The sequence below is a fragment of the Strongylocentrotus purpuratus genome, unplaced genomic scaffold (genome assembly GCF_000002235.5).
Source record: "Strongylocentrotus purpuratus isolate Spur 01 unplaced genomic scaffold, Spur_5.0 spur5_scaffold_17, whole genome shotgun sequence".
Classification (NCBI taxonomy): Eukaryota; Metazoa; Echinodermata; class Echinoidea; order Camarodonta; family Strongylocentrotidae; genus Strongylocentrotus; species Strongylocentrotus purpuratus.
The window spans coordinates 1,795,688-1,867,776 of NW_022145602.1; the positions used below are offsets into that span (position 1 = coordinate 1,795,688).

At 35.8% G+C, this 72,089-nt stretch overlaps 1 protein-coding gene and 1 long non-coding RNA gene across 3 annotated transcripts in view; both read left to right on the forward strand.

Annotated features, from left to right (window-relative positions):
* Positions 1–13,297: 13,297 nt before the first annotated feature.
* Positions 13,298–39,587, forward strand: LOC115925141. 2 transcript variants are annotated; one of them, XR_004064558.1, is made up of 9 exons: positions 13,298–13,576; positions 24,608–24,690; positions 25,835–25,885; positions 27,080–27,130; positions 28,328–28,378; positions 29,574–29,624; positions 36,525–36,572; positions 38,265–38,384; positions 39,413–39,587. It is a non-coding gene; the product is annotated as an uncharacterized LOC115925141 (long non-coding RNA). The 2 variants fall into 2 exon arrangements; XR_004064559.1 differs by having other exon boundaries at positions 24,611–24,690.
* Positions 39,588–64,143: 24,556 nt separating this feature from the next.
* LOC100890816 (proline-rich protein 5) overlaps positions 64,144–72,089 on the forward strand; it is a 14,161-nt gene continuing 6,215 nt past the window's right edge. Inside the window, exons 1-7 of the mRNA XM_030988092.1 lie at positions 64,144–64,295; positions 67,869–67,949; positions 68,460–68,508; positions 69,121–69,178; positions 69,709–69,800; positions 70,244–70,319; positions 71,013–71,303. Of these exons, the coding sequence (XP_030843952.1) occupies positions 64,144–64,295; positions 67,869–67,949; positions 68,460–68,508; positions 69,121–69,178; positions 69,709–69,800; positions 70,244–70,319; positions 71,013–71,303 (799 nt within the window). The remainder of the gene's footprint in view (positions 64,296–67,868; positions 67,950–68,459; positions 68,509–69,120; positions 69,179–69,708; positions 69,801–70,243; positions 70,320–71,012; positions 71,304–72,089) is intronic.

Below are 72,089 nucleotides of genomic sequence, written 5' to 3' on the forward strand. Positions count from 1 at the left end.
TAAATGGCCTATGTATCATTTGATTTATGAATATGACATGCAGATGACATTGTTTAATGTATGTGAAGAATTAGATTCAGGCACAGTGTGTGAATAATTCATACAAATTAAATACGGATTCAATTGCTTTACATTCGAGAATACTGTAAGTCATAGCAAATTGTATGGATTCGATCTATTTTAGAATCAAGCATATTGTGAATACATTAGATGAAATTGAATACGAATTCGCTCGTATGAGATTCAAGCACAACTTGTGAATAAGTCATATCAAATCAACTCGGATTCGGTCGCTTTACATTCAAGCATACTGTGAATAATTCAGACCAGACAATGCGGATTTGATTGTGTTAGATTTGAGGGAATTATTCGAATAAATCATGTCAAACCAACGGGTTACAACGCTTTATATTTCAGCATTTTGTTGATGGTATCAAATACGGATTCACACTCTTCAGATACTGTAGCAGAATACTGTCTGTGCATAAATCAGATCAAATTAGAGTCGAGCAGACGACTTGGTGATCTTTTGATCGATTGCGGGCAATCTCGGCGATTTATCATCGTAACATAATAGTGATGAATCCAGTTGAGTAAATCGGTTTATTTCGACACGTTTCTTCATTATATTCAGATAATATTCTCGGCATATAATAGACCATCCTTCGACATACGCTCGTGCTACTTCCCTCCGCCAAACCAATCAAATTTCAGGCTGATTATGCTGAAATTAATCTGACATTTTGCTCGGGGAACGCAATACCGTCAGATCTATACCGTACATGACTAAATTAGATTTTCTAGAAAACTGGCAGGTAGCGAAACAGAGTGTTAGTCTCCCATGTCAGACGTCTGTCACTTTCATTAACTGGGCTATAGGCTCGTGATTTAGCTGCCAATACTACCTAATGAATGTTAAGAAAATTCTGTGTGTGGAGAAAATAGGGAGACATTCAATTTATTGACACTGCCTGCAAACATGGAACGTGCATACAGCACTCCGATGCCTTTTGTAAATTAGTTTTTATGCTTTTATTGTAATAATGGTCTTGTCAAAATGTATTCTCATTCTTTCTACTCAGTATACGTCTACGGTTTACCAGCAGATTATAATTATGACTAAAACATAATTCTTTGATAAATCGTTAATTTCACTTGCTATGACAACGAAAATTGCCATATCTGTTTTAAGGTAGGCCTAATTATAATTATAAAAGGGAATCAAAATTGTATTACGAGATTCCCATGATAATTTTAGTTTCCAAACGTTTGTACGACGAGACTACAGTGTTCGTGACAACCTCTATTCGATGTGCATGCATGGTGAGGATAATTGAATCCAATATTCAAAGGTAAAAGGGAACACAGTGAGGTTGATTGAAGATACAGAGAGGAGCTTCATCTCATCAAGAAGGCCGCGTTTGGACTTCAGACAGCCATCAGAGAACATTGTCCCACCGGTTGGTCTACAGCCCGTTAAACATTGTCTAATAATCATTTGATGAAGATTATTATTTACGATTATTAGACTATTATTATTATTAGACTATATTGATAGTAGACGAAATGAGCATTGGACAAACTGGGAATTAGAACGACTGTAAATTTGACTAAATTATGAGCAATATATCAAATGGGTAGTAGACTTATTGAAGACTAGACCAAATGATGATGATTATCATTTATGATTAAATGATTATTAGACGCTATGGATATTAGACGAAATGGGCATTAAGCAAACTGGGAATTAGAACGACTGGAAATTAGACTAAATGAGCAATGTATCAAATGGATAGTAGACTTTAATATCAGAGATATGACCAAATGGGAATCCCCCCCCCCCCACGGTATTTGTGGGTATCGTTAGTGTTTGCCATCAGTGTGTGTGCATGAAAATAACGGAAACTTAAAGGCCCACTGCACTACTTGTAGCTACTTGCGCCCTCTATATAACAAACAATGCCTAATCGGTGACCATTGGTTCCCCATGATCCTCTTTTTCTTATGTTAACTGAGAGCTGAGTTGATGAGATAACCACCTGTCCAGTGACCTTGCAGGGCAGTCTAATCCCTCCTGTAAACTATGGCAGATAAGCTTTAAAGGTCTCTTCAAATTAGGATTTTCCTTCAAGCATTCAAGGACAGATGTTCACATTATTCACCTTTAAAATATATATTTATTATGAGAAATGTGCAATAGAAGGTCCTTACTTTAAAGGTAAATCTAACCTTGGTAGCAAACTACTCTACAGAAAAGCAGGAAACAAAAATGAAATATCAAAACCCCCACAAAACTCAGAAAAATAGACTGGTGCAATTTTGAATGAAATCGTCTAAAAAGGAGAAAGTTAATATTTTTAAAGTTGCGATTGATATATAGCTAAGGGCTCTTTCACGAAGGGTAAGGGAATGCGATCAGGGCATTAAACTCACACACAAGCCTAGTACTAGCATGACTAGTACATTGATGCAGGTGGTGGTGTTGAAGCAGCTGGTAAGGGGTGTTAGAGAGGGGCGTGGTCAATTGGTGTTAGGCTGTCGGTACAAGCATGCTTTTTGGATATTCGACACCTATCATCATTTCTCATATTCCTCAAACGTTAGTATCTATTTCCCATTACTGTCACAGTATTGATTTAAAAAATATTTTAATCATAGTATGTTGTAGGCAAAAGAATTATATTTCACACAAATGTAATTAGCAAGTATTCAGGGCGGATATTCAGAAATAGTCAACCTGTACATTTCGATAACGAATTTGACATTTACGAAAAATACGTTTAGACATCTAGATCAGTTTCTCAAAGTTGCTAATCACTCAGCATTTAGGAGCACGAGTTGGGGGGGGGGGGGCAGTCTTACATGATGGGTGAAATGCATGTTACAAATGCCATCGATTAGGAGACAGAGTACGGGAAGTAATTTTATCGTTTTCTTTTCACATTCAATTCCCCCTATCCCTGTCTTTGTTTTCCATTTTACCGCTATCCTTTACAGCCCATCCTAGACATCGATATTATTGATAGTTTTACGTAATAATATCACTTTGTAATTTTACTTGAACTACACAGACTCGGTTACCATTTTCCATACGTTCCTCTGTTCCACTATAAGTGCCCATCGTTATTTATTCTTCTTTCCATCGTTAACTCTTTTTCTATTTTATAATATAATTTTCTGTCCATTATAGCTACATGTAAGCCATGATAATACCGATATTCATAATTATATTCAAATGGTTTCCTTTCCCTGTTCCTCAGTTTCCATTTTCCGTAAGTGCTTTGCCGTTCCCCTGTGCCGTGTAAAGTGCCCATATGGTGTTATCTCCTCTCAACATTATGTCTCCCATCTCCGCGTTGGGGATGCCTGCCGAATATCTTGGCAGCTCGTTGACATTTGAAGATAATGGCTTGAACATTGTATATCCTATTTGTTGGATGCGATGAGCAAAGATTCATGTGACGACAGTGACGTTGAATCTCATCCTAAGCCTTTCCTTCTCTCTTTCCCACTACCTATATTCAATATTCCATTATTCTGTCTCTGTCTCCTTTCTCTCTATTTGTCTCTGTCTCCTCTTTCTTTCTCTCTCTGCCTCCCCTCCCCCTCTCCTTCTGTATGTTCTCCATCGTCGACTTCATCGTCATCATCATCATCATCATCATCATCATCAATACCATCATCATCATCATCATCATCATCATCACCATCATCATCATCATCATCATCACCATCATCATCATCATCATCATCATCATCATCATCATCATAATCGTAATCATCTTGATTAATCTTACAACTATTTTGCATATTTAGAATGGCTTGCGTTCATATTAAATTATCCCAGCAGTACATGTTCAAAGAGCTTTCCAGATAGTGTAACGTCTGTACGTAGGCCTCTGAAATTGATTAAGAATGATTGGAACCCCTTTTGGGGTTATCAGTTGGGAGGGGGGGGGGGGGGGAGGCTCTACCAGTTCGTCAAATGCTTGATAACGCCACTAGATACATTACACACAGTCAAGTATAAACATAGACGTAATTCTATTACGTCTATGGTATAAATATCTGAGATGACCAGATTTCCATGGCCGGGATATACTGCACCTGTCTAGAGTTAGCCTTATCTTTTTCAAGGCAATAATAATCTTTTAGGAAATCATAAATCGTGAAATATATGAGGGTACTTAATAGATAATTATATCCCATTCCCCCCGTAACTGTTGTAAAATGATATATATATATGTGTTTTTTTTTAAACTTACTACTTTTACCTGGCCCATGTAATCTTTTTGTTCTGGGGTAGGGGTGAGAGGGTGAGATCGAGATAGAGAGATAGATTGAAAGAGACAGATAGAAAAGAGGGTAAAGATAACAGAGAGCGAGAAGGAGGTGGATGAGAAGAGAGATAATATGAAGTAAAGAGATAGAGAGAAGGAGGGACAGAGAGGGGCAAAGGATAGAGAGGGATGGGAGGATGAGCGAGTGGGAGGGGTATAGATACAGAGGGAGAGAGAGAGAGAGAGAAGGAGGGGGCGGGGAGGGGCAATGGATATAGATGGACGGGAGGATGAGCGAGTGGGAGGGGTATAGAGAGAGATAGAGAGGGAGAGGGGGGGGGGGGGATAGGAAAAGAGACAGAGAGACAGAGTGACAGAGAGAAGGATTCTGGTACATGGCGTAGTATAGTCATGCATGGTGGAACATCTTGTAACTTGTGTCCCAGATAAATTTAATTTTGACTCTGATGAAACGTGATGATCAAAACAAAACACCAGCTCTACGACGTTGACCTGGTAGTTTCACATGCTTGCGTTTTACCACGGTATGGGCAGGTTGTGTATGCATGCCAGTGGCGTCACTTTAAATTTATGCCGCTGGACAGTAGAGTACACGGACAGTTGGTAGAGGCGGTGGAGGTGGAGATAGAACTGGGGGAGAGAGAGAGATAGAGAGAGAGAGAGAGAGAGAGAGAGAGAGAGAGAGAGAGAGATAGAGAGAGAGAGAGAGAGAAACTTGGCGCGGGAGGGGGACTGTATACATTCATAATAATTTTGTAACCGCTAATATTGAGATTGCATGTTTATTAACCAACTATCCCTGCTGATGGTCGCGAATAACTGCATTACTTCTGCAGCTGTAGCGTCAGCCAACCTGGAATGGAGTGTAAGCATTATGTTAAAATAAATATATTTACGAATTAATATTATTTTATGAGGCGCGATGGCAGTATTATTGAAACACTGAAGTCCCAGGTTCGAAATAAAGCCGATACACTTGTGTGTGTAAGACATCACTTCCTGATTGCATTATTACGTATGCCTTCTACATCCTACATCGGATAGGACCTAAAACCCTATCACAAAGCTTCAGGTAACTACCATTTCTATTCGAGAAAAAGACAAATCAAGGACACCTGCAGTTATACACATCAACTATCAACACAGTTGATTAATGTGTCAGCGTAAGCACTATCTATAATTATTTACATTTGAGTTATTCATTAACAATCAACGTTTGTCTTAGCGAAGGTTAACGGGTTCTTAAGCCTATCAACATTGTTGTAGTATTATGATGGCTATACAGTTTACGCACCAACAGTGGACACATCGGATATGGTAGAGGATTATAAATTCTATCACGTGTATATATTATGACCGAGTCATTTGGGGGTCATTGGCGATGACATGATTGGGGTAGGGGAGGGCGCATGTTTACGAATTAAATTGACTTGATGGGGCATGGTAGCTCAAGATATAAAGCAGCATTTTTCTAAACATGGAAGGACATAAATTACCGAGAGAATGGATAGATATATTATATAATCATAATTTCACAAATCATTCTGGGGCCTACTGATTAATTTGTTGTGTGTAGGGGGGGGGGGGGGGTGGGGGTGGGTCTTGTTATAATATCGAGACTATTTAGCTGCTTTGTCTGCTATGTCGGGATACATTTGAGGAAGGTTATTTGTCAGTGTGACTTGGATAAAACACCAGTTTTGCTCTGCCCCTAGTTATGACACGACCATTATTGCTTTTCCCGAATCCCGGGCACGCATTTGCTATCCATGGACGATAGAGAAAGAGAAGATGGCGGTTTGTAATTAAATTTCTCGTCTCCCTGGCTACTCGACGTCGAAACCAATCTCTAGCCACCTCATAATCGTCGGCTCGAATCACCCGTGAAAAAACGGCCAACCCGACAACGTGTTCACCGCGACACCCATGAGCCTATTAACCCATTACGCCTCAGTGATGATCTATACGTGGGAGATAGAAAGAGAGAAGATGAGAGAAGGACAGAGGGGGTGGGGGAGGTGGGAAGGGATGAGAGAGGGGAGAAGAGAGAGAGAGGGGCGGGATAGAGGGAGATAGATAGAGGGGTAGAAGGAAACTGAGCGGGAGGGATGGGGGAAGAGAAGAGAAGAGAAGAGAAGAAAAGAGAGAAGGGGTAGAGGCCCAGAGAGGGAGGCAGGGAGGGAGGGAAGAAAATGGAAAATTACAGGAGGCGAATATCATTACTAAACCTTTGGCATCTGGATTTCGTAATCGTGATTTGCAACAAACCTTTGTAATCGTGTAATAATGTGAACATTCTAAAAAGTTCAAGTTCTAATTATACTCATCATCCTCTTTTTGCCTCTTCGTCAGAATGATTCTATGACAGAATGACAGTTTTGTTCGAACTAACATTACATTACCAGTTGGCCTCTCTGACGAAATATTCGAGACGGAGATAATCTCCACAATAACGGAGAATGTGCAATATCTTTGTGGTCGCGTATCAGCGGGTCATATAACGGAAATATCTCTGAGATTTGAAACCATTTCCGCTCCACGGTATCCTTTAGAAATGCATTAATCCCACAAACGTAAGTAGGCCTAGCCTTGAGAGGATTTCTAGACGTACATAAGGTGCTTATCCGCATACATGTTCTTAATTCCTTAGTGATATGTATGAGATGAAATGAATACCAAACAAACGGAAAATAAACCACGTTTGCACCGCTGATGCCATCCGGCTTATTCCATACTGCTACCACAGTACTTTTTTTTAATGGAAACAATGTTTCAAATCCTTCCGATTCATTCTGTCTGCTGATGAAGATATTCAGCGTGCATGTTATTGTACGTCTCATAACATGCCTTTAGAATGAGAACTGTATGCTTTGAAAAAGGAGAGTTTTTAAATATTGCCATACAGCGACATTTACCTTCCATAAAACATGAACATGGAGTTTCCCCCTCAGGTGTTAAGCACTAACTGAGTAGTCAGCTTAACTACGCACCTGGTTAACAAGGCAACGTCCTTTATACATGCTTCAATATTTTCCACATTCCATGTAGAATTGTACCAAACATTTGCCAAATTCATTCTTGATTTATCTATTCCATTGCGAATCTTAGTATGACCATATTTTGTCAGAGCTGTATGTATAGAACACGGTAGAACAGACTAGGGATCCAAAGTAAACTAATAATACTATATCTTACTTAGATAACGTTTTGAGTACTGCATGATCACAGTCATTACTTTTCTTTTTTTCAGAATCTATCGGGGGAAGAGAAGAATATGAAGTGATTTTCTAAAGTTATGCCCATTTCTGACTCAAAAGAGGAAAATCCATATAATAGCTGTATGTTTCGATTGATGTTGGAAAGTAAATGTTGAATGTTGCATGAGTGGAGATGACGTACACAAGCGACTGTCTATCGCACACTGCACGATCGCCCTATGATCCGAATTTCGAAGAAAAGGCAATTCTATTAGATATGAAATCTAAACTACGTCTTCCTGGTTTTAGCTTCTAAATAATGATAATAATACCAATAACCTTAATTTTGGTAAATTTAACTATTCTAGTCAGAATAAAAGCCGAAAGTCAAATCGTGATTCCAATTGAAGATGTTTCATTTTAACGTTTAGTATTGTATTTATGCATATAAATTGTACTTGTTTTTTTAATCAGATGTGGAAATAAAACTTGAACTTGAACTTCAACTTCAACTAGATTACACGACTGGTCTGACGTCACTTTAATTCTGAGCCTTAAGCCTTAAGTCTGCGTCCGAAGAAGGAATAAATCCCTTGAAATTTAGATTTTCTTGATCATATGAACATTCAGATCCTCGGTCATTAAAGGTAGGCTTTACTACTGCAGCTAGAAGGGATTAGACAACACAGCGAGCCAACGAGGTCACTGTGACAGGTGGCTATCTCATTAACTCAGCTCTCATTTAACATGAGAAAAAGAGGATCATGGGGGACCAACAGGCACCGATTTGGGAAGTTTTCTATATAGAGGGAGCAAGTAGCTACAAGTAGGACAGTGTGCCTTTAAGATTTTACATGTTTGATTTTTCGCATCAAATGCTATTGGAAATCTTTCCAATATACGCGAATGGGCAATTTTTTACAGGGGCGGCTTATACGCGAGCAATCTTGTGCTTTGCTCGTACACTCACTGCCGAGCCTAGCAAGACATGCACAGATCAATAATCGTACCGAAGACCGTGAAAGGGCATAAACCTTCCTGAGGCCATGCCAGCACCAAGCTTTCACAAGTGGATTATAGTTTTGTACCCAGACTCACTTTATATCACCCTCTGATCACAAGACGTAAAGCTATTATGATGAAGATAATGCTGATTATGCTGCTTTTCAAAGTTAAAGGAACTTCAAATCACCACGGTTAGAAACACCGGACACATACATATAGGTAAAATACGGCGTCAGACTTTTTGCGAATTTAGAAGCTGATTTTGTAGAGAGCATTTTAAGAGCAATCATTCGGATTTTGTTGCTGTGACATTATTGCTCATTAGAATAAAAGGTTATTTCTTACATTCACCAGATTTTCAGGCCTCTCTTTCAAATTAAATAGCCTCATAATGGAACGTGTTTTGCTAAAATGTAAAAATAAGAACAAAAAATTATAAGAGAGGAACTTTGCATTTTATCTAGATATCCAGACACCCTTGAAATACCGCATATTCTATGGCCTTATATTGGAATGTTTATGACGTAGACTGATGAAATCATAGAACGGAATAAGCATGATATGATAATTCTATGAATTCGACAAAAGTATGAAAATTAAATTATCCACACAAAATGGAAATGAGTTCGAGACGGAATTAGAAAGGTCATTCGCCTTATGTTAAGACTACCAGACTGATTGCACGATGACTGCAATAATGTCGGAGTAGATAAATCTTCTTATGGAAGGGGGTAAAGCGAGGTAGCGAAGATAAAAGAGGTTGACAATCTCGAAACCAAATGCAAATTGCGAGAAAGAGAGAGGCACCATGCAACCATATGCTACAGGTTTGTGAGTTAAAGCCATCGTTTAACAATGTTAAATCTGAGATACATGGCCCTAAGTGTTACCAGCGTCTGTGATATGGTGTAATATTGAAGCCCTAAACAGAATTGCGCATCAAAATGATCATGAAGCGCCTCAAAAATGTAAAAATCTTTGAGTGACCGGTTTCACCATACTCATTTTCCCCAATAGACTGTAGTGTTATATAAAACAGTTAGGAAAACGCAAAATTTGATTTCGATTTCCAATCATAGATTTCTTGATAATCAGACAGGCGATCGGCTTGTAAAAGTCATGGGGTTCCTGACTGACCTAAAGGTTTATAATTATCATTGCAGCATGAGCTGAATCCAGGATTTTGTTTCAAAATCTGAGACAAAGATACCATATCCCTTTAAGCAAAGAAAATATCTATTAAAAGCGTGTCAGCGTAAATTAATTTAAGGTGCAGTGATGATGATGATGATTGTGATCAAAGTGATGACAGTGATGGTTTATGATGATGATGAAATATATTATATACATTGCAGAAGGTTTCAATGTCTGCGCACTCATATACTTTACACACAGTCCGGGATCTGTTTATGTACTGGACATGAAAGAAAACATGTCGAGGCTTGTGAGTAAAAGTACTGTACTAAAATGAGATATTTCTCACTAGTTCTCACTTTTTATTTTATTTCATTGAATACAGATCGCTTTATAATTAGAGACGTATCGTTTGTTTTGTTGTGTGTTGTATTTTATCAGAATAGCGCAGTTACACGCATGCGCAGACGTGGGAACTCTAGCCATACCCAAAAGACATAATTATTACCAAAGTGCCCTTCTAGAAGCAGTGATTTCCCTAGTTAATCTATACAGCATTTCCACATATCTTGCTTCGCTTTAATATACTGACATTTAGACATATTTATGGCAGTATGCAGCTCTAATGATGATTGATGACAAATGTATGCGCAGTTAATTGGTGATAATTATCCTTCATACGTCATTGTCTGTCCTGTGTATGTTAGTATGGAGTTGTATAAGCAAGTCTACAAGCCTGGAATATTATGCAGAAATACATGTAGATCAGAGGTGGATTCAGGGTTGTCAAAAAGGGGGACGGGGTAGGAAGGTGGGAAATTGTAACGTTACACGACCCATTTGAGGCGTATAATATACAATTTTAGTTTTTATATAAAATTGACAACCCCTCACCGTATATATAAAGAAACACAACTAATTCATGGATTGCTCTGATAATGCCCTCATCTATTTCAAATGTAACGAGAAATAGTCTACAACTTTCGACCAGGTTTCGGGATGTATGGGACATTACACACTCGCCTATGGTGTCAATTTTTTGGTCCAAACTTCTTAACTATTCAGTTATGTTCTATTTTAAAGTGAAGTATTCTAATCATATTTGCAAGAATTCAGCACTCACTTTAAGCTTCGGCAAAATTTAACAGGTTACCAACTTAAACACACGATCAAAATTCATACGGTGCCGATGAATGATGACCGAGTAAATATTTGAGTTTATTCGGAGTTTGATCGATAGCTGCACCGAAATGCCAAACCCGCCATCTGAAAGCTGTTTTCTCGTCTGCTCACTTTAGATGACCGTCTTCCAATATCTTACTAAGTAAAGGCATGCCGACCGTTCACTTGATTTTATTATAATGCTTCTAATGGAGCTATTGTATTACAATCCATTTCTCTTTATGTCGACCATACGCAGTATATGTATTATTAGACGAGAGGTATAAAATCAATGAAAAGAGACACATTAAAGCTTTTCTTCTTGCCCTCATCGGAGTATTAAAATCAAAGAAAGAACAGAAAGCCGAAATCAGACATAATATACGCGGAAGCTATTGGAAAACAAGCGTTTAAAAAAATAATAGCTTCTGCTTAAATCGTTGAGGTCAAGACAAGAAGCTTTATATAGTATGTCTGTTTTTAACGGTATTAAACGCTTAACAACTTTCCAACAAAAAAAGTGTAGGGAAAGAATTCCGTTACTGCATTGCCAATACACTGTGTAGCTCTTGCGGCTTTCTTGCACGCAGGTAGCCGACGATATTTTCTGTTTACAAACAACGTCATGCTTAAATAGAAGTCCATGGACTAGAGATGGGGAAGACGTATATAGAGCAAACTGTCAGGTGTGTCAAATGTGTGGGTGTGTTATGGGAAGAGGGTAGTTTGCGGGAGACAGAAAAGGTGCTTTTTATGAATAACATGCCCGCAACCATGAATTTAATCATAGTAATTTAGGTAACTGTGACCACCTACTGAATTTATTGTGTTATAATGTGTTAAAATAAGGATATTAAACACACTCCGTGTGGCGTTGTGGCGTGCGCCCGTAATTCAGCTAAACATAAAAGTTACAAACTGATTCAGCCGAGAACGAAGGTTCGAAACTGAGTCACGTCTTTCGGATGGTGACGTTAAAGGTCGGTTCCCAGACGTAAATAATCATACCTGATTGATACACATCTGTAAAAACCCAATTACACACACACACGCACACACGCACACACGCACACACACACAAACACACAAACACCGTGTTATGTTGTAATAAGCCGCCTTTTCTGCTTTATTTATTTAGAGGTGTCTTAGTCGAGTAGTTGAAGGACATGACTTGAAATGCGAAGGTCGTGGGTCCGATCCCCGACACGGCACTATTGTCCTTTGGCAAGGCATTAATTCAAAATTTGCCACTCCATATAGATTCAGGGGAGAAATGGGACCTTGTAGAACGAAAGCCTTTATGTTGTTAATTGCCATATGCCCTCACGGTGACCATGTGATAGGAATACTCCCCAGGGAGTGGAGATGGTGCATATGGTGCATGAACGAATCCGATGACCGGGGTAATAATATCTGTAAAGCGCTGAGAGACGATATTTCGTATCAAGGGCTATATAATCCCAGATTGTTATTATCATAGTCATACTATGTTCATATCCGAGTCAGATCGCACATGCATGAAATAAATGGCGTCAGAATTAATTTTCAGACACGCAATAACGAGAGTATATGACATCAGCTCACAAGAGATTTAGCAGGGCAGATGGTTATTTAAAGGGATCAGGTAACTTTGTCTCAGATTCTTGAACAAAATTCTGGATTTAGCTCATGCTGCAATGATGATTGTATTCTTTAGGTCAGTCAAGAGCCCCATGACTTTTACAAGCTGATCGCCTGTCTGATTATCGAGATATTTATGATTGGAAATCGAAATTTAAAAAATCGTTTTCCTAACAATGTTCATAACATTACAGTCTGTTGGGGAAAATGAGTATGGTAAAACCGGTCATTTAAATATTTTTACTTTTTTGAGGCACTTCATGATAATTTTGAAGCTCATTTTTTTAGGGTTTTAATATAACTCCATATCACAGGCACTGATAACACGTAGGCATGCATCTCAGATTTAAAATTGTTAACGATGCTTTTAAAGTTTAATACATTTGATTTTTTACGAGATGCTTTAAGGATATGTATCTGGTTGCTTTATCATGTCTGGCGCCGGATATTGGATCTATTAAGCGTCTGTGGTAAATATGGAAACTTGAATCATTGGCCACGTATCAATTTATTCTCTCGTGTAATGAAACCGGTTCACTGACACACAGAATAAGAAGTCGAAATGTAAGATTTTTTTTTTTTGTATTTGTTTACATTTCAAAAGTTGTCAAACTTGATTGGATTGTCAGAGTTTTGTATTATCTCTTTAAAAAAAAAGATCTATTGAGGATTTCTAACAAGATTTTTTTCGTTTATAAGAGAAGAGATAGACAGAAAGATAGATGAATATACATACTGATGGACATAATAGATGGATAAATAGAAAGAGAAAGAGAGAGAGAGAGATGGAGAGGGAGAGAGAGGGAGTGAGAGAGAAAGAGAGAGAGAGAGAAAGAGAGAGGGTTTTCCCATGTAAACTTGTTGCCAATTTTTGGTAAAGTTGTTGCCTGTGAATGGTAAAGTTGTTGCAAAAATGGTAAATGTGTTGCTTTTTTTACCGATTTGGTAAAGTTGTTGCCCAAAGCAACAACTTTCCATATGAAAATTGGTAAATGTGTTGTCATCACCATTGACAATACACACGAGCCTGCTCCTGCGTGTATTATCGCATAGACTTTAAAAGAGGCTACCAAGGCGCTTGATGGATGCGCATGCTGCATGCATGGAGTCCTACATATATACATGTATGTACAGTTTGACAGAATGATGGTGTTATGGGTGAGTAATTATACTTGTTGCCTTATCATCTTTGTTGTATTGATTATCTTGACTAATTGATTGCCACTGTGACTGTGACTGTGCTGTCGTAGAACGGTTAGTTATAACACTAGTAACAGTAAGATCAAGTAATGTGTACAACTACAAGTCAATGTTAATTAAATCAGGGTAGGCCTAGCCGCCTACATACATTATTGTATGTATCTTCAATAAATTGGCCCTAGGCCTACATCATGTACATGATGTACATGTCAGATCATGCAGGTACTAATATACTATAAATACTAGTACTATAACTGTTGTTTAGTGTTACTGTGTTGTTTGATTTGGACTAGTGTAATGTTAGGTTTGTATATACTGTAGTATCTGTAGAGGGTCTAGACAAGGACAGGTACCTAATTTATAGAATGTTATTAAGAAGAAATCACTGGGGGAACGAACAGCTAGCAGCTACATCATTAGACGGGGTCCAGACAACTCGCCACAAAGACATCTCAACCCTGGACAACTCGACACAATACCCTGGACATCTCGCCACAATACTCTGGACAACTCGCCATGGTCGAGTTGTCCAGGGATTTGTGGCGAGATGTCCAGGGTATTGTGTCGAGTTTTCCAAGGGCGAGCTGTCTTTAGGGCGAGTTGTCTGGGATTACTATAGGCTAGATCTACATAGCATTAGTACTGATTTAGTCTTATTTCAGTAATTATATTCACATACTACAACCCTTGAAAATGTTTCCATCATGTCATAAATCCCGAACATATGCACTGGCGTAGCTAGAGTCAGAAGTTGAGGGGGGACTAGCTGGCATCATACGGGGGCACAGGTCTAGTCAGAAAATTGAATGCAAATTTACGATCAGGGGGGAAGGGGTCTAATCGTCTTCTTTTATCTTCCTTTTCCTTTCCCCTTCTTTTTTTCTCTCTTTTTCTTTTTTCTTTCCCTTTTTTTCATTATTCGATCGGAGGGGGGGGGGGGGGGGAGGGCCTCAATCGCCTACATGTATGTATTCTAATAATAGATGCACAGACAAAGGGCTCCCCATCATACAACTACAAGACTGAAGCTTTGGTCGAGTGGGGGGGGGGGGGGGGGGGGGGTCCATGGCAGTTTCTAAGGTTAAAAACTAATTTTTAAAAAGCCAACCAATCTTGTGTTTTCAGCTAATTTCTTTCACAGTACTGGTACTTTGGTTTGTTATACATCCTGATGTGGATAGTTGTGAAATTTAGAACGATAAATATCAACAATTCAAATTTTCAAGTCCATATTGTTTTGATGCTCGTGTATGGGCAAGTCCAAGGTATTTGGTAATTTTGTGTCATATGTGTTTCATAAGTTATTCTGTAAATATTGAATCAGAATCAAATTAGTCTTTGCTTGGGTAAGCAGAGCAAGTACGTTTTGAAAAGACTTTACATTTTTACATTTTAAAAACTGTATTTTTCCACTATTTGTTAGTCGCTTCTAAGAATGAAATTTCAAATCAACCCCCCAAAAAACTTCCCAAAACTAATTGTGGGGGAGGGGGCAGAGGGCCAATTGGCTCTGCTGGTTAATATAGCAGCCCTTTTACGTACCCCTTGTTTTGCAGGGGTGATCTACAGGGGTAACCTCGCTATTCATAAAACGGAAAAGGGGTCACTATTCATAAAGGCATGATTATTTATAAGGACCGCTATTCATAATGTGAGATGAGGGCAGCTATTCATAATTCACATTAAGGGTCATTACATAGTATACAAATAATGAATGGTTATGAGTTCAATAGTGCGAATATGTTCATGAGTTGAAAGATTAACATTCTATTCAACGAGGCGTCAGCCGAGTTGAATAGAATTAACGTTAATCTTTCAACGAATGAAAATATTTGCACTATTAAACGAATGAAAAACATTCATTATTTGTTTTATACAACATCGAAGAAGACCTAATAGAACGTTAATCAACAAATTATGCTTTACTCCTTATAAAGATAAATTAAAGTTCGAGTCAAGCCTTTTCGATTACATGCAGATTGCCTTCGCGTCAGATACACGCAGGGATACGCGCACTATTCATAACACGGGAACAGGGTTGCTATTCATAATACTAGAAGAGGGTCGCTATTCAATTCTATGAGAAGAGGGTTGCTATCCATAATACGAGAAGAGGGTCGCTATTCAATTCTATGAGAAGAGGGTTGCTATTCATAATACGAGAAGAGGTCGCTATTCAATTCTATGAGAAGGGGTTGCTATTCATAATACTAGAAGAGGGTCGCTATTCAATTCTATGAGAAGAGGGTTGCTATTCATAATACTAGAAGAGGGTCGCTATTCAATTCTATGAGAAGAGGGTTGCTATTCATAATACGAGAAGAGGTCGCTATTCAATTCTATGAGAAGGGGTTGCTATTCATAATACGAGAAGAGGGTCGCTATTCAATTCTACATGTATGAGAAGAGGGTTGCTATTCATAATACGAGAAGAGGGTCGCTATTCAATTATATGAGAAGAGGGTTGCTACATGTATTCATAAACATGAGGAAGGTGCGCTATTTATAATACGAGGAGAGGGTCGCTATTCATAATATGAGAAGAGGGTCGCTATTCATAATATGAGAAGAGGGTCGCTATTCATAATATGAGAAGAGGGTGGCTATTCATAATACAAGAAGAGGGTGGCTATTCATAATACGAGAAGAGGGTAACTATTCATAATATGAGAAGAGGGTCGCTATTCATAATACAAGAAGAGGGTGGCTATTCATAATACGAGAAGAGGGTAACTATTCATAATATGAGAAGAGGGTCGCTACTCATAATACAAGAAGAGGGTGGCTATTCATAATACGAGAAGAGGGTAACTACCCATAAGGACCAAGAAGAGGGTCGATATTCAATTCTATGAGAAGAGGGTTGCTATTCATAAACATGAGGAAGGGGCGCTATTTATTTGTATTGAGGGTCCGTACCCATAAGGACCGAGAAGAGGGTCGCTATTCATAAAACAAGAAGAGGGTCGCTACTCATAATACGAGAAGAGGGTCGCTACCCATAAGGACAGAGAATAGGGTTGCTATTCATAATACAAAAAGAGGGTCGCTATTCAATTCTATGAGAAGAGGGTTGCTATTTATAAACATGAGGAAGGGGCGCTATTCATAATTTGTATTGAGGGTCACTATTCATAATACGAGAAGAGGGTGGCGATTTATAATACGAGATTATCAAGATTTTTAGCCAAATAAGATATGATTTTGTGACCGTCATGCCATATGCAATCAGTGCTGGCGTCCCCTGTATTATGTCTTTCTTTAAAGGTAAAGACCAGTAATGGTCATGCGATTGCATTGTGAAAGAAACGTTGTGGAATCGATCAGAAAAGGTTGATCATCTAGCATCTAGCATCTGCAAGGTTCTGGAATCATCAAAATGATAGGAAATTTGGCCCATTCTTCGTAAAGTTACAAGCACTATACACAGAAAGATGTATATGGGACTACCCTTTATCTCTCACCAGACCATGAGAGAAACAAATTTACCAAATATATGAATTAGTAGGCGGTTTCCCGGCAAATTTTTTATCATCATGTATTAGTCAAAACATATTCTTTCACATGATTGGTAATGAGAGCTTCCATTTCATTTTTTGAAATTGGGGCGTTTCCAATACTGGTCTTTACCTTTAAAAGTATATATTACCTTTTATCTTTGATAATTATATAGAGACATCCTCATAACCTAGCTAATATATTTGCCCCACTTCTGTGATGACAAAAATAAAGTAAAGCATAACAACTTATCCTATCATAATTTGTCCCCATTGTGAGAAATCTTGCCCCACCACTCTGCCCCTTACTGATCTTATCCTGGCTACGCCACTGAGACATTAAGTAGAACAAGCAGGCCCATGCTATTTTAGAAACTAGTAATTGTTTATACAGCAATGTTTTAGTAGGAAATGGTTTTTAATAGGACCTATGGACGTACAAATTATATAGCCTTAGCCATATGTCATATCCAGTGCCAAAAGTCAAGGACAGGCACCCAGAAGCTTTTCAATTTTCGCCAATGTAGAGTTTCAAGATTTTCAATACATACACCTGTACCTCAGGATACTAGTACCGGTAATCATACTAATTAACCTAACTCTATTCATCCACAATCTTGATTTCCTGAAACTTTCCTAACACCAAAAACATTAGGAGTTGGACTGGACCAGAAGCTAAGTAATTCCCTGTAGAGAGGCGGGGAGGGGGGGGGGGCACTTTGATATTGTGTTTTGTTTGGGGAAAAGGGGGCTTGAACACTTTTGGACCTTTGAGGTTTTTCGCAGTAATGCAATCTGAATATAAACCAAACATTTACTGTCTTTTTTTGTTGGGTGGGGGTGGTGATGATGATGGGTAAGGAGGTCTGATATAAGGTCTAGTTCAACAACAACAACAACAAAAATATGTGAGAAATTTGGTTATGTTATTATTTTGGGGGTGGGATATCTAGCCCTTGTAGCAACAAGGGGGCAGGATATAATGATAAATAAAATACAGAACAAAAACAGGAAAAATATGGAATGTAAATACAAATATGCGTGCAGGTTCAGAAAAAGTTTAACATTAATCAATTTGAGACATGATAAATTCAAAGCAAACACGGAAAATACACGCAATAATTAATCAAATCCATTTCTGCATGCATTCTGGTTCACACACGATATATAAAGAATCAATAACTTTAAACAGCCAAACCAAAATATAAAATTACAATAAAGTGAACAAACCAAACGAGGTCGACATAAATTGTCATGAAACAAGATAGATAATTGCAGAACAAACACATCATTACATATGAAATATCCCCAGCCCCCTGCCCTTTATGCCAATGATGACAACTCGGACATTCAGATGTCAGACATTTATATTTATTTCTGGGGGGCTGATTGATGATTGGGGGCCCGGGATGATGGGTTGTTTAGATTATTGGGGCATGCCTTTTTTCTTTAATTGTTCAGAAATGTATGTTTTCAATATAAGTTTTCAACAAATATTCAGGGCCATGAGCCGCCCCCTCCCCCCATAGCTTTACCATAGCCGTGGGGGTGTCCCCCATCCAATATTTCCCTTTCTTATTATCATTCTTATTTAATTTTTATGAATAGCGACCCTCTTTCCATATTATGAATAGCCACCCTCTTCTCGTATTATGACCAGCGACCCTCTTCTCGTATTATGAATAGCGACTCCCTTCTTCGATTATGAATAGTGGTCCTTACGAATAATGACTCTCTTCTCGTATTATGAATAGTGACCCTCATTCCACATTATGAATAGCGACTGTCTTCCCGCATTATGAATAGTGACTCTTTTCTTGTATTATGAATAGGGACCCTTAGGAATAACGACAAAAATTTTGTATTATGAAATGCGACCCTATTCTTAGATAATGTTAATTATGGATACAAGAACTCTATTTCAAGTCAGGAGAAAACAAGTTGAAGATGCTATAGAGAACATAGAAAATAGAGAACTTCTAAAGAAAGTGATATACTATTTTTGTTTTGTTTTAGCTAATGAAATAAGAAGAAATGATAAAGACACTACTCTATAGAGCAATGACAAAAGGAAAGGATTATAAATAATTAAAGGCAAAGCAGTGAAAAATTTAGAAGAAAGAAAAGAAACTTCAAGAAAACTTGCTCTAAAAGATATATGTATAAGAAAACTTACTCTAAATGAAACTACCAGAAAACTTACCGGTACTCTAAAAGAAAGTGATCAACATTTGAGATGAAAAATACAGTATCATGTAACCTGTAAAACTTGCAGTAATAACCAGGATTTGTTATGTTGTATAATACAAGTCTACTGTTATTACTTAATGCATGACTTTTCAGTTGCCCAAAATAACACTGTAGCTCTTAAGTTTATTGTTCTCACAAATATGGCAACTAATGATGAATATTTGAACTGGTTTTTCATAGCAGAGGGACTGTTAATGGATTTATGTTTTTAGTGTATACCATATACAATAGTTTTGTTGGTTATCAATTTATTTCATTACTATCAGATCAGTTTGGTGAAAACATCCCTCTTTTTAATCCAAGCTTCAAAGAAGGTGAAACAAAATTACTGAATGTCACAGTTCAAAACCTCTTTTATATACATTGCGTCCCAGAAAAAACGAAACCGAGAATTATCAATATTTAAAAAAAATTGAAAGATATTGAGAATTTAGATATCAAATTAGGTGCAGATATAGATAATACTGAGCTTCTTGACAAAAAATAATGAAAAAAAATGATGAAACCCAAGGTTTTATTGTTCGTTCTCTAATCCAATGGACTGAAGAAGAGTTCCAGATATTTTTGTAATTTATAAAACAGAGTTGTAGAAAAGAAGAGTATATTTAGATTAGAGAATGATAGTAATGACATTATTGTAAATCAACAAACGATTTTGGGAGAAATTCATTCATTTTATCAAGCCCTGTATAAGAGAAGATGCAATGATAATAATTTGGATGGTATAATGGTTAATTTCTTAGATTCCATTGAACTTCCTCAATTAAATGAAGTTCATAAAGACTTTCTTGAAAAACACATTACTAAGCAAAAATTGTTGGAGACACTTAATTCAATGAGTCATAACAAATCACCATCACTGGACAGTTTACCTGTGGAGTTTTATATAGTTTTTTGGAAAGACCTTTCTGATATGCTTTTAAACTTGTGTAAATTTTCTTCTCTGCAGGATGGACTAATGTCTACCTCTCAAAAGAATGGAGTTATTACTTTGATTCCTGAAAAAGATAGAGATACTTCCTATCTACCCAAATTTAGACCTATTTCCTTATTAACAGTAGACTACAAGATTTTAGCCAAAACTTTAGCAAACCGTTTTAAAAAATGTCTGTCATACTTGATTCACCCTGACCAATCTTTTTTTTTAAAGGGTAGGAATATTGGAAACAATTTCTGGTTGATAACAGATTTAAATTGAATCTTATACAGACTCAAAGAAAATTCCAGGTGCAATTGTTCTGCTTGACATTCAGACAGCTTTTGACAGTGTTTCTCATCAGTTCCTTCTTGGTGTATTACAGCATTTAATTTCAGTAATAAATTCATTAACTGGATATAAATGTTTTATTCTGGTCAAAAAAGTTATGTATGTAATTATGGAAATTTGATAAATTCTATTAACATGAGAAAATGATATTTTTCAAGGAAGTCCCATATCTCCATACTTGTTTTTATTAGTTATTGAAACTATGGCTCTTACTATTAGACAAAACTTTCAAAGCGAAGGAGTACCAGTTGAAAATAATATATATCTTTATAAATGTAATGCTTCCTGGGAGAAATTTAAATTGTTTAAACAAATTGCTGGCTAACACCCAGTAAATAAAGATTGGTTGATTGATCTGTAATTAAAAAACAAGTCAGAAAAAATCTTGGAACTAGTGGGATTTGAACCTGCATCTACTGGGTGTAAGCCAACAATTTGTTTAAACAATTGAAAATATAATAATAATGTAATAATAGTGTAAACTTATAGAGCCCACACACCGTCCAGGGACGCTCATGCCTCTAGCAATACATAACAATATCTTTGTTAGCAGATGATTCCACATCTTTTATTAATGGCTCAGTTACCTCCTTTAGATGATTGTTTGACACTATTGGTAATTTTTCTGATAGCTCTGGTTGTAAGCTCAATATATCTAATTCAGAAGCAATATGGATTGGTTCTAAGAAAGGCTCTTATGCATTTCCTTTTCTGTTAACTGTTAAAAGTGGAATAACTCTACTTTAAAAACTTTAGGTGTCCATTTTTCTTTGAATTTAAATCAACTATATGAACTTAATCATAGGACCAAACTCAAATCCATTAAAAAGACTTTAAAGTGCTGGCTGGTAGAATCTTATCCCTCGTTGGGAAGTTCTGTGTTGTAAAGACCCTATTGTTGCCACTACTCCTTTTTTTCTTCCTTCTGTGTCTTATGTGTTAAAATACCACAGAGCTTTTTCAAACGATTAAATACTTTGTTGTTTAGATGTATATAGAGTGGTGGAAATGGTAGGGCCAAAAGACAATACATGTGTAATGAATTTTCTTTGGGTGGTTTACGAATGATTGACCCCTACTTTCGTCTGTTTCACAAAAAATGTCATGGGTTAAAATGCTCCTTCATGATAATTATGACAGTTGGTGGAAGTCTATTAAATTTCTGTTTGTAACAATTTTAGTGATAGTAAGGATATTCTATGGAACACACATGCATCTGAATATGTTCTTAACAGATTAATCTCAAGTCAATTGGCCAAGTCTCTCCGAACATGTTATATATTTAGGGGAAAAAATTTGGAAGCTGAATTTGATTCACCCTTTTCCCAATTGGTTCTTGTCAGTTTATTTGGTTGAATAGAAACGTTTGCTCAAAATGAAAGCAACATTTCATATATCAGGATAGCTAGGTTAGACAGAGGTAACTGTTTATTAGTGATTTACTCAACCCTCCTCACCCTGGTAATAAACTATTTGAGGAGCTTATTCTTGATTATGATATTAGTGCACAGGACAGGAGGAAATGCAACTTTTGAATGTGAAAAATAAACAAAATGAGTGGTTAGTCTCACTTAACCCCACATGAAATTATTGAAGAAATTAGAACCACAGTCCACACTTTTGAAAACTCAGAAAATTCCAAAATATGCATACAGTGTCATGTTAAAACCAGGTGTTCCATACAAACAAATGATATTTAGGAATGATTTTCACAACTCTGATGAGGTCAAATGTGAAAAAAATCATGTAAATAATTTTAAATCCACCATAAGTACATGTATGCACTCTTTCTATTTAAATTTATTTCTTAAAGCACTAGGTGTGAATGATTTTTTGTATAAAATCAAAAGAAAGGACTCCCCCAACTGTTCCCTTTGTAACAATTAATGCCCCTGAAACCTATATACCGGTACATGTTTTTATTGAATTTCCTATTGTAAAACACATTTGGGATGAAAATATGAAAGTTATTTTTCAGGAAACCAAAAAGCCTGATGTACAAAATGTTTCAACATTTGAAAAGATGTTTAGTTATAATGTCGATAAATTCCTAATATATTTGTTTCTTTTACCTAAATATTATACTTACATGTATGTTTGCAAATTCAAAAATAAACCACCAACCTTTTACGGTTATAAAGCATGTACATGTATTGCCGTTAACAAAGATATTGAATATCGTATTGCTAAGAAAAATGACAAACTTCCAATTCATTTTCGGAAATGGAGATTTAAGTTATGAGTACAGTATATTAATTTCTGAAACTACTTTTTTTTTAAACTACTTTCTTTTTCTCCCTCTCTGGAAGAAAAGGAAATTTAACTGTTATGATCTGTAATCCTGTCTGTATATCTACGAAAGCAAAATTATTATGATGATTGCTTTTTTAATCTTTCAAATTCTACATACTTGATACTTAAATGCAAAAATGTTTATCCCTCTACTAAATTAGACACTTGTTTTTTTTCTAATTACAGAGGATAGATATGTGGAAGAGACAAAGTGACTGCTTTTATTACATGTAGATAGTTACGGAGCACTGTTTTCGTTGTATGCTGTTGTATTGCTGCATTTTGTTTGTTTTTTGTTTGATTGACTTGATTTATGTTTGATATCTTATCAACAAATTATGAAAACCCAATAAAAGTGGCTAAAGGCAAGTAATTGCTGCCTTAATATGAGCTGGTTGCCCTGAATTGGGGGAAGGGAAGGGAGTGGGAGGTTTTGCATCCCCCAGCTTAGGGAAGTCATCTAATTCCAGAATATCATTGTCCTCTGATTTCCTGCCTGTTTCACATCTTTACTGCAGGTTTAATTAATGGCTGTCAAACAGGTCTTGTATTAATTATGCTCATTATCAAGCTAGGTATACATTAGTAAACTCTGTTTCTGTTGGTCCTTTGGAACTCCATCAAACTTGAAAGAAATTTCATTCAGATGGAGGACAGGAAGTACATTTTGTTTAAGTGAGCAAAGGAAGCAGGTTGAGACAATTTTACACTTTACCGTTTGAAAATGTATTCTTTAACTGTTGTTGTTGGTAAATCACACATGATGTGGGTACATCATAATCAATTTTCTGACAATTTTTCCAAAGCTACATGTAATAACAGAGCATGATGCTTAAGTTTTAAGCTCATATCATGTTGTCCTGTTCATCCTTTGGACCTAAATGTAAATATAACCAAATATAATCAAAATAAAATTGGCAGACACATTTTACAACTGACTAAAGATAACAATTCTGTGTGAGTGAATCAAGAGAGTTGTGATAATTTTCACACATTCACAACTGGAAAATGGTATTTCTTCTACCATTTTTGTTTGTAAATTATACCTTTTGTTGGTATGTGTGTTGCATTCTGTCAGTTTGTTGTACCAATAACGTCAGTTTGGTTTACCAATGTTACCAATGACTATGGAAAACGCCATAAAAACCAACAACAACAAATAAGTTTTATCCAAAAGCATTATTAAGGAGGCATGTGTCGCCCTGTCCCCTGGCTACATTAGTGCGAGTAAGGGCATGGCCATCAGCTTGATAAAACCTCAATAACATACTGAATACATGTAAATACCTAGGATGTGCCCATACTGGGTGTTTGTAGATTTAGTTGAGAAGTGGAGTTGGGTCTAGAGTCTAATTTAGATGTATCTTATGAATTTCAGAATTATTTAGTCACAGAAACCATTCCAATTTATCTAATTTGTATTTTTAATAGTATGTTGGTTTTCTATTTTAATAATTAAAACTACCATTTTTAATCAACTTTAGTTCCAACTTTATTTTGCTGAGCTTGCTGAACTTGCTGAGCGCTATTAAAGTTTGGAGTCATACCAGTAATGCTCAATAATCACTACATGACATAATTGGTTTCAATTTTAAAAGAAAAATTTGATGTTTATGCTAAAACTAAGGTAATGTAAATTTAAGGCATCTCTTGAATGTACAAGTTTTGGTCATTGTCTCTTAGCAGATGAATGAGATGAGAATTACGAATGGAGGTGCTCCCAGTGATTCCAGAGCTGTTCTTCCAAGAGAGTGTCAACTAGCACTGTAAGTTTGCCAATTTTTTTTACACAAATGAAAGTCCTTTTCTATTTTTAATTTGTATTGTAAGTTAGGAATCTGGCTTTTTGTTTGTATCTGTAACACCTCAGTCTTTGCCCCAGCCTGAAAAAGCTGTAGACTTCCTTGTTGTTTAGGTTGAACAAGTTTTGTTTTTCTGACATCGCTTACAGTTCTGTCAATAAGGATAATGATTTTTAAAATAGGGAAGTACCTGTATGTAACACCAGTCATGAAAGTGGATGTCCATCTTGTTATTATGTTGGTTTAAAAAAAAGCAAGAAACAAAATAGTGAAATCTAAAGGGAACTCTATATAAAAGCTAAGACATTTAAGACATGTTAAAGTTTTCAAGTTGATGAGTTAAACACAATACTTTGTAATTATATGTTTTCTCTTGTGAGAAGCCTTCCCATTAATTATCACAACACAACCATCCTTAATTGATCAAAGGAATAGATCTATTTTAAAGAAAGATCAACATAATCAAGAGTTAGTAGGCACTCCCTGGTTCAATAGGACAAGGTGCTAGAAAATGATTTTTTGGAAAACAAGTAGAAATTGATGACTATTTCTCTACCCAAAAAATTGTAGACTTTAAAATATTTTGCAGATATCCAACTTCTGATTAATTGAGCATACTTTCAAATTTCATAACTGCTTGTATTTTACACTTCCCTTTTTCTTCAGTTTTCACTGATTGCTTTCTGGTGTTTTAATGATGTTCATTATTATAATACTCGTGGGCGAGACTCATTTAAATTTTGGCCAGGAAACAACTATATTTTTTAAATCTGTAAGAAACAATTTTTCTGTTATTTGGAACCCTATTCCTCCTGACATATCCTTAAGCACGTCTTTACTATATGTCAATGATTCTACCATTTTTACTTTGTATGTCAAATATGTTTTGAATATATCTTTCGAACATCGTTTGTAATTTTAAATGTTTGTTTTAAAAAAATGGTCGAACCAATCAATGAAATGAAATGATATTCTTGTAACAATAATTACATTGTACAACATGACCTATAAATTGTTTTCAAACTTATGATTTTCTAATGTTTACTTCCATTTGTATTACCTGCCATGAACGATGCCCCTGTCATTTTTGTTTATGTCCTACAAATAGGAGCCTGGATGTAAGGATGTTCCTTCTGGATCAAGAAGCGATTTGATTGTGGTAAGTTTCTGGCTAGTGTATTGATATGTAAATACCCCTCATAAAAAGTTCTGCAAGTCAGGTTTGAGCACTGATATTCCTCATTTTCATTTACTGCTCTAATTTACTTATGTTTACGAAGGGAATCCCCCCCCCCCCCTGCAATGATGCCTATTTTTAATGATGTTTTCTCATGGAATAAACAGCAATCCTAAATATATCCAAAAGCAAAATGCTTTATACAACACTGTTATTGTCAACAGTGAATTCTTCTTTACTTTTGAAGATGGATTGTGTTTTTAATGATGTTCAGGTAGTTAATGCCAATAATGTCCCATTCTCATTAATAAAGCTGTTTTAAATGATGTGAAAATGGCCATTTATTCTTTAAGGGCAATCTTGTTTTTAAACTTTGTTTGTAAGATGAAATGCATTTGTAATCAGCTGATTGAGAAATTGTCATTGTGTTTGAGTATCATACATTTGTTGCATTGTGTTTGAGTACATCATACATTTGTTGCAAGTCTGTCAGTTTACAGCTTTTAGTCCTGCATATAATTACTTTGCAAGGCCTCAACATCTTTCAAACAAATGTAGAATGCGTTCCTGACAATTACAATGCATTTTGCAACATTTCACTTTTAATTTTGCCTTAGACTCATGTTTGTTGCACATTCCATGATTGCATACAGATAATCATTACAAATGGGGCATCATTATGAAGGGGAATAAACACCATTTAAATTCACACCAAATTCAAGGATATTGTTATACGAGAGACATCATCAGTCAAACTTGATTTATGAACATTTATTTGTATGTGACTCTTAAAACTTAAAATAGTAATCCTGAGAGTAGGTCTTTGTAACTCTTTCAAACATTTTATGTACCTTAAATCTTCATGTCCTTTCACTTTATTCCAATTGAATTTGTTTGTCTTTTAAAGCATATCAGCTCCTTTTTGTTATTGCTTTTGCAAATTAAAATATGTTGCAGGTGCAGTCAAGCCTTCGAGCTTGTAATTTTGAATGTTTGTTTTTAAAAAAATGGTTGAACCAATCAATGAAATGAAATGAAATTCTTTAACTAAGAATTACATTGTACAACGTTACCTATAAATTGTTTTCAAACTTATGATTTTCTAATGTTTACTTCCATTTGTATTACCTGCCATGAACGATGCCCCTGTCATTTTTGTTTATGTCCTACAAATAGGAGCCTGGATGTAAGGATGTTCCTTCTGGATCAAGAAGCGATTTGATTGTGGTAAGTTTCTGGCTAGTGTATTGATATGTAAATACCCCTCATAAAAAAGTTATGCAAGTCGGGTTTGAGCACTGATATTCCTCATTTTCATTTACTGCTCTAATTTACTTATGTTTACGAAGGGAACCCCCCCCCCCCCCCTGCAATGATGCCTATTTTTAATGATGTTTTCTCATGGAATATACAGCAATCCTAAATATGTCCAAAAGCAAAATGTTTTATACAACACTGTTATTGTCAACAGTGAATTCTTCTTTACTTTTGTAGATGGATTGTGTTTTTAATGATGTTCAGGTAGTTAATGCCAATAATGTCCCATTCTCATTAATAAAGCTGTTTTGAATGATGTGAAAATGGCCATTTATTCTTTAAGGGCAATCTTGTTTTTAAACTTTGTTTGTAAAGATGAAATGCATTTGTAATCAGCTAATTGAGAAATTGTCATTGTGTTTGAGTATCATACATTTGTTGCATTGTGTTTGAGTACATCATACATTTGTTGCAAGTCTGTCAGTTTACAGCTTTTAGTCCTGCATATAATTACTTTGCAAGGCCTCAACATCTTTCAAACAAATGGAGAATGCGTTCCTGACAATTACAATGCATTTTGCAACATTTCACTTTTAATTTTGCCTTAGACTCATGTTTATTGCACATTCCATGATTGCATACAGATAATCATTACAAATGGGGCATCATTATGAAGGGGAATAAACACCATTTAAATTCACACCAAATTCAAGGATATTGTTATACGAGAGACATCATCAGTCAAACTTGATTTATGAACATTTATTTGTATGTGACTCTTAAAACTTAAAATAGTAATCCTGAGAGTAGGTCTTTGTAACTCTTTCAAACATTTTATGTACCTTAAATCTTCATGTCCTTTCACTTTATTCCAATTGAATTTGTTTGTCTTTTAAAGCATATCAGCTCCTTTTTGTTATTGCTTTTGCAAATTAAAATATGTTGCAGGTGCAGTCAAGCCTTCGAGCTTGTAATTTTGAATGTTTGTTTTTAAAAAAATGGTTGAACCAATCAATGAAATGAAATGAAATTCTTTAACTAAGAATTACATTGTACAACGTTACCTATAAATTGTTTTCAAACTTATGATTTTCTAATGTTTACTTCCATTTGTATTACCTGCCATGAACGATGCCCCTGTCATTTTTGTTTATGTCCTACAAATAGGAGCCTGGATGTAAGGATGTTCCTTCTGGATCAAGAAGCGATTTGATTGTGGTAAGTTTCTGGCTAGTGTATTGATATGTAAATACCCCTCATAAAAAAGTTATGCAAGTCGGGTTTGAGCACTGATATTCCTCATTTTCATTTACTGCTCTAATTTACTTATGTTTACGAAGGGAACCCCCCCCCCCTGCAATGATGCCTATTTTTAATGATGTTTTCTCATGGAATATACAGCAATCCTAAATATGTCCAAAAGCAAAATGTTTTATACAACACTGTTATTGTCAACAGTGAATTCTTCTTTACTTTTGTAGATGGATTGTGTTTTTAATGATGTTCAGGTAGTTAATGCCAATAATGTCCCATTCTCATTAATATAGCTGTTTTGAATGATGTGAAAATGGCCATTTATTCTTTAAGGGCAATCTTGTTTTTAAACTTTGTTTGTATAAAGATGAAATGCATTTGTAATCAGCTAATTGAGAAATTGTCATTGTGTTTGAGTATCATACATTTGTTGCATTGTGTTTGAGTACATCATACATTTGTTGCAAGTCTGTCAGTTTACAGCTTTTAGTCCTGCATATAATTACTTTGCAAGGCCTCAACATCTTTCAAACAAATGGAGAATGCTTTCCTGACAATTACAATGCATTTTGCAACATTTCACTTTTAATTTTGCCTTAGACTCATGTTTATTGCACATTCCATGATTGCATACAGATAATCATTACAAATGGGGCATCATTATGAAGGGGAATAAACACCATTTAAATTCACACCAAATTCAAGGATATTGTTATACGAGAGACATCATCAGTCAAACTTGATTTATGAACATTTATTTGTATGTGACTCTTAAAACTTAAAATAGTAATCCTGAGAGTAGGTCTTTGTAACTCTTTCAAACATTTTATGTACCTTAAATCTTCATGTCCTTTCACTTTATTCCAATTGAATTTGTTTGTCTTTTAAAGCATATCAGCTCCTTTTTGTTATTGCTTTTGCAAATTAAAATATGTTGCAGGTGCAGTCAAGCCTTCGAGCTTGTAATTTTGAATGTTTGTTTTTAAAAAAATGGTTGAACCAATCAATGAAATGAAATGAAATTCTTTAACTAAGAATTACATTGTACAACGTTACCTATAAATTGTTTTCAAACTTATGATTTTCTAATGTTTACTTCCATTTGTATTACCTGCCATGAACGATGCCCCTGTCATTTTTGTTTATGTCCTACAAATAGGAGCCTGGATGTAAGGATGTTCCTTCTGGATCAAGAAGCGATTTGATTGTGGTAAGTTTCTGGCTAGTGTATTGATATGTAAATACCCCTCATAAAAAGTTCTGCAAGTCAGGTTTGAGCACCGATATTCCTCATTTTCATTTACTGCTCTAATTTACTTATGTTTACGAAGGGAACCCCCCCCCCCCCCTGCAATGATGCCTATTTTTAATGATGTTTTCTCATGGAATATACAGCAATCCTAAATATGTCCAAAAGCAAAATGTTTTATACAACACTGTTATTGTCAACAGTGAATTCTTCTTTACTTTTGAAGATGGATTGTGTTTTTAATGATGTTCAGGCAGTTAATGCCAATAATGTCCCATTCTCATCAATATAGCTGTTTTGAATGATGTAAAAAGGCCATTTATTCTTTAAGGGCAATCTTTTGTTTTTTGCTTTTGCAAATTAAAATATGTTGCAAGTGCAGCCAAGCATCGAGCTCGGACTATATAAGTGTGGATGGGGGACCTTTTTGTTTGGTGTACAAATGAGCCCCCCCCCCCCATCCACACCTACTTCCAGGCCCATTGTTATGCAGCCTCTGGTTGCCTGATGTGAACTCTCAAAATGCTCTCTCTTTTATTTCAAAAGCTTTGAAGCTCACTTATGTAATTTTCATAAACCTAGTTGTCCACAGTTTTGACATTATCATGGTGATTTTGTTTCACAAATTGTGATTGCAATTTATCTTCACATTTATCAATGTGATTAGTTAATGTCAAAGAACTATTTGTAGTTGGAAGGCCTGTAAGACATAATTAGATATGATGGATTGTTTTAGGATATATTGTGGAGGGTATCGCAGGTGTACTGATAATTGATAAAGTTAAGTTCCCATCATTACTTATTCAAATAAGAATCAGTGATATTCTCAGTCTCTCAAAGTGGGAGATAGAAATCTTGTGTTGACTTCCCAGTACTCTTTTGCTCTTCATATAAGAACATCATGAACTTGTCTAATACAATCACTTGCCAATGTTAGTCAGGGAAATTGACTTCCCTATCAGATATATTCAGAATTTCCAAAAAAACTTTAGATTTTATAAGGCACTCACTGTTTTCTTAAAAACCAAATAGCTAAATGGCTCTTCGAGAGCCTGAAACTTTTCAAAGATAAAGTATTAGAAATCAGTTGCCAATTTTTCTTGTAGTATGGACCTAGATTGACCTCCCATAGCTTGATGAAAAATTGTCAACTTTGCTTTATGTGCATGAGGTATCCCTGAACAGCAAATTGTTTACAGAATTTTGTAACAAAATTGACATACCATTTTTGGTTGGAGCTGAAAAAAATATGTAGCTACAAACAATATGATTATTTTCTATTGATGATTAATGAGCATAATTGGATCTTAAAGAGAAGTTTCATTGATTTTAAAAACTAACTTTATTGTCATTATTGCAAAGGTGAAACTTTGATTGGACAAGGTTATCAAAATTCAAAGCTTGGAAACATTCAAAGTAACGATTATTATCAGTTACAAAACGCTTAAATAAAGTGATCCATTGCTTGTAAACAAAATAAGATGCCATTGTATTTTCAGCTGCATATACACTGTGGTAGTTCGGCGTTTCAAAAGGGAACATATGCTGTCCATGCTATCATTCAGGGTTTTTTTCAATTTGAAAGTGTGGTTTCTTTGATTGATCATTAACCCCTATCCTGTGTATTTACAAATAAAAGAATTTAGAATCGGTTTCATACCCCTTTTTGAATGGTGTCAAATGCCATCACATTTATATTCACTAAACTCATTATAATTTGAGAAATAATAGCATTGCAATTATGTTCATTTTTTGTGGGATGTCGTCTGCTTGGGCAGGGATGGTTCATAATGTGACATCATTAAAACATCGTTATTTTTCTGGCGAATATCTCGTATATCCCAGATGCAATGGAGGTGGTTTTATATGTATTTTTATAAATCACCCGATATGCAGTCGACCTCAAACTTGTACGATGGCCATCTGTTAGCTTACCAGTTTCTAGTGAAGCGTTATTTGCCATATATTTGTGATTTTCTTTGAACAGGGACTTTAAAGAAGGTTAACAGTAATCTGAATCATCTCCTGTATTTTGATGGAACAGTACAATTGAAAATGTTGCTTCAGATGTTACATTTTCTGTAAACAATGTAGATCCCCAATTAACTCACTAGAAAAATAAATTAATGAGATTGTATATAGTTTGAATAAGCTTATTAGTTACTCCAAGTGATTCTATGAAAATGAAATGAAATCAAATTATAGTAGTGCATATTAGAAATAAAGTCAAAAATTGAAAAAGTTGTCTCAACGTCCGAAACAATTTTCATTAGAGGTAGCAGAAGATATGAACTGCAGGAACTATCTATCATAACATTTTTGAACATCTCAAGGCAGCTAACCACCAAAACAAAGAAATTTTGCAATGCATCATTACAATATTTATTTTAAAGTTAAAACCAATTTTCTTTTAACAGTTTACTTTTAATGTCTAAATCAAGAAATACCATTTTAATGATGATAATCCATATTTTAGGATATCTGGAGTTCATAAATGTTTATTAAATGAGTTATCATAAGTCTTAACACAAGTCTAAACACAAATCAGGTCTTTCTTATCCAATCATTTTTGTGTAAGCACAAGAAGGCTGTTTCGGACATTACACAATTTCATTGTTAACACCATTTTTGATCATATCTGCAAGTTACGATTTCACAATGAACACTCCTGTTAAGGAAACTATTTTGATAACTTTATATAGGTTTGAATATAAAGATATTAAGAAATATGATGCTAAAAAAGTAAATCAAATTTTCTGTAAAATATCTCAACTTTCTGCGAAATTGATTTATAAAACATACAATATTGAAGCCACACTTTGTGATGCAAGGCATTGCTTGCTGCTTTAAACAGTAAATCCATAATTGTACTTTTCTGAAAAAATCTCAACAAAAGGGACTCGTAAAAATTATTCAGCCATTTTAACAGCACTTTCTGGTATGCTGTTAGCACGTTTCGGACGTTACATTAGACTGTTAACACTTAACAGACATTTTCATACTTTAACTACAGTAGTTTAAATGAGGGGCAAATATAGATGTAAGATTTCAATTTTTCAACCTCTCCTCTTGATATTTTTATTGTTGTGTGTTTGCAAATCATCAGGTTTTCATTTTCATAGAGGGTGTTCCAAATGATGTCATATAACCAAAGAATGTAGATGGTCAATTTAAACTATTTGGTAGATAACCAAAAGCTCAAAATCACCCACTTAAACAATACCCAGTGTACATGACATGGATATGCTACAGATATATAAGTGTGATAAAATCAAGCAAATTATGATCAAGTAAATGTTGTTTACAAAACCCCTATATAATGTTACAGTAGGATATATGTAAAGCAAGATTAGTGAGGAAAATATGATCAAGTAAATGTTGTTTACAAAAAGCCATATAATGTTACAGTAGGATATGTAAAGCAAGATTAGTGAGTTGTATAACATTGTAAGAATATTGGTTGGCAAGATGTCTTTTAGTTTACTCATAGTTCCTATTGTTCTAGACACTTTGCATAGAACTTCATAGACGTGTGCTTTCCACTTTATCTTTATCAATATTAAGAACTTTGTTAAATTTGTATGTTTAATCAAATTCCCATTCATATATATTTTTACTTCACTAGCACACATCTTTGGAAAGTAAAACAACATAACATTTGCAGTTTATTTGCGCTTATCCACTCACTAACTTTTAGGAGTTCATTGTTCAGATTTTGGGTCAGGCATTCGACATCTTTATGCTTATAAAATATATTGGTATCGTCCGTGAACAGTATAAAATTCAAAATGGGAGAGACTGAATGTAAATAATTTAAATGAATTTAAAAGAGCAGGGGGCCTATAATTGACCCCTGCGGAATTCCACAGGAAACTGACTGTAAACTTGAAGTTTTAGAATCGAAAACAGTGAATTGTTTTCTATCATTTAGATAACTGCAAAATAAATTTGAGGGTAACTCCACGAATTCCATAACAATAAAGTTTTGAAAGGAAGAATATCATGGTTGATTGAATCGAAAGCCAGCTTAAAATCTAAAAATATATTACAATATCTTTTAAAAAAGCACCAAGTACATGTAACTAATCTATGTAGAAAGGATTACTACTGCCATTATTCAATACTTAAATTTGCATTCACAGTGCCTGTTCAAAGAAAATCACATATATCTGTAAGTCCGTATATATATATATATGGCAAATTATGTATCACTAGAAACTGGTAAGCTAACAGATGGCCATCGTACAAGTTTGAGGTCAACTCCATATCGGGTGATTTATAAAAATTTCCTCTTGAAATGCCGAACATACCACCGTGGATGCAGCTGAAAATAAAATGGCGTCTTATTTTTGTTACATGGATTCCTTAATTTTTAAATCGCTGCATTTTTTATCAAAATAATACCATGCACGAGGTTTAGAGTGAGGCAATAGATTAAACATTTAGCCTGAGGGTAGTGAAGTGAGAGAAATAACTGAAGAGAAGATGCAAAAACAGGCAATGAAAATGTTTGAGATGTCATGGGACAGCGTCTGCTTGAGCAAATCATATTCAAAATGTGACGTCACACATCTCAAGTGTTCAGAGAGCTCTTCAGGTGCTATGCCGGGGCTGTATTTAAGCGCTTTGTAATTGATAATAATCCTTACTTCAAATGTTTCCAAGCATTGAATTTTGATAACCTTGTCCAATTAAAGTTTCACCTAGCTTTGCAATAAAGTTAGTTTTGAAAATCAATGAACCTTCTCTTAAATGATAACAATTTATCAAGAAATGTTATGAAATAGGCTTGCACTCTACAAGACACACTCATTGGTTGCATACATGTACATGTACAAATACAATTGATTAGCACAAGGGCTTACAGTATGTATTCATAAAACAATAATCAGTTCTAGTATCCATTTCCTATTAGAGAAACTTGTAAAACACATGTTCATGTGGCTGTAATTCTGCCAAATTTCCAAATTACAAGAAAAGGGATTACCAATTTGTGGGGGCAATAAGGTGAAGCCTCTTCAAAATGAATTTATTCATAAATTTTTCCTTTCATTTCATTACCCTCACATGTACTAATGACAAATACCTTTCAAACGCTTGACCCTTCCAACAAGATTTACATACATGTACATGTATAAAAGAAAACAGCATTAATACCTTATTCAATGATCCTAAACATATATATTGTATCTTCCTCAAATGTATTTTGTACATTTATGAGGTACATGCAGTGTGAAATATACATGTAAATGGGCTTTAATACTGCTTGTCCTTTTTCTCTTGCTTATTTAACCATTGTTTATTGTCAAACAGAGAAATTTGAAAGATCAAGAAGAAAACAAATGTTTTTATGAATCTGTATATATGTCATTTGATTATTGTCACATGATATTCAATAGATGGTATATGCATCGTATATGCATTTATATGCAGACTGCGTATGCTGCATGTGCTATTGTATCTGAAATCTGCATGTAATATTGACTCGAACTGTAAGTAAAGCATAATTGTTGATTAACGTTGTATTAGGTCTATATAAAACAAATGAATGCAAATAGTGCAAATCATCGTTGAAAGATTAACGTTAATCTATTCAAGATGAATAGAATGTTAATCATGATATCGATTGAACTAACCATTCATTGTATATATTTCACATTTACAGATAACTAGAATGATTGATTTATGCTCTGAATGTCTTGGTATCCAAATACATGTTGGAGCAATGTGCAATCTAAGATACATGTTTAACCTAAACTGTTTGTCACTTATAATATCGGCACAGCAAGAGTAAAGATCAATCAACGAACCAATCAATCCATCCATCCATCCATCGGTCTTCAAGTAAATAGATAAATACATATTAAGATTAAGAGCGTTATTGTTACTAACTAGTATTAAAACCTGAAACATACAAAATACATGTAAAATGTCCAATTCTCAGGATGAACAATGCATTAGGATTCCCTTTTTCTAAAACTTAAAATGGCCGGGAAACTTTTTACATTTTGTTGTTGTTGTAATTGTTAATGTTTTGCTTGTTCATACATGTATGTTTCAGTGATATTCTTGAATGACACATTGTACATGTAGTTTATAGCAAAAAACAAAGCAAGCTGATTAAACATCTATAGTGTAGAGTTTGTAGAAATTGATGATCTGATTGAAATGTTAACATTGTGTAACATCCAAAATAAACCATAGAATACATTGTACCCTGTCTTTCATAACATGCAAAAGAGAGTTATGTTTGTAAGTGAATTTTCTAAGGAGTTTTGATGACTACAATTGCTATTAGCTTCATATTTTACTCTGTTAGATCACATAAGCATTTTTAACTACACGTACTTGCAATGAACAGTACACCTTTCATAATTGAGTAGTCAATACAGACAAACTTAGTATATGTCCTAAACTAATTAAAACTGCACAATGTGTAATTTATTTTTTCCATAAATGTTAAAGAAGTATTTTTCTGCAAGCAATTAATGTAACTTAGGTCAATAATTCCTAACAAAAGCAATTGAGGCAAGTTATGATGTGAACAGTGGTGTGACATATGGAAATTATTAGGCAATGCACTGGTTCCCAATTTGTTTGTATGTATTTACCTTATATCATCAGTCATTAACATTCAATGAGTTTGACCCAAGAAAAAAGCATTTTACCTATTGAAATAACAACTTTCATGAATTTCAAGGTAGTGATAGGCTTTGAATTGATCTTATGATAACTTTTTTCTTCTCTGTAAGACAGAATGCTCACCCTTAACTGATCACACTCAAATAAGAAGCAACAAAATAGAATGTTATGAATTTAATGCAATTATACTGATTTCATGTTTTCCCTCTTCGTTTACAGCTTACTGTTGTACAAAGTTGGCAACCGAGTATTGGGGAAGCAGTTGTGGTAAGCTTGAAAGAATTATCTTGATACGTTATTAAATGAGAAGAAAAAAAATCCCTATTGTTCCCTATGCAAATTTATCCAGTCATTATAGCTAATATATGACAGGACACCCTACAGTTAATTTTAAAAATAAAAAAATGTTTCCATGACAATATAGTTCCCTTCCCACTGTCCTAAAAGTTTTTTATCTTTTGATTTCTATATTATTTGAGCATGAGAAATTAGTGAAATTTATTTCTTGAAAACTCATTTCTTTTAACTTAATAGAAGAAACCATCAGCTATAGATATTTTCTAAGGAATTTCTTGAAAAGGTATTGAAATATTTATTTGGGCAGACTTTTGCAACTTATCTTTTTGGGGGAATATGTATTTCTTGCAGGATGTTTGGATATCAAGAAAATTATGAAATTGTCACAATTTAATATAATTGAGCACAACAAAGTCACATGTAAGTAAATCACACTTGGGAGTGTGATTAAAATGGATTTATCATAAGTTTAGATTTAAAATGTAGTAATGTACCTAAACTTGTAAACATTTGTCAGTACTTATAGACCAGCTTGTAGAAACCAAACACTGTACATCCTTAACTGTCCAATAAACATTCTGCCCTGCTTTGTCAAAAGGAAGCAAAGACATATTATACCTAGTGGGCTCTTCTTCCTGGCCAAATTTTATGCATGAACACTCGTCCTGCTTAGAGATATGTTAGGCAAGACATGCTATTGCATTGGGGTCAGTGTAAATGACAGATGCATTTTGCTCTTTTACTCTTTTACATGAAATGTCACTGTTGTCACTTGTTCCTTTTGCCAAATTAGGGCAGCATTTTGTAAACAAGTTTAATCTTATGTGACAAAAGCTCTCAAAACTCACCTTAGTATAGATACTGGGGGAACCTGAAATACATGTAGGGCTGTTTTCTATAAAGTACACTGTATATCCACAATAAAGTGTGTTTAAATGAGACGTGGATTGTAACTTTCTTGTAGATGATAAATAGTCCAAAACAATATTCAAATGATTAATAATTTTGCTTTCCAAGAAAATGTAAGCATAATTTTTCTTTTTGTTATACACATTTCCTATAAAACATTTGTAATGGGCAATTGTCTGTCTTTTCCATCCTACTTACAAATATTGTAGAGGAATTTTTTTTGTACAGTGTGTAAGATTTATTTGAATGAAATGTTAGATACTCTGTGGGATAAAATGTAAACAAAAATTCTGTTATGCCAAACTTAGAAGAAAAAATTACTTGCCATGTAAACAAATGTCACTGCTAGTAGATACATGCATATGTATGTAGGTACTTTAAAGGCATCGTTTAACAATGTTAAATCTGAGATGCACGGCCCTACATGTTATCAGTGTCTGTGATATGGTGTAATATTGAAGCCCTAAAAGAATCATGCTTCAAAATCATCACTCGTTTTCCCCAATAGACTGTAGTGTCAAAATTGTAATTCCAATCATAAACATCTTGATAATCAGACAAGCGATCGGCTTGTAAAAGCCTTGGGGGTTCCTTACTGACCTAAAGGTTTATAATTATCATTGCAGCATGAGCTAATTCCAGGATTTTGTTTCAGAATCTGAGACAAAGTTACCGGATCCCTTTAAGTATTGGAAAGAAACAGAAATCTATTTTTTGAGGAGTAAGAAATTATATTTTCCACATTTCTTTCAGCACACAACGTGTCAGCGTAGACTCCTCTAACCAGATGGAGAGCAGACAATGATCAAGCTCATTTTACAGGCTGCCCTTTCAAATGCGTCCAAGATGAAGAAAAGGCCATTTCGAGCATTGGTAAGCATAATAATTGTCATATACTACAGCTAAATTATGTGAAGTATTAGATGCATAGATAATGATAATAATAAACTGTATTTGTATAGCTCATATCACTTTTCAGTCCCTATGCACTTTAGTAAAAGTGAATTTTCAGTCTGTTTTTAAACTGGTCTACTATGACTGCCTCCTATACAATATCAGGGGTGTGTTTCCCAAAGAGTTAAGTTTGACTTATGTGTCCCTTTTGCAACCAACATCAAATTATGTAGAACATTGCAGGAATCATGAATATGGCATGTACAGTATGTCCTATATGTGAAATTTAAACGTTAGCAAAGTCCTAGTATTCAAATTATGTAAGGAAACCCGTTTACTTTATAGACTTCACTGTCGGACACCATTGAGTGACTGATCAGACTGACTTCTTTTTTCTTTGGTAATAACATAGTACATAAATGAGCTGTAACATGCAGCATTTGTCTACATCAATAACCCACTTCTTATAATGTCCAAAATTAAACTGATCTGGTCTCTGTGCAGCACAAATTATATGACCATTCGGTACAAGGGTCTGAAAATTAGACAATTTACTTCAGTGATTGCAATCTCTAATGTCGATTTGACAACTAATCGTCGTTATTTTCCCACAAAAAGGCATTTTCAAGCCCTTTACTTTTGACAGAAGTTATAAATTAGTAATATCTTCCAAATGCCATTGGAATTTAATCTTTTCATTTATTTGGCCTGCAAATGGGACATTTACCTTTAAAGTGGCACTTAAAGTCCTAGTTGCCTAATCTACCAATGAGATTTTGCGTTTAATAACGTATGCAAATTGGCCCTTACGTATGACTTTAAGTCAAACTTAACTCTTTGTAAAACACCCTTCAAGTCCATTTCATAGTTAGCTGTTGCTACTTGGAATGAGGTCAAACTCGCCATTATATGAACAAAATAATACATATAATTGAATCATAGAAGTACATTTTTTATATGGTGCATAAATTGAAATTAACATATAATTCATTTTCTATTCCTTATAGACCAATGCTGTGTATGACCCGATGTCTAGGGAAGGACCCCTAGGATGCTCAGCGAAGGCTTTCTACAAACAATTAATCATGTAACACTAAGGAATCTGTCGCTTGTCAACAAAATAAAATGGCATTGTATTTTCATCTGTTTGCCTGTTCAATGCAGGGACCTATTTGCCTTCTATGCAAGGGGGGGGGGGGGGGGGTTATGTACATGTATAACCTGTATTTCCTGGTCCGGGCAAGAAAGTAATACTGTTCGCCTGTTCAATGCACGGAGTAGTGTCGCCTTTTTTATGGCCAGGGGGGGGGGGGGGGTGTGTACAAAAGTCTTGTCTGTTGGTGGCCACGATGCAGAGAGTACTTAGAGTTGGACATGGTAGCTCCATGCTCCAATGTATGCATATGCAGATACTTGTATAAATGGATCGAAAAATTAATACCTGGGTCCTTCCTAGGGGTGGATTGTAGCAGTGTAACATGTAAAGTCAAAGTACGACAACGGTTTATCCTTGTATATATACACATTACACCATCTCGGAATCTTTGCTCAGCAGCCGACGCATGTAAACTTATCATTCCCAAATCTAGACTCTCAACAGCTGAAAAACGTTTTGCAGTAGCTGCATTAAAGACTTGGAACAACATCCCTCTTTCTATAAGGGAAATTACCTGTCTTGCCACCTTCAAAAGATCCCTCAAAACTTACCCTTTTCCCCAGTGATCTATGGGATCTACTTCACGTGAGAACATTTTGTTGTCCTCTTTTCATATATATATGTATTTGTAAGCGCTATGGTACTTATTGTTTTTAGCGCTCCTAAATATTTGATATTATTATTATATTCAGTTGGGAAAGTTTGTGTTGTAATTGTTGTTATTGTCATGATGTTGATATTCAGGGTAACAAGAAAACATCCTCTATTAAATCTCAAATAACCGCAAAAAACAGATTCTGTTTCTTTCGTTACTGTGAATGTAAATGAACATTTTTGGTAAAGCTCTGTGGGTTTTTTCGGCTACAATTGTTAACCCTTGTTTTTGTTATGCTTAATATGAAAACTGTCTAAAAAGTTATGACTGTGACCGCTTTATACTGTTATATATTTTTGTTTGTCATTCAACCATTAAAAACATTACACAATGCAATATGTTTAAAACAAATATAACATCTTTTGTATATACTTGTTCTACATATCCTAATGTCGTTTATGATGACATAAGTGTTGGTAGTGAAGATGGCTATGGTGATGGGAATGATTGTGATAATCTGATGATCATGAAGATGATGCTCATGTTGATTGTGTGTTGAAGATGAAAATTTCACCAAACATTGCATTTGCATGGTGTACTATTATTTAGCAGAATGGTTTTTCCTGTTACAATACAAATCAAATCTCTTAATCGACATATCTCATTTTGTTGAGATATGCTGTTGATCAGATAATCTAATAGATAATGATAATTATGAGGGTGATGATGATTTTGATTGATTGATTGATTGATTGATTTAGTTTACTTAATTATTAATATGATTTCCAGGAACATAAAAATCAAACATTAACAGTGTGATACATAATGAAATATCAACAAGAACAACAACCAATAGTGGTGATAAATATTCATTTCTGTTGCCCTCCTTATTGGTTGTTAGGCATACATATAAGATGCAAATAAAGCAGATATACCTTCAAGAACATTATGTGACAGGAACAAAACAACAACAAAAGTCGTGATTTTTTGTAAAGACTATGTGGGGGGGGGGGGGGGGTGGTCATCAAAGAGGAAATAATGTAATTATGCAGATAAAGATTTTGAAATGTTTTTATCAACTATTATTGATTGGTACATTACTAACAGAAATGAACATTGGGCCTACATTATTTGGGGCTTGATGGATCAGTGGCTGAACAGTGTTCAAATAATAATAATAATTATAATAATACTGAATTTATATAGCGTATTTTCCATATACATGTTCAAATGCGCTGTACAAATAACTCAGATTTTGGGTTGCAAACTGAATCTGTATGTTAATTGTACTTTTGTAGTGGCATAGGACGAGAAGGGGGGGGGGGCACAGGCTCCCTTCTCTGCCCCCTCTAGCTTCACTGCCGTTTTTTAAAAGGCATTATTCCTCAATTTCAAGTTCCGCTATACAGTATTTAAAAGCCATGGGTGTCCAGTAGTTATTATAAAGCATAATGCTTGCTTTGAAGGGGGAAAAAAAAAATAAGGGATAGAAAACTATCACCGTATGAGAAATTGTTTAAATTACATGTATTTTTTTAAATAAAAGAGATTAAAACTGTTTGTAGATGTGATTATTATCAATCTTGAATAATGAAAAATTCAATGCTATGAAAATGATACACATGTTACTAAAATGCAGCATGTAGTATTATTGACTGGTGTTATTTACACACATTATAAGAATAAAAGAATAGTTAATACAAAAAGTAGAAGGCATTACTTTAGAAAACTTTTGGTGGCAGTAGAGGGCGCTATAATTATTTTTTGGGGACTTTAAAAAATGAAAAAGTGAGAACATATTTTCTCTACTACTTTTAAGCTTTAGGAGGATGGGATGATCATTTTCATTAAATGTTGATATTCAAAATATAGGAAATCTTGATAATAGGGCATTTCCCTGTATTATTTGCATTTTACTGTCATTTTTATCTGGCACACATTTACCAAAATAGTGAACTAAACAATAGAAAACAAAGGCGAAATTTTCAAGTAACACGATTAGGGTTAGAGTTTTAGAGTCAAAATTGTTGTTTTTTAGGGTAATTTTTTTTGTTGAGGCTATATGATTGATATTTTCTATATAAATGAGCAATGACATTGAAGAAAACTGTAGAATTGACTGGTTCCTGTGAAACAACTTTACCATGTTATGGTCATATTTTCTGGAGAAAATGACTATGATGCCCAATAAATTCCATTGAGAAAAAATTATTTAAAAAAATATCGCTGTTTACATCAACATACAAACTGTTAAATTACTTTCATAAATATATTATCTAAGTACTAATACCAAAATAGAACAATGTGTGATAAGATTAAGTGAAAAAAAAGTTTGATATTTCAAGTAGAAGGAAAAACAATTTTTTACATTTGCTTCACTATGTTGGTCACATTAGGGGTTGTCTAGTATTATGTTAAAGAGGACACTTTTTCAAATTTGGAGAGGGAATAAAAGTGGATTACTGTATCATAGTAATTTTTATAAGGGAATGGATTATTCCCTCTGCAAAAATTATATTCTCTTGACTTTTCAATGTCAAATCATGGTGAAAAAACCTGTGTCACAACTTTACCATTTTTTCAACCTGGTAATGGGTAAAGTTGTTGTCATTTTCCTATTCAAAGTGCATGAAAATGTCACAGTCTCATAATTGAGTGACCAGAAAGGGGAGGGGCTCTAAATGCAAAAAGTGGACAACAACTTTACCATGAGAGACGGAGATAGAGAGAGAAAGAGAGAGAGAGAGAGAGAGAGAGAGAGAGAGAGAGAGAGAGAAAGGGAGGGGGTTACACATTCGCATGAACGCGAAAGTAATTAACTTGATGCTCATAATGTGTCTGTTGTAAACGCGGGAATAATTAATATAACTTTCAAAAGAGTGCATTTATACAATGCCTATACCCATGGACATGGTAATTATAATTAAAACATCACTCTGAAGAAAATAATCAACCCATAATATCCATTTATGAACAGGGGCCAAATATAAACCTATATAACTGTATAATACACTAATTAACTATTCGGTCCTGAATTGAATAGACGCTTACAACGGGGAATACAATGCGTGGGCCTATTGTAGAAGGATAGCGGCGTATTATTTATCCCTCTGTCAAAATTGGTATAAAGAGAAGTTTAATTCATTTGACATTATAATGCAATTCGATACAATAATTTCATAAATAGCTCGACCTTTCTGATATTCAGCGTTCTCCCTGTCACTGGAGGATAGCATCTCATAACGAAAGTGGCATATCCAGACCTTAGCCTCTGGAGGAGCAAAGCATCGGAGCCTACGGTGAACTACATGTATATACATGTAGTTCAGCAAGGAAACTACATTTTTAAGGGCCTTGGAGGGGGGGGGGGGAGTGTCAGCCCCAAGGAAATAGAAAATGGGATAACATACTGCAAATGATGGATGAATATTTTAAATGCTAAAACCAAAGATGGCCTAAAATTTGCAGGCTGCCTTTCTTTCATAGTTGGAAGTCCATCAAGAGGGGCAAATTGTGCCCCTTGTCCCTTCTTCATGGATGCTTATGATAGTTGGTTGCCTGGAAAGTGGGTGAGTGGGATATTCGATCCGATTGTTATCAATAAAAGATTCGTTCTGTATGAGATGTCAGTACAATATATATAGTTTGAATCTCAACAATGGCATATATGATCTTAACTTACATGTATAACCTCGACGATTGGCCAATGTTAAATGCATTGTGGAACTGCCTTTTCACAACTTATATTTAAACAATCCGTTGAAGATTTGATGAATATAACATTACAAGAGGATTTATTTGCATAAGAATGCATTTTAGACAATTCTGAAGCTGATGTCTTTGTTTACTACAAGAAAAGATGTGCTTCAATATAGGATATTAGTTATCACTCAATGCAGCTTCTTCACTTCCGCGTTTTTGACATGTTTGGGGAGATTTGTTCTTTCGTTTTAACCCGTTGACTACTGAATTATCCATTTCCCATATACTAACACAGGGACCACCAGGTTCCAGTAAGCAATGGGTTTGGCGTGTCTGGGGAGATTTGTCCTTTCGTTTTACAGGTAGCGTGCAACTTTTGGTGAAAAAGAGGGGCGTTCTGTGAGTCATAGGAACTGAACAAAAGACGAACAAATAAAGATATTTATAGAATAGAAAGAAGTACTTGCAAACTTCCAATTGCCATATTTATTTGAAGTTGCTGTTTTTGTGTGGTTTTCGTAACTCAAGAATGGAAGGTGGACTGGTTGAATTAGGGCCTTTGTTAAATTTTTTTGAGATGTTAGCTTAATATGTCATATTCTCACGAAAGATAATTTGGGACAAATTGATTTTTCATAAACTTGACAAATTACGTAAGTTTTATAAGGGTATGAATGTTTTAGTTGCTAACTGTATTACCTGGCATTATTCCTGACGTGCATAGACTTGAAAGTGTTGGGAATAATGATACGTATCAGAACTCTTGATTATTAACAGTTAATGAACTTTTTGCATTCGATATTTGGTGCTATATATGGCAAGAATAACTTTTGTAGAAAGCTTTTGTGTAGTAAATAGCAATTGTTGGTAACAAGGGGATATTAAATAAGTAGGATACAGGAAATATGCAATTCAATACTTGCAATAACCGAGTATGTTGGTTAGCATGTATGTCTATTTGTATCACTTTTCTAATAATAATTTTAATGACTTCTTGATTTAGCTGTTGCTAGAAGGTCGCGCAAGCATTTTACATAAAATGAATGCCCATTAAAGTTAAAACGTTTCCAATAGACCGTTTTAATTGAAAACTATTGCGTTAATTGTTTGAGAAAGAACGATATTACATTTTCTAAACTACACTTTTGAACACCCTCTGGTAATCATCATCTATTATTTTCTGGGCCATGCCTGGATAGCATTGTTCTTTTGTATTTGCCCAATTGTTAACCTCTGTGAACTACTAACAGTGTGGTTATTCATTAGGCTTTGACTGACCTAATAAGCTGTGTTTGTTTTAGCCTCATAATGTATGGCATACAAGATAACAAGTAGTATTTCGTTTAGTTGAGTATTGTGGTGTATGAAATGCAGACCTTGCTGACGAGCAATGTATTTAACCATGGATGTTTTTACGAACTTATTGATTTAAAATACGTGTATCTGTGTATAACAAGAGGGTAAGGTTATATACACCCCGATAAACATATAGACATACATAATAAGAAAGAAAGAGAGAGAGAGAGAGAGAGAGAGAGAGAGAGGGAGATGATGAACTATCTGTCCATTGCTGAAATAATAACAGGTTTGTTGACAAACCCGTGGCTCAATGAACACGTAAGTTGAACTTTGTTATGTTTGTTTTGTGCAGTAGCTCTCTCTATTAAATACGGTCGGTATACCAATCATGCCATACATCATAAGTTCCATAACGTGTAAACTATTCTAAGTAATACAAAATTCATCCTATGGTTGAATTGTCCTATTTTACATTTAGAATACTCTTTCTTCTCTTATCTTTCGTCTCTTTGTCTTTGTCATCCATTCCTCCCATTCATTTCTCATAATGGAATTTTGCGTCTATATAAAAAATAAAAAGAAAAGAAAAGAAAGCAAAAATAGATTTGCGGAAAGAACGAAACATTCACGTAAATGGCCTATGTATCATTTGATTTATGAATATGACATGCAGATGACATTGTTTAATGTATGTGAAGAATTAGATTCAGGCACAGTGTGTGAATAATTCATACAAATTAAATACGGATTCAATTGCTTTACATTCGAGAATACTGTAAGTCATAGCAAATTGTATGGATTCGATCTATTTTAGAATCAAGCATATTGTGAATACATTAGATGAAATTGAATACGAATTCGCTCGTATGAGATTCAAGCACAACTTGTGAATAAGTCATATCAAATCAACTCGGATTCGGTCGCTTTACATTCAAGCATACTGTGAATAATTCAGACCAGACAATGCGGATTTGATTGTGTTAGATTTGAGGGAATTATTCGAATAAATCATGTCAAACCAACGGGTTACAACGCTTTATATTTCAGCATTTTGTTGATGGTATCAAATACGGATTCACACTCTTCAGATACTGTAGCAGAATACTGTCTGTGCATAAATCAGATCAAATTAGAGTCGAGCAGACGACTTGGTGATCTTTTGATCGATTGCGGGCAATCTCGGCGATTTATCATCGTAACATAATAGTGATGAATCCAGTTGAGTAAATCGGTTTATTTCGACACGTTTCTTCATTATATTCAGATAATATTCTCGGCATATAATAGACCATCCTTCGACATACGCTCGTGCTACTTCCCTCCGCCAAACCAATCAAATTTCAGGCTGATTATGCTGAAATTAATCTGACATTTTGCTCGGGGAACGCAATACCGTCAGATCTATACCGTACATGACTAAATTAGATTTTCTAGAAAACTGGCAGGTAGCGAAACAGAGTGTTAGTCTCCCATGTCAGACGTCTGTCACTTTCATTAACTGGGCTATAGGCTCGTGATTTAGCTGCCAATACTACCTAATGAATGTTAAGAAAATTCTGTGTGTGGAGAAAATAGGGAGACATTCAATTTATTGACACTGCCTGCAAACATGGAACGTGCATACAGCACTCCGATGCCTTTTGTAAATTAGTTTTTATGCTTTTATTGTAATAATGGTCTTGTCAAAATGTATTCTCATTCTTTCTACTCAGTATACGTCTACGGTTTACCAGCAGATTATAATTATGACTAAAACATAATTCTTTGATAAATCGTTAATTTCACTTGCTATGACAACGAAAATTGCCATATCTGTTTTAAGGTAGGCCTAATTATAATTATAAAAGGGAATCAAAATTGTATTACGAGATTCCCATGATAATTTTAGTTTCCAAACGTTTGTACGACGAGACTACAGTGTTCGTGACAACCTCTATTCGATGTGCATGCATGGTGAGGATAATTGAATCCAATATTCAAAGGTAAAAGGGAACACAGTGAGGTTGATTGAAGATACAGAGAGGAGCTTCATCTCATCAAGAAGGCCGCGTTTGGACTTCAGACAGCCATCAGAGAACATTGTCCCACCGGTTGGTCTACAGCCCGTTAAACATTGTCTAATAATCATTTGATGAAGATTATTATTTACGATTATTAGACTATTATTATTATTAGACTATATTGATAGTAGACGAAATGAGCATTGGACAAACTGGGAATTAGAACGACTGTAAATTTGACTAAATTATGAGCAATATATCAAATGGGTAGTAGACTTATTGAAGACTAGACCAAATGATGATGATTATCATTTATGATTAAATGATTATTAGACGCTATGGATATTAGACGAAATGGGCATTAAGCAAACTGGGAATTAGAACGACTGGAAATTAGACTAAATGAGCAATGTATCAAATGGATAGTAGACTTTAATATCAGAGATATGACCAAATGGGAATCCCCCCCCCCCCCACGGTATTTGTGGGTATCGTTAGTGTTTGCCATCAGTGTGTGTGCATGAAAATAACGGAAACTTAAAGGCCCACTGCACTACTTGTAGCTACTTGCGCCCTCTATATAACAAACAATGCCTAATCGGTGACCATTGGTTCCCCATGATCCTCTTTTTCTTATGTTAACTGAGAGCTGAGTTGATGAGATAACCACCTGTCCAGTGACCTTGCAGGGCAGTCTAATCCCTCCTGTAAACTATGGCAGATAAGCTTTAAAGGTCTCTTCAAATTAGGATTTTCCTTCAAGCATTCAAGGACAGATGTTCACATTATTCACCTTTAAAATATATATTTATTATGAGAAATGTGCAATAGAAGGTCCTTACTTTAAAGGTAAATCTAACCTTGGTAGCAAACTACTCTACAGAAAAGCAGGAAACAAAAATGAAATATCAAAACCCCCACAAAACTCAGAAAAATAGACTGGTGCAATTTTGAATGAAATCGTCTAAAAAGGAGAAAGTTAATATTTTTAAAGTTGCGATTGATATATAGCTAAGGGCTCTTTCACGAAGGGTAAGGGAATGCGATCAGGGCATTAAACTCACACACAAGCCTAGTACTAGCATGACTAGTACATTGATGCAGGTGGTGGTGTTGAAGCAGCTGGTAAGGGGTGTTAGAGAGGGGCGTGGTCAATTGGTGTTAGGCTGTCGGTACAAGCATGCTTTTTGGATATTCGACACCTATCATCATTTCTCATATTCCTCAAACGTTAGTATCTATTTCCCATTACTGTCACAGTATTGATTTAAAAAATATTTTAATCATAGTATGTTGTAGGCAAAAGAATTATATTTCACACAAATGTAATTAGCAAGTATTCAGGGCGGATATTCAGAAATAGTCAACCTGTACATTTCGATAACGAATTTGACATTTACGAAAAATACGTTTAGACATCTAGATCAGTTTCTCAAAGTTGCTAATCACTCAGCATTTAGGAGCACGAGTTGGGGGGGGGGGGCAGTCTTACATGATGGGTGAAATGCATGTTACAAATGCCATCGATTAGGAGACAGAGTACGGGAAGTAATTTTATCGTTTTCTTTTCACATTCAATTCCCCCTATCCCTGTCTTTGTTTTCCATTTTACCGCTATCCTTTACAGCCCATCCTAGACATCGATATTATTGATAGTTTTACGTAATAATATCACTTTGTAATTTTACTTGAACTACACAGACTCGGTTACCATTTTCCATACGTTCCTCTGTTCCACTATAAGTGCCCATCGTTATTTATTCTTCTTTCCATCGTTAACTCTTTTTCTATTTTATAATATAATTTTCTGTCCATTATAGCTACATGTAAGCCATGATAATACCGATATTCATAATTATATTCAAATGGTTTCCTTTCCCTGTTCCTCAGTTTCCATTTTCCGTAAGTGCTTTGCCGTTCCCCTGTGCCGTGTAAAGTGCCCATATGGTGTTATCTCCTCTCAACATTATGTCTCCCATCTCCGCGTTGGGGATGCCTGCCGAATATCTTGGCAGCTCGTTGACATTTGAAGATAATGGCTTGAACATTGTATATCCTATTTGTTGGATGCGATGAGCAAAGATTCATGTGACGACAGTGACGTTGAATCTCATCCTAAGCCTTTCCTTCTCTCTTTCCCACTACCTATATTCAATATTCCATTATTCTGTCTCTGTCTCCTTTCTCTCTATTTGTCTCTGTCTCCTCTTTCTTTCTCTCTCTGCCTCCCCTCCCCCTCTCCTTCTGTATGTTCTCCATCGTCGACTTCATCGTCATCATCATCATCATCATCATCATCATCAATACCATCATCATCATCATCATCATCATCATCACCATCATCATCATCATCATCATCACCATCATCATCATCATCATCATCATCATCATCATCATCATAATCGTAATCATCTTGATTAATCTTACAACTATTTTGCATATTTAGAATGGCTTGCGTTCATATTAAATTATCCCAGCAGTACATGTTCAAAGAGCTTTCCAGATAGTGTAACGTCTGTACGTAGGCCTCTGAAATTGATTAAGAATGATTGGAACCCCTTTTGGGGTTATCAGTTGGGAGGGGGGGGGGGGGGGAGGCTCTACCAGTTCGTCAAATGCTTGATAACGCCACTAGATACATTACACACAGTCAAGTATAAACATAGACGTAATTCTATTACGTCTATGGTATAAATATCTGAGATGACCAGATTTCCATGGCCGGGATATACTGCACCTGTCTAGAGTTAGCCTTATCTTTTTCAAGGCAATAATAATCTTTTAGGAAATCATAAATCGTGAAATATATGAGGGTACTTAATAGATAATTATATCCCATTCCCCCCGTAACTGTTGTAAAATGATATATATATATGTGTTTTTTTTAAACTTACTACTTTTACCTGGCCCATGTAATCTTTTTGTTCTGGGGTAGGGGTGAGAGGGTGAGATCGAGATAGAGAGATAGATTGAAAGAGACAGATAGAAAAGAGGGTAAAGATAACAGAGAGCGAGAAGGAGGTGGATGAGAAGAGAGATAATATGAAGTAAAGAGATAGAGAGAAGGAGGGACAGAGAGGGGCAAAGGATAGAGAGGGATGGGAGGATGAGCGAGTGGGAGGGGTATAGATACAGAGGGAGAGAGAGAGAGAGAGAAGGAGGGGGCGGGGAGGGGCAATGGATATAGATGGACGGGAGGATGAGCGAGTGGGAGGGGTATAGAGAGAGATAGAGAGGGAGAGGGGGGGGGGGATAGGAAAAGAGACAGAGAGACAGAGTGACAGAGAGAAGGATTCTGGTACATGGCGTAGTATAGTCATGCATGGTGGAACATCTTGTAACTTGTGTCCCAGATAAATTTAATTTTGACTCTGATGAAACGTGATGATCAAAACAAAACACCAGCTCTACGACGTTGACCTGGTAGTTTCACATGCTTGCGTTTTACCACGGTATGGGCAGGTTGTGTATGCATGCCAGTGGCGTCACTTTAAATTTATGCCGCTGGACAGTAGAGTACACGGACAGTTGGTAGAGGCGGTGGAGGTGGAGATAGAACTGGGGGAGAGAGAGAGATAGAGAGAGAGAGAGAGAGAGAGAGAGAGAGAGAGAGAGAGAGATAGAGAGAGAGAGAGAGAGAAACTTGGCGCGGGAGGGGGACTGTATACATTCATAATAATTTTGTAACCGCTAATATTGAGATTGCATGTTTATTAACCAACTATCCCTGCTGATGGTCGCGAATAACTGCATTACTTCTGCAGCTGTAGCGTCAGCCAACCTGGAATGGAGTGTAAGCATTATGTTAAAATAAATATATTTACGAATTAATATTATTTTATGAGGCGCGATGGCAGTATTATTGAAACACTGAAGTCCCAGGTTCGAAATAAAGCCGATACACTTGTGTGTGTAAGACATCACTTCCTGATTGCATTATTACGTATGCCTTCTACATCCTACATCGGATAGGACCTAAAACCCTATCACAAAGCTTCAGGTAACTACCATTTCTATTCGAGAAAAAGACAAATCAAGGACACCTGCAGTTATACACATCAACTATCAACACAGTTGATTAATGTGTCAGCGTAAGCACTATCTATAATTATTTACATTTGAGTTATTCATTAACAATCAACGTTTGTCTTAGCGAAGGTTAACGGGTTCTTAAGCCTATCAACATTGTTGTAGTATTATGATGGCTATACAGTTTACGCACCAACAGTGGACACATCGGATATGGTAGAGGATTATAAATTCTATCACGTGTATATATTATGACCGAGTCATTTGGGGGTCATTGGCGATGACATGATTGGGGTAGGGGAGGGCGCATGTTTACGAATTAAATTGACTTGATGGGGCATGGTAGCTCAAGATATAAAGCAGCATTTTTCTAAACATGGAAGGACATAAATTACCGAGAGAATGGATAGATATATTATATAATCATAATTTCACAAATCATTCTGGGGCCTACTGATTAATTTGTTGTGTGTAGGGGGGGGGGGGGGTGGGGGTGGGTCTTGTTATAATATCGAGACTATTTAGCTGCTTTGTCTGCTATGTCGGGATACATTTGAGGAAGGTTATTTGTCAGTGTGACTTGGATAAAACACCAGTTTTGCTCTGCCCCTAGTTATGACACGACCATTATTGCTTTTCCCGAATCCCGGGCACGCATTTGCTATCCATGGACGATAGAGAAAGAGAAGATGGCGGTTTGTAATTAAATTTCTCGTCTCCCTGGCTACTCGACGTCGAAACCAATCTCTAGCCACCTCATAATCGTCGGCTCGAATCACCCGTGAAAAAACGGCCAACCCGACAACGTGTTCACCGCGACACCCATGAGCCTATTAACCCATTACGCCTCAGTGATGATCTATACGTGGGAGATAGAAAGAGAGAAGATGAGAGAAGGACAGAGGGGGTGGGGGAGGTGGGAAGGGATGAGAGAGGGGAGAAGAGAGAGAGAGGGGCGGGATAGAGGGAGATAGATAGAGGGGTAGAAGGAAACTGAGCGGGAGGGATGGGGGAAGAGAAGAGAAGAGAAGAGAAGAAAAGAGAGAAGGGGTAGAGGCCCAGAGAGGGAGGCAGGGAGGGAGGGAAGAAAATGGAAAATTACAGGAGGCGAATATCATTACTAAACCTTTGGCATCTGGATTTCGTAATCGTGATTTGCAACAAACCTTTGTAATCGTGTAATAATGTGAACATTCTAAAAAGTTCAAGTTCTAATTATACTCATCATCCTCTTTTGCCTCTTCGTCAGAATGATTCTATGACAGAATGACAGTTTTGTTCGAACTAACATTACATTACCAGTTGGCCTCTCTGACGAAATATTCGAGACGGAGATAATCTCCACAATAACGGAGAATGTGCAATATCTTTGTGGTCGCGTATCAGCGGGTCATATAACGGAAATATCTCTGAGATTTGAAACCATTTCCGCTCCACGGTATCCTTTAGAAATGCATTAATCCCACAAACGTAAGTAGGCCTAGCCTTGAGAGGATTTCTAGACGTACATAAGGTGCTTATCCGCATACATGTTCTTAATTCCTTAGTGATATGTATGAGATGAAATGAATACCAAACAAACGGAAAATAAACCACGTTTGCACCGCTGATGCCATCCGGCTTATTCCATACTGCTACTACAGTACTTTTTTTTAATGGAAACAATGTTTCAAATCCTTCCGATTCATTCTGTCTGCTGATGAAGATATTCAGCGTGCATGTTATTGTACGTCTCATAACATGCCTTTAGAATGAGAACTGTATGCTTTGAAAAAGGAGAGTTTTTAAATATTGCCATACAGCGACATTTACCTTCCATAAAACATGAACATGGAGTTTCCCCCTCAGGTGTTAAGCACTAACTGAGTAGTCAGCTTAACTACGCACCTGGTTAACAAGGCAACGTCCTTTATACATGCTTCAATATTTTCCACATTCCATGTAGAATTGTACCAAACATTTGCCAAATTCATTCTTGATTTATCTATTCCATTGCGAATCTTAGTATGACCATATTTTGTCAGAGCTGTATGTATAGAACACGGTAGAACAGACTAGGGATCCAAAGTAAACTAATAATACTATATCTTACTTAGATAACGTTTTGAGTACTGCATGATCACAGTCATTACTTTTCTTTTTTTCAGAATCTATCGGGGGAAGAGAAGAATATGAAGTGATTTTCTAAAGTTATGCCCATTTCTGACTCAAAAGAGGAAAATCCATATAATAGCTGTATGTTTCGATTGATGTTGGAAAGTAAATGTTGAATGTTGCATGAGTGGAGATGACGTACACAAGCGACTGTCTATCGCACACTGCACGATCGCCCTATGATCCGAATTTCGAAGAAAAGGCAATTCTATTAGATATGAAATCTAAACTACGTCTTCCTGGTTTTAGCTTCTAAATAATGATAATAATACCAATAACCTTAATTTTGGTAAATTTAACTATTCTAGTCAGAATAAAAGCCGAAAGTCAAATCGTGATTCCAATTGAAGATGTTTCATTTTAACGTTTAGTATTGTATTTATGCATATAAATTGTACTTGTTTTTTTAATCAGATGTGGAAATAAAACTTGAACTTGAACTTCAACTTCAACTAGATTACACGACTGGTCTGACGTCACTTTAATTCTGAGCCTTAAGCCTTAAGTCTGCGTCCGAAGAAGGAATAAATCCCTTGAAATTTAGATTTTCTTGATCATATGAACATTCAGATCCTCGGTCATTAAAGGTAGGCTTTACTACTGCAGCTAGAAGGGATTAGACAACACAGCGAGCCAACGAGGTCACTGTGACAGGTGGCTATCTCATTAACTCAGCTCTCATTTAACATGAGAAAAAGAGGATCATGGGGGACCAACAGGCACCGATTTGGGAAGTTTTCTATATAGAGGGAGCAAGTAGCTACAAGTAGGACAGTGTGCCTTTAAGATTTTACATGTTTGATTTTTCGCATCAAATGCTATTGGAAATCTTTCCAATATACGCGAATGGGCAATTTTTTACAGGGGCGGCTTATACGCGAGCAATCTTGTGCTTTGCTCGTACACTCACTGCCGAGCCTAGCAAGACATGCACAGATCAATAATCGTACCGAAGACCGTGAAAGGGCATAAACCTTCCTGAGGCCATGCCAGCACCAAGCTTTCACAAGTGGATTATAGTTTTGTACCCAGACTCACTTTATATCACCCTCTGATCACAAGACGTAAAGCTATTATGATGAAGATAATGCTGATTATGCTGCTTTTCAAAGTTAAAGGAACTTCAAATCACCACGGTTAGAAACACCGGACACATACATATAGGTAAAATACGGCGTCAGACTTTTTGCGAATTTAGAAGCTGATTTTGTAGAGAGCATTTTAAGAGCAATCATTCGGATTTTGTTGCTGTGACATTATTGCTCATTAGAATAAAAGGTTATTTCTTACATTCACCAGATTTTCAGGCCTCTCTTTCAAATTAAATAGCCTCATAATGGAACGTGTTTTGCTAAAATGTAAAAATAAGAACAAAAAATTATAAGAGAGGAACTTTGCATTTTATCTAGATATCCAGACACCCTTGAAATACCGCATATTCTATGGCCTTATATTGGAATGTTTATGACGTAGACTGATGAAATCATAGAACGGAATAAGCATGATATGATAATTCTATGAATTCGACAAAAGTATGAAAATTAAATTATCCACACAAAATGGAAATGAGTTCGAGACGGAATTAGAAAGGTCATTCGCCTTATGTTAAGACTACCAGACTGATTGCACGATGACTGCAATAATGTCGGAGTAGATAAATCTTCTTATGGAAGGGGGTAAAGCGAGGTAGCGAAGATAAAAGAGGTTGACAATCTCGAAACCAAATGCAAATTGCGAGAAAGAGAGAGGCACCATGCAACCATATGCTACAGGTTTGTGAGTTAAAGCCATCGTTTAACAATGTTAAATCTGAGATACATGGCCCTAAGTGTTACCAGCGTCTGTGATATGGTGTAATATTGAAGCCCTAAACAGAATTGCGCATCAAAATGATCATGAAGCGCCTCAAAAATGTAAAAATCTTTGAGTGACCGGTTTCACCATACTCATTTTCCCCAATAGACTGTAGTGTTATATAAAACAGTTAGGAAAACGCAAAATTTGATTTCGATTTCCAATCATAGATTTCTTGATAATCAGACAGGCGATCGGCTTGTAAAAGTCATGGGGTTCCTGACTGACCTAAAGGTTTATAATTATCATTGCAGCATGAGCTGAATCCAGGATTTTGTTTCAAAATCTGAGACAAAGATACCATATCCCTTTAAGCAAAGAAAATATCTATTAAAAGCGTGTCAGCGTAAATTAATTTAAGGTGCAGTGATGATGATGATGATTGTGATCAAAGTGATGACAGTGATGGTTTATGATGATGATGAAATATATTATATACATTGCAGAAGGTTTCAATGTCTGCGCACTCATATACTTTACACACAGTCCGGGATCTGTTTATGTACTGGACATGAAAGAAAACATGTCGAGGCTTGTGAGTAAAAGTACTGTACTAAAATGAGATATTTCTCACTAGTTCTCACTTTTTATTTTATTTCATTGAATACAGATCGCTTTATAATTAGAGACGTATCGTTTGTTTTGTTGTGTGTTGTATTTTATCAGAATAGCGCAGTTACACGCATGCGCAGACGTGGGAACTCTAGCCATACCCAAAAGACATAATTATTACCAAAGTGCCCTTCTAGAAGCAGTGATTTCCCTAGTTAATCTATACAGCATTTCCACATATCTTGCTTCGCTTTAATATACTGACATTTAGACATATTTATGGCAGTATGCAGCTCTAATGATGATTGATGACAAATGTATGCGCAGTTAATTGGTGATAATTATCCTTCATACGTCATTGTCTGTCCTGTGTATGTTAGTATGGAGTTGTATAAGCAAGTCTACAAGCCTGGAATATTATGCAGAAATACATGTAGATCAGAGGTGGATTCAGGGTTGTCAAAAAGGGGGACGGGGTAGGAAGGTGGGAAATTGTAACGTTACACGACCCATTTGAGGCGTATAATATACAATTTTAGTTTTTATATAAAATTGACAACCCCTCACCGTATATATAAAGAAACACAACTAATTCATGGATTGCTCTGATAATGCCCTCATCTATTTCAAATGTAACGAGAAATAGTCTACAACTTTCGACCAGGTTTCGGGATGTATGGGACATTACACACTCGCCTATGGTGTCAATTTTTTGGTCCAAACTTCTTAACTATTCAGTTATGTTCTATTTTAAAGTGAAGTATTCTAATCATATTTGCAAGAATTCAGCACTCACTTTAAGCTTCGGCAAAATTTAACAGGTTACCAACTTAAACACACGATCAAAATTCATACGGTGCCGATGAATGATGACCGAGTAAATATTTGAGTTTATTCGGAGTTTGATCGATAGCTGCACCGAAATGCCAAACCCGCCATCTGAAAGCTGTTTTCTCGTCTGCTCACTTTAGATGACCGTCTTCCAATATCTTACTAAGTAAAGGCATGCCGACCGTTCACTTGATTTTATTATAATGCTTCTAATGGAGCTATTGTATTACAATCCATTTCTCTTTATGTCGACCATACGCAGTATATGTATTATTAGACGAGAGGTATAAAATCAATGAAAAGAGACACATTAAAGCTTTTCTTCTTGCCCTCATCGGAGTATTAAAATCAAAGAAAGAACAGAAAGCCGAAATCAGACATAATATACGCGGAAGCTATTGGAAAACAAGCGTTTAAAAAAATAATAGCTTCTGCTTAAATCGTTGAGGTCAAGACAAGAAGCTTTATATAGTATGTCTGTTTTTAACGGTATTAAACGCTTAACAACTTTCCAACAAAAAAAGTGTAGGGAAAGAATTCCGTTACTGCATTGCCAATACACTGTGTAGCTCTTGCGGCTTTCTTGCACGCAGGTAGCCGACGATATTTTCTGTTTACAAACAACGTCATGCTTAAATAGAAGTCCATGGACTAGAGATGGGGAAGACGTATATAGAGCAAACTGTCAGGTGTGTCAAATGTGTGGGTGTGTTATGGGAAGAGGGTAGTTTGCGGGAGACAGAAAAGGTGCTTTTTATGAATAACATGCCCGCAACCATGAATTTAATCATAGTAATTTAGGTAACTGTGACCACCTACTGAATTTATTGTGTTATAATGTGTTAAAATAAGGATATTAAACACACTCCGTGTGGCGTTGTGGCGTGCGCCCGTAATTCAGCTAAACATAAAAGTTACAAACTGATTCAGCCGAGAACGAAGGTTCGAAACTGAGTCACGTCTTTCGGATGGTGACGTTAAAGGTCGGTTCCCAGACGTAAATAATCATACCTGATTGATACACATCTGTAAAAACCCAATTACACACACACACGCACACACGCACACACGCACACACACACAAACACACAAACACCGTGTTATGTTGTAATAAGCCGCCTTTTCTGCTTTATTTATTTAGAGGTGTCTTAGTCGAGTAGTTGAAGGACATGACTTGAAATGCGAAGGTCGTGGGTCCGATCCCCGACACGGCACTATTGTCCTTTGGCAAGGCATTAATTCAAAATTTGCCACTCCATATAGATTCAGGGGAGAAATGGGACCTTGTAGAACGAAAGCCTTTATGTTGTTAATTGCCATATGCCCTCACGGTGACCATGTGATAGGAATACTCCCCAGGGAGTGGAGATGGTGCATATGGTGCATGAACGAATCCGATGACCGGGGTAATAATATCTGTAAAGCGCTGAGAGACGATATTTCGTATCAAGGGCTATATAATCCCAGATTGTTATTATCATAGTCATACTATGTTCATATCCGAGTCAGATCGCACATGCATGAAATAAATGGCGTCAGAATTAATTTTCAGACACGCAATAACGAGAGTATATGACATCAGCTCACAAGAGATTTAGCAGGGCAGATGGTTATTTAAAGGGATCAGGTAACTTTGTCTCAGATTCTTGAACAAAATTCTGGATTTAGCTCATGCTGCAATGATGATTGTATTCTTTAGGTCAGTCAAGAGCCCCATGACTTTTACAAGCTGATCGCCTGTCTGATTATCGAGATATTTATGATTGGAAATCGAAATTTAAAAAATCGTTTTCCTAACAATGTTCATAACATTACAGTCTGTTGGGGAAAATGAGTATGGTAAAACCGGTCATTTAAATATTTTTACTTTTTTGAGGCACTTCATGATAATTTTGAAGCTCATTTTTTTAGGGTTTTAATATAACTCCATATCACAGGCACTGATAACACGTAGGCATGCATCTCAGATTTAAAATTGTTAACGATGCTTTTAAAGTTTAATACATTTGATTTTTTACGAGATGCTTTAAGGATATGTATCTGGTTGCTTTATCATGTCTGGCGCCGGATATTGGATCTATTAAGCGTCTGTGGTAAATATGGAAACTTGAATCATTGGCCACGTATCAATTTATTCTCTCGTGTAATGAAACCGGTTCACTGACACACAGAATAAGAAGTCGAAATGTAAGATTTTTTTTTTTTGTATTTGTTTACATTTCAAAAGTTGTCAAACTTGATTGGATTGTCAGAGTTTTGTATTATCTCTTTAAAAAAAAAGATCTATTGAGGATTTCTAACAAGATTTTTTTCGTTTATAAGAGAAGAGATAGACAGAAAGATAGATGAATATACATACTGATGGACATAATAGATGGATAAATAGAAAGAGAAAGAGAGAGAGAGAGATGGAGAGGGAGAGAGAGGGAGTGAGAGAGAAAGAGAGAGAGAGAGAAAGAGAGAGAGAGAGAGAGAGAGAGAGAGAGAGAGAGTTGATATAAATTCACCTAGCAATGTTTTGATTCGTACGGATATAGCTTTTCACCGACTCTGTTCTACACTGATTTACAATGCACATGTCACTGCAATGAATGCATTTTTATGAAGGTCATTGCCGTGTTTAAAGCCTCCATCAAACAAGCGTTCAATGTTTGTGCGTTTGGCATTGTAACGGTCCCTCTTATATGCGCCGACACAGATTCACTATTTTATTGAAAGCGAAGCCGCGGGCGATTTTATTTTACTTTTAAAGGAACGAGTATATGCCCGCCTTGTGCGTAATACAATTACAAAACTCAAAATGCTCTGTCTTTTGAAGGCCGATAGAGGGAATTGATTGGAAATTTAAGCTTTCTAGGTCATGCTAGGAAATCTCGAAAGGATTCTTTTCGATTAGACCTTGAAGGCTTTTATGTCCGTTTGATCTTGGTATCGGGAGGATTGCTCTGCACCGTGCATGTATTCTCTTTGAAACAACTGATATGACCAAAAATCTGAATCTTAAATGAGTCACTCTGACACTGATTTTTGCAAAATTAATCTCAAAGGATATTAACGTTGCGATGCGCACTGTTATCACGTTAAGCGCTATATCAATGTACCGTTATAATCTGTAACATTTCAAATGCCTAAATGTAACGTTTTAAAAGGTACTTCAAATGTCACATTTCAAAACAAATTTCAAATTTGACTTTTCAAAATACTTTTTTTCCCTTCAAATTTAACATTTCAAAATACATTTCAAATACTACATTTTAAAATTTATTCAAAATAATACATTTCACGACAAATTGCATATCACTATAAACGTTTCATAATGCCAAATGCGTTAAAAGTACTTCAGATTTGGCTTAATGTTTTGAAATAATTGAAATATATTTCAAATGTGACATATTAAAATATGCTGTATATAATGTATATAAATTATATTGTCAAATATATTTCAAAATGTTTGAACAGTAATCTTTGCATTGGTTTCCATATCATCTTTTCAAACATACAGTCTAACATTTCGGAATACATTTCCAATATAACATATGTGTTGCATCTTCTCTCGATCGCGTTTACTGGTGATACGATTGCGTGCTACTCCACATGATAATACACATCCATCGTACTGATAATAAATCTCAAACTGATGGAGTAGCAAGCGTAAACACATTGTGCTGTCAAACATATGAATTCATCAGGCAGAATTTGTGACATGCTGTATATTATTTGAGCTTGAACAGAGCAAGAGGAGGGCTGGTGGTTATGATGAGACGGGGAGGGGGGGGGGGTATCACTGCCGGTTAGTGCCAAGTAAAGGTATTGTTTAAAAAAAAAAGATTTCAGCTTGGATTTAAAAGTCTCTAAGGAAGTTATGATTCGCAAATTCAATGGTAAAATATTCCAAAGAGAAGGTGTTGCAGCTGTAAAGGTTGACGTTGACGATTTTATAATAAGTCCAAACATATTTACGGCGGTGTCGACGCTCTGTACACGCATGGCATTGACATATCGCTGTATTTATATGGTATATACATGTAGCAGGCTTGAGAAAAGTCCAATACTTTCTGATTAAGGTCCATCACTGATAATTATTTACCCCTGAATTATCATTTCATTACCGTTAATAAGCACCTTTACAAACGGATTAAAATTGTTGAAAGAAAATAACCAGCCGTTTTGCACGTATATATTGTTGATTTGTTATAATTATAACGACTGCAAACTTAAGAAAATAGGAAAAAACGACTGAGAAGAGACTAGGCTCTTGAGAAAACTGTGTCAGAAGACAATCTAGTTGGTCTATTACCAGGCTATACCATATTGTATCCTGTTTCATCTTGGGTAATTCCAATCGAGGGAGATATGAAGCTTCAAGTCTCGCTCTGTTTAGATATGCTCCAGATAAAGAGATTTGTGAGAAGTCAGTGGCCAGTGTTAAACGCTGCTCCAATTTCTGATGCATAAAGACTGATGAGATGCGTGCTTTCCCTAATGGATATTGCAGCGACGAGTGAGATAGAGAGAGGAAGAAAGAAAGAGAGTGAGACAAAAAAGAGAGGAATATATATATAGAGAGAGATAGAGAGAGACAATTAGTTTGTGAGAGAAGTGTATATACGTACATAGAGAAGAGAAGCGGTATGAGCAAAAAGACGGGATAGAGAAAAAAAGTAGAAAAAAGAAGAATAAAAAAAAGGAGAAGAAGAAGAAAAAAAGAAGAAAGAGAGACAGACAGACAGAGAAACATAGAGAGAGAGAGTGAGAGAGAGAGGGAGAGGGAGGGAGAGAGAGAGAGAGAGAGAGAGAGAGACTTTAATGCAATCATACGTATAGGCTACCAACTGAACTGATTTTGATATAGGCGGGAAGAAATGGGGGGGGGGGGGGTGGTAAAAGGCTCATATCAAAATAAGTTTAGTTGGTAGCCTATACGGATGACTGTATTAATAACATCATTGAATTTACAAGAAGTCATGATGGCTTCGTAACAGTTACAGTAATTCCAATAACCATGGTAGCCTTGACATTTTTAAGATGGATAATGGACACATCTTTATTAAAAAAGAAATATACTTACGAAATATAGATCTATAACCTGTCATAAAAAAGCAAAATAGAAATTGGCATGATAAGAAAGCGAACGGTTTAATATTTAAAATAAAGAAAGGAAAGAATTTTGCGGGTGCTGGAAAAAAGGGTGGGCGAAAGCACTCTATCTTTTCTCCTGAAACCACAATCTTCTGCAGATGGTCTACAATAGTGTTATCATAGATGAAACGTTGAGAGTTGATGATAATCTTCCTTTTTTCTTGTCAAGTAAAGCGTGAGGGACTTCGGCGTTCTTGTTGGATGGATATACAAGCAGGTCAACTCTACATTTTGTCTAAAAGCTTATTTTAATTCAAAATAAATCATCTGTCATGCATCCACGCCATGGCAGATGAAGCGAGCGAGGAAAAGAGAGAGAGAGAGAGAGAGAGAGAGAGAGAGAGAGTAACAAAGGGAGGGAGGGGAGGGGATAGAGAGGGAGAAATAGAGGGAGAGAGAGAGAGAGATAAAAGGAGAGTGAGAGAGACAGAGAGAGTGGGGGGAGGGAGAGTCTCAAAGCGAGATAGAGAATGATGGAAATAAAGATTGGTATAAATATAAAGAGAGACAAATTAAGATCGATTGATTGCTAGAGAGAGAGAGAGAGAGAGAGAGTAGGAGAGGAAGGGGGTCGGTCGAATAGAAAGGAAGATAAGAATTCCGCAATAGATTGCGAACGATCAAGGGACATACTCCGTGTACTATCTTCCCCTTGAAGGTGTTATTTAACTCTTCTTAACCTAGATATAGATCTGTCAACAAAATACAAATCCCTTATACCTGATAAATATACATGTCCTCTTATTTTTCCTCTAAAGATCATTGTAAAACTAGAGTTCTATGCATTTCTTAATTAAGCTTACATTTACATAATTTTATGTCCTCTATAACTTAATTAAGTTTCAAAGGCCAGGGTAAAGTAAAAGTGTCATATAAATATGTTAACGTGTATCCGAGTGGGTAAATAGATGTCACGTGATACTCAATAGTTTGTGCCAACTAAATCTCAACAAAAACAACAACAACGACGACAACGAAACGTATACAAGTGAATTAGACTGCGGGTAGGCAACCCGGGTGTGATCAAGAGGGTCGGACTACAACAGAGATATTACACTCAATTTCATATAACAAATATTGCACTTTCTTTGTTCAATATAACTTATTCGCCTCCAAATTCAGAATTTGCCCGTTCATATTAAGCAAATATTAATCGACTACGAGGGTAATGGTGCAAACTGTCATCGCCGAGATCACCGAGGCGATGATAGTTTGTATCCATTGCCCGAGTAAAGGAGGTTAATATTTGTTTTATATCCCACATCGGCAATTAGGTATATTTAAAGTGAATTTTACATAATTAAAACAACTGATTTTGCAGACAGTTTAGCTTCAGCTAGATTTTACAAAGCACAACATGCATACATGTAATACAGTCGATGCGCGCTCATTTGACATTGACATTGACTTTGACATTTCGCGTAACCTACTTTGCTATGCTTATTCAATGCGCAAGTCGCGCAAGTGGGGCAGCAGCAAAAAATTACTTTACAAAAAGACCTATCTCAGGTAGATAGTACTTATCTATACCCTTTTCGTGCTCTGTACAATCGCAATGCAAACAACTATACATGAGGGATATAATTTCTTATATTGAAGGCTGAATCATGCAATATTTGTTTTAGTTTGAGCGCGGCACTGCATTTAAATTATGAATTATCACAATATACTTGTTTTTAGAGACGGTGATGTTTTGGTTTACTTTCCTCGTAATTCTAGGTGTCTGATGTGTATGTTTACCACTGAGAACATGATAAGATATTGGCATTACCTCAGGCAGCCATTAGCTGTCTAACCTGGTTGTCTTATCCATGCTTTTAGCTTAAGAGGTACAGGCAATACCCGCTATTGCGAGACCAATATACCAAGTCGGTTGTCCTCACTTAGAATGTACCCATTCATGTTAGCTATGTGAGAAGAAGTGAAAAACGAAGGCAATAGAATGTTGTTGAGAAAATCAAAGAGGGAAGTACGAAGAAAGGCCTAAGGAGACAGCCCTTTAACAAGTGGAAAAGGATTCGTTATCAAAAACTGTAATTTAAGTTGAAATGAATGGGCTATGCGTTTTTGTCAAGCATCTTAAATTCATGCACTGCATTTGCATAATGTAAGAATATTATAGAACGTAAAGGTGAAAGAGAATATTAAAAATTGATAAGTTTGGGGTTAGGTTTGGGGTAAGGTAGGTTTGTATAGTAACGGGCTTTAAGTTTTAGATGGTGTTAAACATTGCCCCCGTATTTGCCATATTGAGCAATTGTCGCCGGAATATATTTCGTACAATCGGATCAAATATATGAATGCATCGGGGAAACCTATACAAATCAATGCTTCTGCTTAAACGATGGCCATGATAAAATAGATCGAGGCTAGAGATTGTATTCAGCTACTTTGACTTGACTGTAAACATTGTGAAGTGTAATATCGATGGCATATAGGCGACATTTCCCCGGTGACGCGGGCTCGTGTAAGCTGTCGACGGATGATGGTGAAGAGGGAAGTTCTCCAAGCATGAATTATGCACAATTCAGCGAGAGAACCAAGCCGTGTCACAGCATCACAGCCGCAAGATACCTGATGTATATGGACGTGTGTACGGTCGGTATAATATATTAGGTGAACATGGTGAGGGGATGAGTGGAAGGAGGAGGTGAGGGTAGGAGGAGAGAGGTGTGCTACTTTATGAAATATATGGTGATGAAATATACAGAAGGGAGAGAGGGAGAAGGAGAGCGAGAGAGAGAGAGGAGAGAGAGAGAGAGAGAGAGAGAGAGAGGGGGGGGGAGAAAGAGAGAGAGAAAGAGAGAAAGAGAGAGACAATATAATGATAAATTTAGAGAGTGGTGATTATACAAATAGGGAGTTAGTACATGAAAGTGCGATAGAGAGATAGAATGAGAGGGAAGAAAACATAAATACATAAACGAATAAATAGGATATAAGAGCCACGGAGAGAAAGACAGAGAGAGAAAGAGAGAGAGAGAGAGAGAGGGGGAGGAGTGGGGGAGGGGAGGGGTCGTCGCGGAAGAGGAAAGATAAATCATCTTCAACTAGTGAAAGACACTCGCATTTAAATAATTGTTTAAATTATGCAAGAAATTAGCCACAATCATGTTGCATAGACAAAAATTGATAGCTCCTATCGAGACTTTAACAAGTCATGACTAGAAAATGACTATTGAGGATTTGTGACAACTAACGCAAAGTCGGATAGGAAATAAGAATAGTTAATGGATGCCTTCCCGCAGATTCTGGATGGTTCCTTAGAGATACCTGCCTTAGTTGCCACCTAGCAACTGATGTTGCAAAGGTTAAAGAAGATACGAAATGCATGTGATTAAGAAAGAGATATATTTATTAAAAAAATGAAAACAGGGGCGTTGCTCGAAAGAAAAAGGTCAGTTAATATGGGGAAATGGTCAAAGCCGGAAACACAATTTGTTCAGTAACGCAACTAGATGAAAAGCATTCAAACAGCCTACTAAATACCTTTAAAGTCTATCTGAAATTGATGCAATATTTGTTAGAATATCGAAAGTCTTTGTCCAAAAGGATGAAAATCTTAATAAAGAAAGGATGGAAACCTTCATCTATATGTTCTATCACAATCGTTTTAATTGAAAAATTGTGCACATTTTAATAAAATGGATTTAAAATCTTGTAAAATGATTCAAATCAATATTTAAAAAAAACGGCAAGGAAATATTTATAATTACATTTGCTAATCTTTAATGGGGAGGAGAATATGTGCCCGACTGATTAATTTGAGTCTACCCTTGATTATGAAGCTACCGTCAAATGAATGCATCGCCTAGTACCCTTTACCAATTTTCAAGTAACCGGAAAGACAATCTATTATCCCATGAATTATTCCCGATGTTATTTTATGTGTTCATAATATTGGACATGATTGCATGTTTTATGTATATTCTCATCAAGCTCATGTGTCGTACTATGCGAATAGTGATAGGTTTATGACCAAGTCCAATGTATATGATAATTTTTAATCCCATAATATTCGCAAGCATTATGTAATGTTGTCTATAATCAACATCCAAAATATACTTTCCTTATATCAGCTGTGAATATTGTAAATCGATGATTTACTTTTAATGAAAAAACTTATCTTTTCTCATTCCACAGTTGAATTTTTAATTTGAAATATAATCTTTGGCAATTTCTCATCTTGTCTTTAGATGTCTACAGTGGGTTTAAAATGTAAATAATCGCTAAACTCCGGATGTAATTTGAACAACCATTTTTTTTCTAAAACTCACTTTTGAACTCTTAGGTCTTCTGTTTATATATTTTATATTTGATTTCTAATTATGTCAAACTATGTTCATTGTAATTGATACGTATATTTTGGTAATTTTGCATGTTCTTTATTTGTGAATTGTATCGCAATTCAGCCTTTTACGGCTGCGAAGATATTTTTTAATAAACCTTGAATTGAATTGAATTGAATTGAAGACTATAACTCTTATAAATATCATATATTCGTGAACAAATAATGCCAGGTACCACTAAAACTAATTGAATTTGTAGATAAAATTGCCAATTTATTTCGTACCATCAATGAATTGCTATTGGTAAATGCATTGCCAATTACTTTGCTATACCTAATGAGTTTTAAGTTTCATTACATTCATTAATTAGTTTTAATTGGGATGTCTCTCCGAAGCAAAATAGGTTTGCATTTTATGTTAACATTCTTTTAATAATACTTCGTAATTAGTCTAGACAATTTGGTATGAGTTCGCCTTGAGAGAGGAAAGTGACATTTCCAATTGAGCTTATTGATTTTTGGTGCAAACAGCTTTGAATTTAAAGACCAGGGGGTGTTTCACAAAGATCCTAAGTTGAACTTAACTCTAAGTTGGACTTAAAAATTATGGACAGCCATTGGAGTCTTTAAATGAAATATATTCAAAAGCAGAAATTCAAGTATTTTAGACTTTTTATTAATTCCACATCCAGAACATGAAATCTCCTTGATGATAGAAAATATGAATGATTTCAATAAACAATGAATGTCTTTCAAAATAACTTTAACAAAATATTTTCAAAGATGCTAATGGCTTTCCATATTTTTAAGTCCAACTTAGAGATAAGTTCAACTAAGGATCTTTGTGAAACACCCCCTGGTTTAATTTTGTTAACTGCTAGTGAACATGCTGTGTACGTGCACTTATGTAAGCCCGACTGGCAATGAATGGAATGACAACTAACTCCCATTTTGTTGTGAAATGCAATACTGAGTTTAGTTTCTGTTTTATGAAACCAAACAAAACGCAGCAACAATAAATCCTTTAAATTTGATCACTCCAAATGCAACGACATTTTGTTGTAAACAGCATGCTTGTAATTCCAGGCAATTTTCATGCGATTACTGGCATCCAGTAGCGACAATGTGAAACAAAAAGGTAAACTTTAAAGGGTAAAGCAACCCTCGTCATAAGTTCATTTGAATGAAAGCATAAACAAACAAAAATAAAATAATAATAAATAAATAAACAAAATGGCGAAAGTTTGAAATATGTCGAATCTTTGTTAGCATTTGAGTCATTTTGTATGTTTAAACGAATGGGAAAGTTGTCTGGCATAACATCACAGTGACATTACATATTCAGCCAATTAGGGGTTCACATACATGTACGTAGTGATTACAACTTTCCAAAATCCTTATTTCTAGCCAGATTTCTTTAACATTTCACCTGTCTGCTTCTCTATTTTTTCTTTTTCTTTTAGAGTTGCTAACTATGAAGGTTGGGTTTTCCTTTTTAAGATAGGACAGTGTTTAAAAATAAAAGATGTCTTTAATACGACGCAATTCATTTCATGAAATTTTGTTCAAGTGTGTAATGGCATCAATGTTTTCTTAATATAGCTAGTTAAATCAGACATTTCCTTGTCCCAAATTTGTCTTTTCTCAATAGGTGTCTTATATTTGTCTTCTCATGTTTGTAAAAAGAGAATAAGAGCACTTAAACATTGTTAAACTAATAACTAAATCCTTATTTTACATTGACTAAGTACAAAGTATGTGGATGAGTCTTTCTTGACCTTTTGAAGTCTTTTTCTCAAAACTGTTTACCACAGTGATCAATCATTTAATTGTTCCTTTTCTCTTTTTTCTTTCTTTTAAACAGAGTCCAGAGCAAAGTATTATCAGTATTCAACAAAAGAAGATTACAACCCGGTGAACTATACGAACTGAACAAATTGGTCAAGTAAGAATTCGTATAAAATATATATAATTTCGAACCGTATTCTCGAAAGGAAAGCTGCCTGATCTGGGTCCAGGTTTAAGCCAAATTTAGTAGGCCACCAAATCATAGAGTGCCCACTTCTCTTTAACTTGCACAAATCATTATAATGTTTTTACTATAAAAAAACAAACATCCTATCTAAACGAAGCTTACATTTTTATTTTCACTTTAGGACAAAATTAATTTTCTTGATTTATTTGGTTTATACATAGTTACAGTAATTCCTGCAAAAATTATCATGGCATTTCTTGTGGTCCATGTAAACGCTGGATTAGTATGGCATCATTGAAAGAAATAGTTAGAATGAAAGCATTATATTTAATCTAGGTCCACGGATATAATCGATACTAATGTTCCATCTTTAAAAGCAACACAATTAAAATAAAATGTTACTGTTTTATTATATATAATGAATCAAGATTTAAACTTTGTATAACGTCTGTGTATATACTTGTATTATTTTCTTCGCAGAGTTGCAATCAAATCTGAAATCGGGTCATTTATATCGGAATATTATAAGGTAAGGTTAACCACATTAAGTTAGCATAATGTATGTATAATCGCGTTGAATTTTGTATTACTAGGTGATCAGTAGAACGCAATAACATTTCATAGATGAATATGAAATATTATCAAAATAAAGATAAAGACTATAGTGATGGAATATATTTATTCATCGGAATGGAAACCGATTCGCACACCAGTCTGTTAAAAAAAACATCTACATATAAATGTCAATAAACTGTAAACAATTGTGTGGAAAAAACTTTTTGAACTAGATTCAGATGAACATTATTTATTTCATTGAAAATCATTAATTTAATCTCCAGTCTGGGATCGTTGGCGTGTATTGTTTTTTTTCTTCAAATGCCACCAAATCCGTGATAAATGCTTTGAGGGCTAATTGCGAACTGGTGACATTTACATGATTTACGAGTCATATTGGAAACGTGTTCTCCTCGCCAATACAATACCCCCCCCCCCAAGAATATTGTAACGGAGCGAAAAAAATCACTGATTATACTTGTTTTGTTTGATTTATTTATTTCAGACCGACTTACATTTGAATACATTTGAAGCTTGATCTTTATACCATGAATGTGATTATGTTTTAATATTTTTTCTTCCACAGAAAAATCTGTTACAACGAGGAATGAAAAGTCTTTATGACTCACTCGATAACGATGGAGGTAAGATCGTCGAAGAAGAACATAATCATATCTTATGCTGATAACCTTGTAGCCTAATTGAAAAAAATAAAATAGATATATTTGTCACGGAAAAGTGTTTTTTACCCACTTTGTTGTTTAAAGATGTTATCCAATGAGTGAAGTGTCCTAATTATTGCTGTTAGCTCATTTAGACCCACAATGCTCAGTAAGTTCATTTCCCTCTCCTCACCTCGAATAACACAGTTACCCGCAATACCTGAAACTATTTACTATTGTTAAATATCTCAGATGAAATAACTCCTTCAGATATTGCTTGTACAAAAGAAAACGATGTTTGACCTTTACATTTTTTTTAAACCGAAATTTAAGAGATATATAAACAGATTCAATTTAATATGAAATCTCATTTGTAGAGAGAAGAAATGTATAATAATTATTTATGCAGACGCTTTAGATGTATTAAAGAAATGCTTGCTTATCATTAATTCGTCGAAATTGTGCAATTGACTCATGTTTTTGTGATGAATCCCCTGCACTGTTCACTATAGGTCAAGGCTTACTTTCCAGTCTAGCCGAGCTTTGGAACTACTTCTTCACGGAGATACTGCCAACGTTGAGGGCGATATTCTACCCAGTCCAGGTAAAGCAAATACTAAGGCCTGTAACTAGGGCCCGATGAGGGATTTTTTCCCGGCACAATATTGGTTCTCAAACTAGTAGGGAGCACTGGTCTTCATGCTATGCCTTTAGAGAAACAGTGTTGAAAGCAATTTCATGTCACCATTTTACTCTTCCACTTTTCTTCTTTTTATTTGATTGAATTGCCTTTTTGTATGAAGAAATATGTTTATTTTTGTAAGCATATATACCAAGTAAATACCACAAATTTCCATTTTTTTTTATTGGCAATAAAATATGAACCTTATGCACCTGCTAAGGGTGGGCTAACGATTTCTTAATATTTTTTTTTTTTTTTTGGGGGGGGGGGGGGGGGGGGATTCTATCTATGAACATTATAAATATAAATGATTAATTTTGAGGTTAGTTGATGGTAAAATATAACTATTGGGTTCTCTTCTCCAGACCAAAGGCCATACGATGTATCAGCTTTCATTACTTGGATTCCGTGATCACGTGGTACTACAACTGCCATTAAAAAGTAAGTCCTGTATCACTCTTTGAATGTTTGAAATAGATTAATGGAGCCTTGCAAGTGATGTGGATCATCATCATCATCATCACTCTAGGGCTAGGGGAATTAACCTCAAACTACATGTTAATTTCAGTATGTGGGCCATTTAAAACCTTATCTAAAAAAATATAAAACATCGTACATTTGACGAAAGGGTACCCGTAACTCTTCTTCAGAACCCTTCGTCTGTTATAGCGGCTCTAAGAATGTTCAGAACGTTGCCATTGTGTTTGGGCACGGCCCGTTCTGTGACGTATCGCATGGAGTCGATCAGTACGTTGGATTGCGTACGTACGTTTCCCTGCTGTAAACTACAAACACATACACTCACGCTGCATCGAGCTCGAGCACACGCGGTGAAAACAAAGATTTTTCAATAACCACCGCAATTCGTAACAATAAAATAGCACTATTTTAGCGTGGACTTCCATACATAAACGTAGTGATCCTTAGTTTGAGTCATCTTCATAATATACATTTAGAAACAAATTCTCAAAATGCAGATTCTTTGATAATACCAATGCCCCCTACTTAGTGTGCTTAAAGGTTGTCAAAGCTTTATCTTGATATCAGTTTAAGTCGATAATGGCGTAAAATATCACGGAGAGAATAATCCCATAAACTATTTAATTTATTTATGATAATTCATTTGATTGACAGAGGCATTATCGTCGTGCAACGAGAGTGAGATCCCGCCCGAGATCACCCAGATGTTGCTCAACCTCCACGCGGTCCACGACGGCGGGACTTACGCCACCACACCGTCAGAAGAATACGTTCAACTCGAGGCCATACTCGCAAAGGTCGTCTGTCCGTTCCTCGGCTCAAAGGGGTTGTACCTACGGATGGGCGAGGACGACCCCGCCGTTCCCGCCCGCGACCCCAATGCCAAAGAAGATGGTCAGGGAACACCGGGGAGTAATAGCAGCGGAACACAAGGGCGTAAATACGGTCAGTATGTGCCCCGGAGGTTGAGGCATAAAGATAGTCTAGGGATTCTACGAGCAGGGGGTATCACTCTGCAGGCTCTGATACTACATGTAAATTAATACATTATGACGAAAAGGGCGAAGAAGGGGGTTTGGAAACCAAATAAACCAAATCCTCCCAGAAACATCTGAGACAGATCTCAAATAGAGGGGATATTATTAGGGGGGGGGGGGCGATTAGTAAAATATGGTAAAAGTTTTTCAATCAGATGGGGTTATTTGTGTTCGGGAAACGACAGGATTCTTCACCATCATAAAGACGCGTCTCAGTTTCGAACCGGAGTCTTGTCCAAAGCCTGGACTGTATCCGTGTCGCGCGTCCAATCAGCTGAGAAAATAATACACCCTCAACGTTGAACCGGAGACAGTCCTTGTCTCTCATTCTCTACCCGGATGGTAGTTTAGGGGATCGCGCGATGACTAGATACACCGCACTGTCTGTGGGATGCGTGTAAGGGAGGAGATAATTTAAGGATTAAAAAATAAATAAAAACGGACAGAATCTGGACTAACCGGAGTCCAGAAGGGACCCCATTCTCACTTTTGTATACAAACGGCTAACTCATAAGTCAGATTAATATAGGTTTTTTTTTTAAGCGGCATGAGTAAGGAGTATTAACATGAGCAATTTCCCCTTAAGAAATCTAGCGGTGAACAATGTGTTCGGGCTAGGAAAGTCTACGTGAAAATCTACCTTTTCAGATACAGAATGGTAAAATTTTTCTATCATTAAAGATATCTTTTGTAC